This window comes from Somniosus microcephalus, unplaced genomic scaffold (genome assembly GCF_052327205.1).
Source record: "Somniosus microcephalus isolate GS21.2 unplaced genomic scaffold, FLI_Smic_1.0 unresolved_chr8, whole genome shotgun sequence".
In the NCBI taxonomy this organism is placed as follows: Eukaryota; Metazoa; Chordata; class Chondrichthyes; order Squaliformes; family Somniosidae; genus Somniosus; species Somniosus microcephalus.
In genome coordinates this window covers 23,135,268-23,207,356 of record NW_028225186.1, presented here as the reverse complement: position 1 = coordinate 23,207,356, position 72,089 = coordinate 23,135,268, and the positions used below count along the sequence as shown (strand labels likewise).

Below are 72,089 nucleotides of genomic sequence, written 5' to 3'. Positions count from 1 at the left end.
CTCTGATGAACCCCACACCCCTCACTTTAACATACTGATCAAACCCACAACCCTCACTGTAATACTCTGATGAACCCCACACCCCTCACTGTAACACTCTGATAAACCCCACACCCCTCACCTAATTCTCTGATGAACCCCACACCCCTCACTGTAAAACACAGATATACCGCACACCCTCACTGTAACACACTGATATACCCCACACCCCTCACTGTAACAATCTGATGAACCCCACACCTCTCACTGTATCACTCTGATGAACCCCAGACCCCTCACTGTAACAATCTGATGTACTCCACACCCCTCACTGTAACACTCTGATGAACACCACACACCTCACTGTAACACAATACAATACAATACAATACAAATCGCTTTATTGGCATGATAAGGTACATCTTATGTTGCCAAAGCATCAAAATACATTTATGGTTGAACACATAAACGCGGTTCCATTCATACAGTGTATAAACAGGTATATCCCTGAGTTTATAAATATATTTTCGCCTTGTTTATATATATTCTTGTCTTAGTTTACTGGTTGTCCCTCTGTTCATGGCAAGCTGTAACATAGTGTGCCGCCAGTGTTACACAGCTTCTCTCCTCCCCCAGTAGGAATGGGAGTTTTTGGTTGTCAGTCAGATTTCTGAATTCAGGGCATATTTGTGAGAATTTTTGATAGAAATTCTCTCTGATGCCCTGATATTTTCCACAGGCTGTGAGGAAGTGCATCTCTGTCTCAACTACTCCCTGACTGCAGTGAGATCATATCCTGTCTTCTCTTGGCAGCCTGGTCTGCCTGTGTCTGCCTTTTTCGATCGCTAGGCTATGTTCGCTGATGAACACACTGATGAACACCTCACCCCTCACGTTAAAACACTAATATACCCCACACCACTCACTGTAAAACACTGATAAACCCCACACACCTCACTGTAACACACTGATAAACCCCACACCCCTCACTGTAACTCTCTGATATACCCCACACCCCTCACTGTAACACACTGATAAACCCCACAACCCTCACTGTCACACTCTGATATACCCCACACCCCTCACTGTAACACTCTGATGAACTCCACACCCCTCACTGTAATATTCTGATAACCCCACACCCCTCACTGTAATACTCTGATGAACCCCACACCCATCACTGTAACACTCTGATAAACCCCACACCCCTCACTGTTACACTCTGATGAGCCCCACACTCATAACTGTAATACTCTGATGAACCCCACACCCCTCACTGTAATACTCTGATGAACCACACACCCCTCACCGTAACACTCTGATGAACCACACAACCATCAGTGTAATACTCTGATGAACCCCACACCCCTCACTGTTACACTCTAATGAACCCCACACCCATCACTGTAACACTCTGATGAACCCCACACCCCTAAAGGTTACACTCTGATGAAGCCCACACCCCTTACTGTTACACTCTGATAAACCCCACACCCATCACTGTAACACACTGATGAACCCCACACCACTAACTGTTACACTCTGATGAACCCCACACCCATCACTGTAATACTCTGATGAACCCCACACCCCTCACTTTAACATTCTGATGAACCCAGCACCCCTCACTGTAACACACTGATCAAACCCACACCCCTTACTGTAATACTCTGATGAACCCCACACCCCTCACTGGAACACTCTGATAAACCCCACACCCCTCACCTAATTCTCTGATGAACCCCACACCCCTCACTGTAACACACTGATATACCGCACACACTCACTGTAACACACTGATATACCCCACACACCTCATTGTAACACTCTGATATACCCCACACCCCTCACAGTAACACTCTGATTAACCCCACATCGCTCAGTGTAACACTCTGATTACCCCAACACCCCTCACTGGAAGCCTCTGATGAACCCCACACCCCTCACAGTAACACTCTGATGAAACCCACACCTCTCACTGTATCACTCTGATGAACCCGACACCCCTCACTGTAACACTCTGATGAACCCCACACCCCTCACTGTCGTACTCTGATGAACCCCACACCCCAAACAGTAACACTCTGATGAACCCCACACCCCTCACTGTAACTCTCTGAAGAACCCCACACCCATCACTGTAATACACTGATGAACCCCACACCCCTCACTGTAATGCTCAGCTGAACCACTCACCCCTCACTGTAATACTCTGATGAACCACACACCCATCAGTGTAATACTCTGATGAACCCCACACCCCTCACTGTTACACTCTGATGAGCCCCACACCCATCACTGTAACACTCTGATGAACCCCACACCCCTTACTGTTACACTCTGATGATCCCCACACCCCTCACTGTTGCACTCTGATGAACCCCACACCCATCACTGTAACACTCTGATGAACCCCACACCCCTAACTGTTTCACTCTGATGAACACCACACCCATCACTGTAACACTCTGATGAAACCCACACCCCTCACTGTAACACACTGATCAAACCCACAACCCTCACTGTAATACTCTGATGAACCCTACACCCCTCACTGGAACACTCTGATGAACCCCACACCCCTCACTGCTGTACTCTGATGAACCCCACACCCCTCACTGTAACACACTGATGAACCGCACACCCCTCACTGTAACACTCTGATGAACACCACACCCCTCACTGTAACACACTGATGAACACCTCACCCCTCACGTTAAAACACTAATATACCACACACCCCTCACTGTAACACACTGATAAACCCCACACACCTCACTGTAACACACTGATAAACCCCACACCCCTCACTGTAACTCTCTGATATACCCCACACCCCTCACTGTAACACACTGATAAACCCCACAACCCTCACTGTCACACTCTGAAATACCCCACACCCCTCACTGTAACACTCTGATGAACCCCACACCCCTCACTATAATATTCTGATGAACCCCACACCCCTCACTGTAATACTCTGATGAACCCCACACCCCTCACTGTAACACTCTGATAAACCCCACACCCCTCACTGTTACACTCTGATGAGCCCCACACCCATAACTGTAAAACTCTGATGAACCCCACACCCCTCACTGTAATACTCTGATGAACCACACACCCCTCACCGTAACACTCTGATGAACCACACACCCATCAGTGTAATACTCTGATGAACCCCACACCCCTCACTTGTACACTCTAATGAACCCCACACCAATCACTGTAACACTCTGATGAACCCCACACCCCTAAATGTTACACTCTGATGAACCCCACACCCCTTACTGTTACACTCTGGTGAACCCCACACCCATCACTGTAACACACTGATGAACCCCACACCCCTAACTGTTACACTCTGATGAACCCCACACCCCTCACTGTAACACTCTGATGAACCCCACACCCCTCACTGTAATATTCTGATGATCCCCACACCCCTCACTGTAATACTCTGATGAACCCCACACCCCTCACTGTAACACTCTGATAAACCCCACACCCCTCACTGTTACACTCTGATGAGCCCCACACCCATAACTGTAATACTCTGATGAAACCCACACCCCTCACTGTAATACTCTGATGAACCACACACCCCTCACCGTAACACTCTGATGAACCACACACCCATCAGTGTAATACTCTGATGAACCCGACACCCCTCACTTGTACACTCTAATGAACCCCACACCCACCACTGTAACACTCTGATGAACCCCACACCCCTAAATGTTACACTCTGATGAACCCCACACCCCTTACTGTTACTCTCTGGTGAACCCCACACCCATCACTGTAACACACTGATGAACCCCACACCCCTAACTGTTACACTCTGATGAACCCCACACCCATCACTGTAATACTCTGATGAACCCCGCACACCTCACTTTAACATTCTGATGAACCCAACACACCTCACTGTAACACTCTGATGAACCCCACACCCCTCACTGTAACACACTGATCAAACCCACACCACTCACTGTAATACTCTGATAAACCCCACACCCCTCACTGTTACACTCTGATGAGCCCCACACCCATAACTGTAATACTCTGATGAACCCCACACCCCTCACTGTAATACTCTGATGAACCACACACCCCTCACCGTAACACTCTGATCAAACCCACACCCCTCACTGTAATACTCTGATAAACCCCACACCCCTCACTGTTACACTCTGATGAGCCCCACACCCATAACTGTAATACTCTGATGAACCCAACACACCTCACTGTAACACTCTGATGAACCCCACACCCCTCACTGTAACACACTGATCAAACCCACACCCCTCACTGTAATACTCTGATAAACCCCACACCCCTCACTGTTACACTCTGATGAGCCCCACACCCATAACTGTAATACTCTGATGAACCCCACACCCCTCACTGTAATACTCTGATGAACCACACACCCCTCACCGTAACACTCTGATGAACCACACACCCATCAGTGTAATACTCTGATGAACCCCACACCCCTCACTTGTACACTCTATTGAACCCCACACCAATCACTGTAACACTCTGATGAACCCCACACCCCTAAATGTTACACTCTGATGAACCCCACACCCCTTACTGTTACACTCTGGTGAACCCCACACCCATCACTGTAACACACTGATGAACCCCACACCCCTAACTGTTACACTCTGATGAACCCCACACCCCTCACTGTAACACTCTGATGAACCCCACACCCCTCACTGTAATATTCTGATGCACCCCACACCCCTCACTGTAATACTCTGATGAACCCCACACCCCTCACTGTAACATTCTGATAAACCCCACACCCCTCACTGTTACACTCTGATGAGCCCCACACCAATAACTGTAATACTCTGATGAAACCCACCCCCCTCACTGTAATACTCTGATGAACCACACACCCCTCACCATAACACTCTGATGAACCACACACCCATCAGTGTAATACTCTGATGAACCCGACACCCCTCACTTGTACACTCTAATGAACCCCACACCCACCACTGTAACACTCTGATGAACCCCACACCCCTAAATGTTACACTCTGATGAACCCCACACAACTTACTGTTACACTCTGGTGAACCCCACACCCATCACTGTAACACACTGATGTACCCCACACCCCTAACTGTTACACTCTGATGAACCCCACACCCATCACTGTAATACTCTGATGAACCCCGCACACCTCACTTTAACATTCTGATGAACCCAACACCCCTCACTGTAACACTCTGATGAACCCCACACCCCTCACTGTTACACACTGATCAAACCCACACCCCTCACTGTAATACTCTGATGAACCCCACACCCCTCACTGTAACACTCTGATAAACCCCACACCCCTCACCTACTTCTCTGATGAACCCCACACCCCTCACTGTAACACACTGATATACCGCACACACTCACTGTAACACACTGATATACCCCACACCTCTCACTGTAACACTCTGATATACCCCACACCCCTCACAGTAACACTCTGATTAAACCCACATCGCTCAGTGTAACACTCTGATTAACCCAACACCCCTCACTGTCATAATCTGATGAACCCCACACCCCTCACAGTAACACTCTGATGAACCCCACACCCCTCACTGTAATATTCTGATGAACCCCACACCCCTCACTGTAATACTCTGATGAACCCCACACCCCTCACTGTAACACTCTGATAAACCCCACACCCCTCACTGTTACATTCTGATGAACCCCACACCCATGACTGTAATACTCTGATGAACTCCACACCTCTCACTGAAACACTCTGATGAACCACACACCCCTCTGTAACACTCTGATGAACCACACACCCATCAGTGTAATACTCTGATGAACCCCACACCCCTCACTGTTACACTCTGATGAACCCCACACCCATCACTGTAACACTCTGATGAGCCCCACACCCCTAACTTTTACACTCTGATGAACCCCACACCCCTCACTGTTACACTCTGATGAACCCCACACCCATCACTGTAACACTCTGATGAACCCCACACCCCTAACTGTTACACTCTGATGAACACCACACCCATCACTGTAACACTCTGATGAACCCCACACCCCTCACTGTAACACACTGATCAAACCCACAACACTCACTGTAATACTCTGATGAACCCCACACCCCTCACTGTAACACTCTGATAAACACCACACCCCTCACCTAATTCTCTGATGAACCCCACACCCCTCACTGTAAAACACTGATATACCGCACACCCTCACTGTAACACACTGATATACTCCACACCCCTCACTGTAACACTCTGATATACCCCACACCCCTCACTGTAACACTCTGATGAACCCCACACCTCTCACTGTATCACTCTGATGAACCCCACACCCCTCACTGTAACACTCTGATGAACCCCACACCCCTCAATGTCGTACTCTGATGAACCACACACCCCTCACAGTAACTCTCTGATGAACCCCACACCCCTCACTGTAACACTCTGATGAACCCCACACCCCTCACTGCTGTACTCTGATGAACCCCACACTCCTCACTGTAACACACTGATGAACCGCACACCCCTCACTGTAACAATCTGATGTACCCCACACCCCTCACTGTAACACTCTGATGAACACCACACCCCTCACTGTAACACTCTGATATACCCCACACCCCTCACAGTAACACTCTGATTAACCCCACATCGCTCAGTGTAACACTCTGATTACCCCAACACCCCTCACTGTAATACTCTGATGAACCCCACACCCCTCACAGTAACACTCTGATGAAACCCACACCTCTCACTGTATCACTCTGATGAACCCCACACCCCTCACTGTAACACTCTGATGAACCCCACACCCCTCACTGTCGTACTCTGATGAACCCCACACCCCAAACAGTAACACTCTGATGAACCCCACACCCCTCACTGTAACACTCTGAAGAATCCCACACCCATCACTGTAATACTCTGACGAACCCCACACCCCTCACTGTAATACTCTGATGAACCACTCACCCCTCACTGTAATACTCTGATGAACCACACACCCATCAGTGTAATACTCTGATGAACCCCACACCCCTCACTGTTACACTCTGATGAACCCCACACCCATCACTGTAACACTCTGATGAACCCCACACCCCTAACTGTTACACTCTGATGATCCCCACACCCCTCACTGTTACACTCTGATGAACCCCACACCCATCACTGTAACACTCTGATGAACCCCACACCCCTAACTGTTACACTCTGATGAACACCACACCCATCACTGTAACACTCTGATGAACCCCACACCCCTCACTGTAACACACTGATCAAACCCACAACCCTCACTGTAATACTCTGATGAACCCCACACCCCTCACTGTAACACTCTGATAAACCCACAACCCTCACCTAATTCTCTGATGAACCCCACACCCCTCACTGTAACACACTGATATACCGCACACCCTCACTGTAACACACTGATATACCCCACACCCCTCACTGTAACACTCTGATAAACGCCACACCCCTCACAGTAACACTCTGATTAACCCCACACCCCTCAGTGTAACACTCTGATTAACCCAACACCCCTCACTATAATACTCTGATGAACCCCACACCCATCACTGTAACACTCTGATGAACCCCACACCCCTCACTGTAACACTCTGATAAACCCCACACCCCTCACCTAATTCTCTGATGAACACCACACCCCTCACTGTAACACACTGATATACCGCACACCCTCACTGTAACACACTGATATACCCCACACCCCTCACTGTAACACTCTGATATACCCCACACCCCTCACAGTAACACTCTCATTAACCCCACACCCCTCAGTGTAACATTCTGATTAACCCAACACCCCTCACTATAATACTCTGATGAATCCCACACCCCTCACAGTATCACTCTGATGAACCCCACACCTCTCACTGTATCACTCTGATGAACCCCACACCCCTCACTGTAACACTCCGATGAACCCCACACCCCTCACTGTCGTACTCTGATGAACCCCACACCCCTTACAGTAACTCTCTGATGAACCCCACACCCCTCACTGTAACACTCTGATGAACCCCACACCCCTCACTGCTGTACTCTGATGAACCCCACACCCATAACTGTAATACTCTGATGAAACCCACACCCCTCACTGTAATACTCTGATGAACCACACACCCCTCACCGTAACACTCTGATGAACCACACACCCATCAGTGTAATACTCTGATGAACCCGACACCCCTCACTTGTACACTCTAATGAACCCCACACCCACCACTGTAACACTCTGATGAACCCCACACCCCTAAATGTTACACTCTGATGAACCCCACACAACTTACTGTTACACTCTGGTGAACCCCACACCCATCACTGTAACACACTGATGAACCCCACACCCCTAACTGTTACACTCTGATGAACCCCACACCCATCACTGTAATACTCTGATGAACCCCGCACACCTCACTTTAACATTCTGATGAACACAATACCCCTCACTGTAACACTCTGATGAACCCCACACCCCTCACTGTAACACACTGATCAAACCCACACCCCTCACTGTAATACTCTGATGAACCCCACACCCCTCACTGTAACACTCTGATAAACCCCACACCCCTCACTGTTACATTCTGATGAACCCCACACCCATGACCGTAATACTCTGATGAACCCCACACCTCTCACTGAAACACTCTGATGAACCACACACCCCTCTGTAACACTCTGATGAACCACACACCCATCAGTGTAATACTCTGATGAACCCCACACCCCTCACTGTTACACTCTGATGAACCCCACACCCTTCACTGTAACACTCTGATGAGCCCCACACCCCTAACTTTTACACTCTGATGAACCCCACACCCCTCATTGTTACACTCTGATGAACCCCACACCCATCACTGTAACACTCTGATGAACCCCACATCCCGAACTGTTACACTCTGATGAACACCACACCCATCACTGTAACACTCTGATGAACCCCACACCCCTCACTGTAACACACTGATCAAACCCACAACACTCACTGTAATACTCTGATGAACCCCACACCCCTCACTGTAACACTCTGATAAACCCCACACCTCTCACCTAATTCTCTGATGTACCCCACACCCCTCACTGTAAAACATTGATATACCGCACACCCTCACTGTAACACACTGATATACCCCACACCCCTCACTGTAACACTCTGATATACCCCACACCCCTCACTGTAACACTCTGATGAAACCCACATCTCTCAGTGTATCACTCTGATGAACCCCACACCCCTCACTGTAACACTCTGATGGACCCCACACCCCTCACTGTCGTACTCTGATGAACCCCACACCCCTCACAGTAACTCTCTGATGAACCCCACACCCCTCACTGTAACACTCTGATGAACCCCACATCCCTCACTGCTGTACTCTGATGAACCCCACACCCCTCACTGTAACACACTGATGAACCGCACACCCCTCACTGTAACAATCTGATGTACCCCACACCCCTCACTGTAACACTCTGATGAACACCACACCCCTCTCTGTAACACTCTGATGAACCCCACACCCCTCACTTTAACATACTGATCAAACCCACAACCCTCACTGTAATACTCTGATGAACCCCACACCCCTCATTGTAACACTCTGATATACCCCACACCTCTCACAGTAACACTCTGATTAACCCCACATCGCTCAGTGTAACACTCTGATTACCCCAACACCCCTCACTGTAATACTCTGATGAACCCCACACCCCTCACAGTAACACTCTGATGAAACCCACACCTCTCACTGTATCACTCTGATGAACCCCACTCCCCTCACTGTAACACTCTGATGAACCCCACACCCCTCACTGTCGTACTCTGATGAACCCCACACCCCAAACAGTAACACTCTGATGAACCCCACACCCCTCACTGTAACTCTCTGAAGAACCCCACAACCATCACTGTAATACTCTGATGAACCCCACACCCCGCACTGTAATACTCTGATGAACCACTCACCCCTCACTGTAATACTCTGATGAACCACACACCCATCAGTGTAATACTCTGATGAATCCCACACCCCTCACTGTTTCACTCTGATGAACCCCACACCCATCACTGTAACACTCTGATGAACCCCACACCCCTAACTGTTACACTCTGATGATCCCCACACCCCTCACTGTTACACTCTGATGAACCCCACACCCATCACTGTAACACTCTGATGAACCCCACACCCCTAACTGTTACACTCTGATGAACACCACACCCATCACTGTAACACTCTGATGAACCCCACACCCCTCACTGTAACACACTGATCAAACCCACAACCCTCACTGTAATACTCTGATGAATCCCACACCCCTCACTGTAACACTCTGATAAACCCACACCCCTCACCTAATACTCTGATGAACCCCACACCCCTCACTGTAACACACTGATATACTGCACACCCTCACTGTAACACACTGATATACCCCACACCCCTCACTGTAACACTCTGATAAACGCCACACCCCTCACAGTAACACTCTGATTAACCCCACACCCCTCAGTGTAACACTCTGATTAACTCAACACCCCTCACTATAATACTCTGATGAACCCCACACCCATCACTGTAACACTCTGATGAACCCCACACCTCTCACTGTAACACACTGATCAAACCCACAACCCTCACTGTAATAATCTGATGTACCCCACACCCCTCACTGTAACACTCTGATAAACCCCACACCCCTCACCTAATTCTCTGATGAACACCACACCCCTCACTGTAACACACTGATATACCGCACACCCTCACTGTAACACACTGATATACCACACACCCCTCACTGTAACACTCTGATATACCCCACACCCCTCACAGTAACACTCTGATTAACCCCACACCCCTCAGTGTAACACTCTGATTAACCCAACACCCCTCACTATAATACTCTGATGAACCCCACACCCCTCACAGTAACACTCTGATGAACCCCACACCTCTCACTGCATCACTCTGATGAACCCCACACCCCTCACTGTAACACTCCGATGAACCCCACATCCCTCACTGTCGTACTCTGATGAACCCCACACCCCTCACAGTAACTCTCTGATGAACCCCACACCCCTCACTGTAACACTCTGATGAACCCCACACCCCTCACTGCTGTACTCTGATGAACCCCACACCCCTCACGGTAACACACTGATGAACCGCACACCCCTCACTGTAACAATCTGATGTACCCCACACCCCTCACTGTAACACTCTGATGAACACCACACCCCTCACTGTAACACACTGATGAACACCTCACCCCTCACGTTAAAACACTGATATACCCCACATCCCTCACTGTAACACACTGATATATCCCGCACACCTCACTGTAACACACTGATAAACACTACACCCCTCACTGTAACACTCTGATATACCCCACACCCCTCACTGTAACACACTGATAAACCCCACACCCCTCACTGTAACACTCTGATATACCCCACACCCCTCACTGTAACACTCTGATGAACCCCACTCCCCTCACTGTAATATTCTGATGAACCACACACCCCTCACTGTAATACTCTGATGAGCCCCACACCCCTCACTGTAACACACTGATAAACCCCACACTCCTCACTGTAACACTCTGATATACCCCACACCCCTCACTGTAACACTCTGATGAACCCCACTCCCCTCACTGTAATATTCTGATGAACCACACACCCCTCACTGTAATACTCTGATGAACCCCACACCCCTCACTGTAACACACTGATAAACCCCACACCCCTCACTGTAACACTCTGATATACCCCACACCCCTCACTGTAACACTCTGATGAACCCCACTCCCCTCACTGTAATATTCTGATGAACCACACACCCCTCCCTGTAATACTCTGATGAACCCCCACCCCTCACTGTAACACACTGATAAACCCCACACCCCTCACTGTAACACTCTGATATACCCCACACGCCTCACTGTAACACTCTGATGAACCCCACTCCCCTCACTGTAACACTCTGATAAACCCCACACCCCTCACTGTTACACTCTGATGAGCCCCACACCCATAACTGTAATACTCTGATGAACCCCACACCCCTCACTGTAATAGTCTGTTGAACCACACACCCCTCACTGTAACACTCTGATGAACCACACACCCATCAGTGTAATACTCTGATGAACCCCACACCCCTAACTGTTACACTCTGATGAACCCCACACCCATCACTGTAATACTCTGATGAACCCCGCACACCTCACTTTAACATTCTGATGAACCCAACACCCCTCACTGTAACACTCCGATGAACCCCACACCCCTCACTGTAACACACTGATCAAACCCACATCCCTCACTGTAATACTCTGATGAACCCCACAACCCACACTGTAACACTCTGATAAACCCCACACCCCTCACCTAATTCTCTGATGAACCCCACACCCCTCACTGTAACACACTGATATACCGCACACACTCACTGTAACACACTGATATACCCCACACCCCTCACTGTAACACTCTGATATACCCCACACCCCTCACAGTAACTCTCTGATTAAACCCACATCGCTCAGTGCAACACTCTGATTAACCCAACACCCCTCACTGTCATAATCTGATGAACCCCACACCCTGCACAGTAACACTCTGATGAAACCCACACCTCTCACTGTATCACTCTGATGAACCCCACACCCCTCACTGTAACACTCTGATGAACCCCACACCCCTCACTGTCGTACTCTGATGAACCCCACACCCCTCACAGTAACACTCTGATGAATGCCACACCCCTCACATTAACACTCTGAAGAACCTCACTCCCCTCACTGCTGTAGTCTGAGGAACCCCACACCCCTCACTGTAACACACTGATGAACCCCACACCCCTCACTGTAACAATCTGATGTACCCCACACCCCTCACTGTAACACTCTGATGAACACAACACCCCTCACGTTAAAACACTGATATACCCCACACCCCTCACTGTAACACGCTGATATACCCCACGCCCCTCATTGTAACACACTGACAAACCCCACACGCCTCACTGTAACACTCTGATATACCCCACACGCCTCACTTTAACACAATGATAAACCCCCACACCCCTCACTGTTACACTCTGATATACCCCACACCCCTCACTGAAACACTCTGATGAACCCCACACCCCTCACTGCAATATTCTGATGAACCCCACACCCCTCACTGTAATACTCTGATGATTCCCACACCCCTCACTGTAACACTCTGATATACACGACACCCCTCACTGTAACACTCTGATGAACCCCACAACCCTGACTGTAACACTCCGATGAACCCCACACCCCTCACTGTAACACTCTGAGAAACCCCACACCCCTCACTGTAACACTCTGATGAACCCCACACCCCTCACTGTAACAATCTGATGTACCCCACACCCCTCACTGTAACACTCTGATGTACCCCAAACCCCTCACTGTAACACACTGATATACCCCACACACCTCACTGTAAAACTCTGATGTACCCCACACCCCTCACTGTAACACTCTGATGTACCCCACACCCCTCACTGTAACACTCTGATATACCCCACACCCCTCACTGTAACACTCTTATGAACACCACACCCCTCACTGTAACGCTCTGATGAACCCCACACCCCTCACAGTAACACTCTGATGTACGCCACACCCCTTACTGTAATACTCTGATGAACCCCACACCCCTCACTGTAACACTCTGATGAACCCCTCACCCCTCACTGTAATACTCTGATGAACCCCACACCCCTCACTGTAACACTCTGATGAACCCCACAACCCTCACTGTAATACTTTGATGAAACCCACACCCCTCACTGTAACACTCTGATGAACACCACACCCCTCACTGTAACACTCTGATAAACCCCACACCCCTCACCTAATTCTCTTATGAACACCACACCCCTCACTGTAACACACTGATATACCGCACACCCTCACTGTAACACACTGATATACCCCACACCCCTCACTGTAACACTCTGATATACCCCACACCGCTCACAGTAACACTCTGATTAACCCCACACCCCTCAGTGTAACACTCTGATTAACCCAACACCCCTCACTGTAACACTCTGATGAACCACACACCCATCAGTGTAATACTCTGATGAACCCCACACCCCAGCTGTTACACTCTGATGAACCCCACACCCCTTACTGTTACACTCTGGTGAACCCCACACCCATCACTGTAACACACTGATGAACCCCACACCCCTAACTGTTACACTCTGATGAACCCCACACCCATCACTGTAATACTCTGATGAACCCCGCACACCTCACTTTAACATTCTGATGAACCCAACATCCCTCACTGTAACACTCTGATGAACCCCAAACCCTCACTGTAACACACTGATCAAATCCACATCCCTCACTGTAATACTCTGATGAACCCCACACCCCTCACTGTAACACTCTGATAAACCCCACACCCCTCACCTAATTCTCTGATGAACCCCACACCCCTCACTGTAACACACTGTTATACCGCACACACTCACTGTAACACACTGATATACCCAACACCCCTCACTGTAACACTCTGATATACTCCACACCCCTCACAGTAACACTCTGATTAAACCCACATCGCTCAGTGTAACACTCTGATTAACCCAACACCCCTCACTGTCATAATCTGATGAACCCCACACCCTGCACAGTAACACTCTGATGAAACCCACACCTCTCACTGTATCACTCTGATGAACCCCACACCCCTCACTGTAACACTCTGATGAACCCCACACCCCTCACTGTCGTACTCTGATGAACCCCACACCCCTCACAGTAACACTCTGATGAATGCCACACACCTCACTGTAACACTCTGTAGAACCTCACACCCCTCACTGCTGTAGCCTGATGAACCCCACACCCCTCACTGTAACACACTGATGAACCCCACACCCCGCACTGTAACAATCTGATGTACCCCACACCCCTCACTGTAACACTCTGATGAATTCCACACCCCTCACTGTAACACACTGATGAACACCTCACCCCTCACGTTAAAACACTGATATACCCCACACCCCTCACTGTAACACGCTGATATACCCCACGCCCCTCATTGTAACACACTGACAGACCCCACACGCCTCACTGTAACACTCTGATATACCCCACACCCCTCACTGAAACACTCTGATGAACCCCACACCCCTCACTGCAATATTCTGATGAACCCCACACCCTCACTGTAATACTCTGATGATTCCCACACCCCTCACTGTAACACTCTGATATACACGACACCCCTCACTGTAACACTCTGATGCACCCCACAACCCTGACTGTAACACTCCGATGAACCCCACACCCCTCACTGTAACACTCTGAGAAACCCCACACCCCTTACTGTAACACTCTGATGAACCCCACACCACTCACTGTAACAATATGATGTACCCCACACCCCTCACTGTAACACTCTAATGTACCCCAGACCCCTCACTGTAACACACTGATATACCCCACACACCTCACTGTAAAACTCTGATGTACCCCACACACCTCACTGTAACAATCTGATGTACACAACACCCCTCACTGTAACACTCTGATATACCCCACACCCCTCACTGTAACACTCTTATGAACACCACACCCCTCACTGTAACACTCTGATGAACCCCACACCCCTCACTGTAACACTCTGATGTACGCCACACCCCTCACTGTAATACTCTGATATACCCCACACAAATCACTGTAACACTCTGATGTACCCCTCACCCTTCACTGTAATACTCTGATGAACCCCACACCCCTCACTGTAACACTCTGATGAACACCACAACCCTCACTGTAACACCCTGATGAACACGACACCCCTCACTGTATTACTCTGATGAACCCCACAACCCTCACTGTAATACTTAGATGAAACCCACACCCCTCACTGTAACACTCTGATGAACCCCACACCCCTCACTGTAACACTCTGATAAACCCCAAACCCCTCACCTAATTCTCTGATGAACCCCACACCCCTCACTGTAACACACTGATATACCGCACACCCTCACTGTAACACACTGATATACCCCACACCCCTCACTGTAACACTCTGATAAACCCCACACCCCGCACAGTAACACTCTGATTAACCCCACACCCCTCAGTGTAACACTCTGATTAACCCAACACCCCTCACAATAATACTCTGATGAACCCCACACCCATCACTGTAACACTCTGATGAACCCCACACCTCTCACTGTAACACACTGATCAAACTCACAACCCTCACTGTAATAATCTGATGAAGCCCACACCCCTCACTGTAACACTCTGATAAACCCCACACCCCTCACCTAATTCTCTGATGAACACCACACCACTTTAACACACTGATATACCGCACAGCCCTCACTGTAATATATTGATATACCCCACACCCCTTACTGTAACACTCTGATATATCCCACACCCCTCACAGTAACACTCTGATTAACCCCACACCCCTCAGGGTAACACTCTGATTAACCCAACACCCCTCACTATAATACGCTGATGAACCCCACACCCCTCACAGTAACACTCTGATGAACCCCCAACACACCTCTCACTGTATCACTCTGATGAACCCCACACCCCTCACTGTAACACTCCGATGAACCCCACACCCTCACTGTCGTACTCTGATGAACCCCACACCCCTCACAGTAACACACTGATGAACCCACACCCCTCACTGTAACACTCTGATGAACCCCACACCCCTCACTGCTGTACTCTGATGAACCCCACACCCCTCACGGTAACACACTGATGAACCGCACACCCCTCACTGTAACAATCTGATGTACCCCACACCCCTCACTGTAACACTCTGATGAACACCACACCCCTCACTGTAACACACGGATGAACACCTCACCCCTCACGTTAAAACACTGATATACCCCACACCCCTCACTGTAACACACTGATATATCCCGCACACCTCACTGTAACACACTGATAAACCCCACACCCCTCACTGTAACACTCTGATATACCCCACACCCCTCACTGTAACACACTGATAAACCCCACACCCCTCACTGTAACACTCTGATATACCCCACACCCCTCACTGTAACACTCTGATGAACCCCACACCCCTCACTGTAATATTCTGATGAACCACACACCCCTCACTGTAATACTCTGATGAACCCCACACCCCTCACTGTAACACTCTGATAAACCCCACACCCCTCACTGTTACACTCTGATGAGCCCCACACCCATAACTGTAATACTCTGATGAACCCCACACCCCTCACTGTAATACTCTGATGAACCACACACCCCTCACTGTAACACTCTGATGAACTACACACCCATCAGTGTAATACTCTGATGAACCCCACACCCCAGCTGTTACACTCTGATGAACCCCACACCCCTTACTGTTACACTCTGGTGAACCCCACACCCATCACTGTAACACACTGATGAACCCCACACACCTAACTGTTACACTCTGATGAACCCCACACCCATCACTGTAACACTCTGAGAAACCCCACACCCCTCACTGTAACACTCTGATGAACCCCACACCCCTCACTGTAACAATCTGATGTACCCCACACCCCTCACTGTAACACTCTGATGTACCCCAGACCCCTCACTGTAACACACTGATATACCCCACACACCTCACTGTAAAACTCTGATGTACCCCACACCCCTCACTGTAACCCTCTGATGTACCCCACACCCCTCACTGTAACACTCTGATATGCACCACACCCCTCACTGTAACACTCTTATGAACACCACACCCCTGACTGTAACACTCTGATGAACCCCACACCCCTCACTGTTACACTCTGATGTACGCCACACCCCTCACTGTAACACTCTGATAAACCCCACACCCCTCACCAAATTCTCTGATGAACCCCACACCCCTCACTGTAACACACTGATATACCGCACACACTCACTGTAACACACTGATATACCCCACACCCCTCACTGTAACACTCTGATATACCCCACACCCCTCACAGTAACACTCTGATTAAACCCACATCGCTCAGTGTAACACTCTGATTAACCCAACACCCCTCACTGTCATAATCTGATGAACCCCACACCCCGCACAGTAACACTCTGATGAAACCCACACCTCTCACTGTATCACTCTGATGAACCCCACACCCCTCACTGTAACACTCTGATGAACCCCACACCCCTCACTGTAACACTCTGATGAATGCCACAACCCTCACTGTAACACTCTGAAGAACCTCACACCCCTCACTGCTGTAGTCTGATGAACCCCACACCCCTCACTGTAACACACTGATGAACCCCACACCCCTCACTGTAACAATCTGATGTACCCCACACCCCTCACTGTAACACTCTGATGAACACCACACCCCTCACTGTAACACACTGATGAACACCTCACCCCTCACGTTAAAACACTGATATACCCCACACCCTCACTGTAACACGCTGATATACCCCACGCCCCTCATTGTAACACACTGACAAACCCTACACGCCTCACTGTAACACTCTGATATACCCCACACGCCTCACTTTAACACAATGATAAACCCCCACACCCCTCACTGTTACACTCTGATATACCCCACACCCCTCACTGAAACACTCTCATGCACCCCACACCCCTCACTGCAATATTCTGATGAACCCCACACCCCTCACTGTAATACTCTGATGATTCCCACTCCCCTCACTGTAACACTCTGATATACCCGACACCCCTCACTGTAACTCTCTGATGAACCCCACAACCCTGACTGTAACACTCCGATGAACCCCACACTCCTCACTGTAACACTCTGAGAAACCCCACACCCCTCACTGTAACACTCTGATGAACCCCACACCCCTCACTGTAACAATCTGATGTACCCCACACCCCTCACTGTAACACTCTGATGTACCCCAGACCCCTCACTGTAACACACTGATATACCCCACACACCTCACTGTAAAACTCTGATGTACCCCACACCCCTCACTGTAACCCTCTGATGTACCCCACACCCCTCACTGTAACACTCTGATATGCACCACACCCCTCACTGTAACACTCTTATGAACACCACACCCCTGACTGTAACACTCTGATGAACCCCACACCCCTCACTGTTACACTCTGATGTACGCCACACCCCTCACTGTAATACTCTGATATACCCCACACCACTCACTGTAACACTCTGATGTACCCCTCACCCCTCACTGTAATACTCTGATGAACCCCACACCCCTCACTGTAACACTCTGATGAACACCACAACCCTCACTGTAACACTCTGATGAACACCACACCCCTCACTGTATTACTCTGATGAAACCCACAACCCTCACTGTAATACTTTGATGAAACCCACACCCCTCACTGTAACACTCTGATGAACCCCACACCCCTCACTGTAACACTCTGATGAGCCCCACACCACTCACTGTAATACTGTGATGAACCCCACACCCCTCACTGTAATACTCTGATGAAACCCACACCCCTCACTGTAACACTCTGATGAATCCCACACCCCTCACTGTAATACTCTGATGAACCCCACACCCCTCACTGTAATACTGTGATGAACCCCACACCCCTCACTGTAATACTGTGATGAACCCCACACCCCTCACTATAATACTCTGATGAACCCCACACCCCTCACTGTAATACTGTGATGAACCCCACACCCCTCACTGCAACACTCTGATAAACCCCACACCCCTCACTGTAACACTCTGATGAACACCACACCCCTCACTGTAACACTCTGATGAACCCCACACCCCTCACTGTAATACTCTGATGCACCCCACACCCCTCACTGTAATACTCTGATGAACCCCACACCCCTCACTGTAACACTCTGATATACCCCACACCCCTCACTGTAACACTCTGATGAACCCCACACACCTCACTGTAACACTCTGATATACCCCACACCCCTCACTTTAACACTCTGATATACCCCACACCCCTCACTGTAATACTCTGATGAACCCCACAACCCTCACTGTAACACACTGATGAACCCCACACACCTCACTGTAACACTCTGATGTACCCCACACTCCTCACTGTAACACCCTGATGTACCCCACACACCTCTCTATAACACTCTGATGAACCCCACACCCCTCACTGTAACACTCCGATGAAAACCACACCCCTCACTGTAATACTCTTAAGAACCCCACACCCCTCACTGTAACACACTGATGAACCCCACACAACTTACTGTAACACTCTTATGAACCCCACACCCCTCACTGAAAAACTCTGATGAACCCCACACCCCTCACTGTAACACTCTGATGAACCCCACACCCCTCACTGTAACCCTCTGATGAACCTCACACCCCTCACTGTAACACTCTGATGAACCCCACACCCCTCACAGTAACTCTCTGATGTATCCCACACCCCTCACTGTAACACTGATAATCACCTCACTTTAATCCTCTCTTACATATCCCAAAACTCTCACTGTGACACTCTGATATACCACTCACCCCTAAATGTAAGACGCTGATATACCCTGCACCGCTCACTGTTACACTCTGATATACTCCAAACCCCTCACATTGGCACTCTGATATACACCACACCCCTCACATTGGCACTCAGATACACCACAAACCCCTCACATTGACACTCTGTTACACCAGGAACTCCTCACATTGGCACTCTGATATACTCCACACCCCTCACATTGGCACTCTGATATACTCCACACCCCTCACATTGGCACTCTGATATACTACACACCCCTCACATTGGCACGCTGATATACTCCACACCCCTCACATTGGCACTCTGATACACTCCACACCCCTCACATTGGTACTCTGTTAAACTCCACAAACCACACATTGGCACGCTGATATACTCCACACCCATCACATTGGCACTCTCATATACTCCACACCCCTCACATTGGCACTCTGATATACTCCACACCCCTCACATTGGCACTCTGATGTACTCCACACCCCTCACATTGGCACCCTGATGTACCCCACACCCCTCACATTGGGACTCTGATATACTCCTCACCCCTCACATTGGCACTCTGATATACTCCACACCCCTCACATTGGCACTCTGTTATACTCCACACCCATCACATTGGCACTCTGATATACTCCACATCCCTCACATTGGCACACTGATATACTCCGCACCACTCACATTGGCACTCTGTTATACTCCACACCCATCACATTGGCACTCTGATATACTCCACATCCCTCACATTAGCACACTGATATACTCCGCACCCCTCACATTGGCACTCTGGTATACTCCACACTCCTCACATTGGCACTCTGATACACCACAAACCCCTCACTGTAACACATCGATATATTCCAAACCCCTCACTGTAACACCCCGAAATGTCCCACACTATACACTGTAATACTATGATGTAGCCCACACCACTCAGTGTAAGACTTTCATATACCCCACACAACTCAATGTAAGATTCTGATATACACCACACCCCTCACTGTAAGAGTGATATATCCCACACCCCTCAATTTTACAGTGATATAGCCCACACCTCTTGCTGTAACACTGTGATTTATCCCACACCTCTCACTGCAACACTGTGATTTATCCCACACCTCTCGCTGTAACACTGATATACCCCTCACCCCTCGCTGTAACACTGTGATATATCCAACACTCCTCACTGTAACACTCTGATATACCCCACACCCCTCTCTGTAACACTGATATACCCCACACCCCTCACTGTAACACTTTGATATGCACCACAGCCCTCACTGTAAGACTCTGATATACCCCAAAACCCTCACTTTAACACGCTAATATACCCCACATCCCACACTGCAACAGACTGATATACTCCACATCCCTCAGCCCTCACTGTAACATTCTGATACATACCACACCACTCACTTTTACACTCTGATATACCCCACACCCCTCACTTTAACTCTCTTATATCCCACGTGACTCACTGTAACACTTTGATATACCCCACACATCCACTGTAACAGTCTGATGAACCTCACACCCCGCACTGTTACACTCTCTGATATGTTCCTTACCCCTCACTGTAAACCTGATATACCCCACACCATTCACTGTTGTCTGCCACTTCGATCCCATGGGCTTCAATTTTGGTAACATTTGATACCTTGTCAAGCACCTTTTCAAATATAGGTAAATTGGGATAGTGTGAGCAGTATCAATCATACAACCTTATAATTGGTGAGCCAAGTGTTGCTCTCAATTTGTTTAGCGTACTTGATGCCCCACTCTGATCACAGTCGTCTTCTGGTTTCAATCAATGAATTACAAATTCATTGATTTTAATCCTATTTTATTTAGTCTATGTATTTGTTGTCAGGATATGTGTGATGCTGTCAGTGCCGGTTCACTTGCCCTTCCCTAGTTACCCATGAGAAAATGTTTGGCCTTCATCTTGAGCCACTGCAGTCCGTGTGGTGAAGGTGCTCCCACAATACTGTTATGGAAGGAATTTCAGACTTTTGCCCCAGTGATGTTGAAGGAACGGCGATATATTTGAAGGGTACAGTAGCATAGTGGTTATGTTGCTGGTCTAGTAAACCAGAAGACTGGACAAATGAATCAGAATTCAAATCACACCAGCTGCAGAATTTTAATTCAATTAATTAAATAAATCTGAAATAAAAAGCTAGTGTCAGTAATGGTGGCTAAGAAAGTACCAGATTGTCATAAAAATACATCTGATTCACTAATGACCTTGTTTAGGGCAGGAAATCTGCTGTCCTTGCGTGGTCTGGCTGAAGTGTGACTCCAGATTCACTGCAATGTGATTGACTCTCAACTGGCCACTGAAATGGCTCAGCAAGACAGTCGCTTGTCACAGGCGGCTCACCACCACCATCTCCATGGCAATTAGGGATGGGCAATAAGTGTTGGCTTTGCCAGCGAAGCCCACCTCCCAAGAATGAATTATCAAAATGATTTCTTAAGCTTCATCATGATTTTAAAAGCTTCATAATGTTTTACTGATGGTCATTATCATTTACAAAGGGTTAGATAGATCTGTAAAGTGCTGTAATGATGGAAAGCATTACAAAGGATTATAATGATTAATAAAGGCCTGGTGGCGGGCCTTCTCCTCCCCGGGCTGGGCTGTTTGGGCTCCTGTGGGCTGGGCCAAGTCGGTCAGCTCCAACTCACCTCCCGCTCTCGTGGAAACTGGAGCTCCAGCTGCTGCTGCCCTCAGGAATCCCGCCTGCCTCCCGCCACCAGGACAAGGTCCCGAGAGACAGCCGCAATATTTGTGCAGCGTCCGAGAGCCGTAATCTTTTTGCGGGGCCCCAGAGCCGCCATCTTTGTTCCGAGACCACAGAGCCGCAATTTTTCCATGGGTCCCCAGAGCCGCCAACTTTGTGCGGGGACCCCAGTGCCGCCATCATTGTGCTGGGACCCAGCCCCAGAGCCACCATCTTTGTACTGGGCACCAGAGCAGCCATCTTTGTGCGGGACCCCAGTGCCGCCATATTTGTGCTGGGCCCAAGAGCCGCCATATTTGTGCGGGATTCTGGTGCCGCCATCTTTGTGCTGGGCCCCAGAGCCGCCATCATTGTGCTGGGCCCCAGCCCCAGAGCCACCATCTATGTACAGGGCACCAGAGCCGCCATCTTTGTGCGGGACCCCAGTGCCGCCATCTTTGTGCTGGGCCCAAGAGCTGCCATCCTTGTGCGGGACTCCAGTGCCGCCATCTTTGTGCTGGGCCCCAGAGCTGCCATCTTTGTACCGGGCCCCAGAGCCACCATATTTGTGCGGGACGCCAGTGCCGCCATTTTTGTGCTGAGCCCCAGAGCCGCCACGTTTGTGCGGGATCGCAGAGCCGCCTTCTTTGAACTGGGCACCAGAGCCGCCATCTTTGTGCGTGGCACCAGAGCCACCGTCTTTGTGCGGGGCCCCACAATATCAGGCCCAGGGAAATTTCAACTCTCAGGCTGCAAATTCTCCGATTCTTCTCACCTTTTAATGAATTTTACAATCAGAGTAAAGGGATATTTCCCCACAATCTTCAACTGTTCTCTGAATTTAGTCTGGGTCATGGCGTAAATCCCAGTGTTTGTGCAGCAACTCAGCAGCTGCAGCATGAATCCCAGTTCCTGTACACAATACGGTAGATATGCAGACCCATACCCCAACCACCACATCCGGGTCCATATAGAATACACCATAAAAACTGCCCATAACAGGATGAAATTGCCAGAGATAACAAGCAGTAAAATGATGGATTTTCTGCGGCTCTCCATCTCTGGGTCTCTGGGACTCTCCCCACTGCTGGGACCCCGGAGTCTCCTGCGGACTCTGCTGGACACTAAAATGTGTCTGACGGTGACAGCATTGAGCAGCAGAATTACCACAAATGGGACCCCCGGGGTGAGAATATAATGGAGGAGCTCGATTGCTCCCCAGACCAGTGAAGACTGAAAATCCTTTGTGATCTCACAAAACCAGGGCTCGTTCCAAAGCCAATACCGATCTGTGAACATAAAATACCAGGTGATGTTCTTTAAACCACTCAGCACAGTCACTGTTCCCAGAACCACAGCCGCCGTTTTCTCGGTGCAATATTTAGTTTTTAGCTTCTGGCAACAAATGGCCACAAATCGATCAAAGGTGAAAGTGACGGTGAACCAGACAGAACAGTCTGTGGCTGCGAACAGCAAGACGGCGTGAATATTACACACGGGGATGGACCGCACGAAATCAAACTGATCCGTATAAACAATCGGAATGTGCCTCAATATCAGGTCGAGGATAACGACCAGTAGATCCGCCGTTGCCATGGCCACCAGGTAGCGAGTGACACATTTGGAGAGACCGCACTTTCCCCGAGACAGGATCACAATCGTCACTAAGTTCACTGTGAGGAAGGGAAATAAACAGAAATTATACATCAGGCTGGGAGCAAGAGCAGCAATTTGATGGAATTCGGGGAGGAATCTGCAACTCCTCTAATTCTATTGCCTGTGGTGCTGAATACAGGATTTATTGTGTGGATAACCGGGAATACATTGTGGAATCAATAAATTAAATTGGAATGACTACCACATGAAAATAACAGATGTTTGATCAATGAGAGATTAAATGATCCATCTACCTTTAGCCCAACAGACAAAAGCACCGCCCGAGATACCAGAGACACAAAGGACCAGAACCTCTCAGGAAGACTTCGTGTTTCGGGATCAGTCAGCATTTGGAGCGGAGATGTTCGCTTACATGCCCCTGTGTTAGGGAGAGGGAAATCCCACTTGGATTCCTGTTCCTGTTGAGAATTTCCATTCTATTTACAACTGAAAATGAATACAACAGCAACCTAGGCATGCAATAATTACAGGCAATTGTATGTAAAATGTACTGATGTAATATGACAATGCTGAGATAATAAATACAAGTGCACTGCAGTTATAAAGATAACTGTGCTCTCAGAAGTATTTTGAAGATTGAGTTTTCCACATTTCTGTTGAAATACTCAAAACGTCGCTCAATGAAAGGAAGATTTTCCAAATAACATGCAAATTTCATCAATAAGAATGGACTCTGAATTAAAGTCAATAGTGATGATTGACCAGGTAATGTCCCAATAAATGCATTTATCAGCATCGAATTCAGACGATTTATCCCACAGGCAAAATGCCGCCGACTGCTGTGTAAATATCTGAACACAAATAGAAGAGATTTATTCTTGTACTTTTTCACCTGTTGTTACCATCTTGTTTAGAGAATATTAGACGAGAAGATATCAAACGGTTTTCTTAACATCATTACTTCAGCTCCAATCAGCAGGGATTGTTAATCCTGAAGTACAGCAGGAGGCAATAGAGAATCACTCTGGGTCTCTCTGACAGATCTACTGAACTGTAACAGACGGGCAACGGAGCTAATAGTGAATTCAAAACAAAGATTGGAAATAAATGTATTCAAATCTGGCTGAATGAACGTCGTGTGAGAATGTAAATTATCCTTGCATTCCTAGTTTAACCATCAGAAGCAGTGCCACTAATGCAGACCTAGAGAGGGTGGGAAAGGAGACACTGACTGGAACTGAATGATTAGCGGATATTTCAGGCAATTGAAGATGTGGATGTGATCTGCCAGGGTTTGTTCCTGTGACTCTAAGTAGCCATACTGAGCATCAGGTGAAAACCAAAGCAAAATAATGCAGATACTGAAAATCTCAAATGAGAGCAGAACATGGTGGAAATACTCATCGTGTTAAGCAGTATCTGTGGAGAGACAGAGAAACAAAGTTAACGTTTCAGGTCGATGGCCTTTCGCCGTTCGGTGAAAAGTCTCCCAAACCAAGACAGCATTCTTCTGATCAGATACTAATGTTCAGTGTAGACAGCAAACTGAAATTCGTTAAATAAAGAGTCACTGCCAATAAATTTGCTGGAGTTCAATACTGAACTTTTGAATCTTGGTAACACGACATGTCCTTCATAATCAATGGCTGGCAGCAGCGTAGATGGGATGGAGAACAACATAGAGACAAACACAGTGAAAAATGCGGGGAAAAAATCATTTGGTTAGCGCCTTCAGGGGGCGCTAGATGCTTAGCGCCTTTGCACGGCTATTATACACTGCTTGCGAAATTGATCAGTCATTTTGCACGATCTCATGCCCCCACAGATCATGACATCAAGCAAGCATTCAACGCCCTGGACCATATATTGAGTCACGTCCCCTGGCTTAGCGCCTGCGAGAGTGATAGAGTGGATCGTTTTCAAGTCGGGAACGGGCTGAGAGAGAGTTATTTAATGGCGGCCGTTTATCCCTTTTATTTTCCGCAAAATATTTGCTCCATGCAGGTTGAGTGGTAGAGAGACGTCTGGAGGGATTCGGCGCTGACCGAAGGGGTTTCGCGTCCTCAGCACCACTTTCCAGGTTCGATGGGGTTCGCACTAATTCGGGGCATCGTCATCATCCAGCTTCACCTTCGGAGGGAGCAGATGTGTAGACAGAGAGTGGCAAACATGGCCAGTAGGAGGAAGGCTATCAGGCCTCTGCACAGGAGACCTCACTCTCCCAGGGTATTCAGGGAGTAATTCTCCTCCTATATCCATTTGTCTGAGGAGCAGTGTTTCCAAAGGCTGTGCTTCAGCGAGGAGCTGGTCACTGAGCTCCGCCACCTCCTGCAACCAAATCTGCAGCCTCAGCTCAGGACCAGAACATCTCTGTCGGTGGCTGTGAAGGTGACAGTGGCTCTGAATTTCTAAGACAGCGGTACCTTTCAGGCTTCTACTGGGGATATAGCAAATATCTCCCAGTTCGCTTTTCATTTTTGCATCCAGGAGGTGACAAAGTCTTTGTAGAATTGGAGACGCCAGTAGCTCTCTGCCCGTGTACCAGGACAAAGAGCATGAATGTGGCTTTGCGAGGATAGTGGGCTTCCCCATGGTACAGGATGCCATTGAATGCAGGCATGTGGCATTGTGGGCTCCTCATAAGAATGCAGAGGTCTTCTGAAACCATAAGGGCTGCCACTCTCTGAATTTCCAGTTGGCCTGTGACCACAGACAGCTCATATTCGCCGTCAATGCCCGCTATCCTGGCAGCAGCCATGATACTTATATCCTGCGCCAGTCTGGTGTTCCAGATTTCTTCCAAGCACCGTGTCAACCTAGTGGATGGCTCCTCGGGGACACGGGTTATCCACTCTGCACCTGGCTGATGACACCGCTCTGTAACCCCAACACCCCTGTCGAGCTGCAATACAATGAGAGCCGTAGCGCCACCAGGAACCTCATAGAGCAGACGGTCAGCTTCTTGAAACAATGGTTCCGGTGTCTGGATCACTCAGGAGGAGCCCTGCAGTATTCGCCCGAGCGAGTCTCCCTCTTTATTGTTGTGTGCTGCATGCTTCATAACATTGCAATCATGAGGGCCCAGCTATTGCCACCAGGGATTGGTGTACAACCTGAGGAGGAGGATGAAGATGGAGAAGAGGAGGAGGAGGATGAAGAGGAAGATCAGCAGCACCAACGTGGGAGGGAGGCGAACAATTTTGCCACTGCAAGGGCCGTCCCTGAACAGCTCATAAGACACCAATTCTAATACGTTACTGAGAAGATGGCTTCTGGGATGAAGAAGCAGATCAATGAAAGCATCCTGCACCCCCTGTTTCAGCGCAAAGCTGCAATGAGTCAATTCATAAAAATGTAAAGTAACAATAAAAAAAAATATTTACGTTGCAAACTCTGTGTCATTTATTCAGGACAAAACAATTAGAAACAAACCCAACAAATCAAGAACTAACAAAACTTGTTCGCGCAACATGGAGGTAAACAGCAAAACAATCAGCAGATATAATAACAATAACCACGAACTTTGCCCACAAGCATTCCCCCGATTTATATACAGATTGTTCTGTTGGGCCTTCGAGGGTGATTTCGATCCCCTGCGCACTTCCCCCCTACTCACACTACTGCTCCTCTTAATGTGGCCACAGTGGCTGCAGCAAGGCTGGTGGAAGGCTGCTGAATGCTGGATCCAGACATTGCCTGGAAGGACGCCCTCGATTAGATCTGTGCGGAGGGCCCGGCTGTAGACTGCACCAACACTGCATGGGTGGCAGCAGTCTTGGCTGGCTGTTTTGCAGGTCATGCCAAGTGTAATGTGGAAGTGACAGTGGTGCGAGCAGGAATGCTGTAATCCTGAGAGAGGACAGCATCTTCCTGCTCGAGCGACACGCTGCCACTCCCCCGGTGAAGAACCTTAGCATCTGGAGCAATCTGCTGTGGTACTGAGAGATTCCCGGGGGACTGAGGGTGACCCAGCGAGGATGGCTGCAGTCAGTGCTTGCGTTTCATCAAACTGAGATTGCATGAGAGCAGTCTGAGACAGGATGTCACAAGCCAATGACTCAATTGCAGCATTAAGCCGTTGCATTGTGTTGGCCTGTGCTGCAATGAATCCTGCCTCCTCACCCATTACACGTGGGTCTGGTTCACCAGAGTCCCCTGCAATTGAACCATTCTCTGCAATGAGGCAAGGATTGGTTCGCGGGTTTGCGCATGGATGAAAGCTGTACTAGCGGCAGACACCTCCACGCTCCTAGACAATGCATCCATGCTGTCGGGCACCCTTGCCTTTGCAACCACTAACTCAGTGTGCATGCACAAGACCTGGGTATTCATGGCCGCAATGTCGAGATCCTCATCCAAGTTCTGTGCAGCAGAACTCGGGTGCCTACTCACCCACTGGGTAGATGGCCCCTGAGCTTCCCACCCCTATGGCATTGCTGCAGCCCGCTGGGTCCAGGAGCTTCTCTTTCATCAGACAGAAACACCCTGCTCCCCTTCAGGGAAGGCTTGGCCCCAGTGTCTGGTGTGTCACCCTCGGGAGACACAGGCGGTGAGGCTCCAGCTTCCTCTTCCTCCTCGTCTGGTGCGTCGCTGCCACTGGCAGGCTGAGGGACAGACTGGTCAGCTGATGTGCCATCCTGCTTTCAGATAGCGAACAAAGTGTGGCTTTAGCGTGAGGTGGGGGGCAGGAAGGGAGCAAGCACTGGAGCCAGTTAGTTGGATTGAAAGTGCAGAAGGCTTGTGCTGTGAGGGGGATGTGGTATGAGAGAGGAGAGAAAGCTGAAGAACATACCATTGCTTTCCCAAGGGGGTCGACCACTCCAGCGGCCAAGGCACCTGGGAACTGGCTGACAACGATCCTGTGCATTCTGTCCTCCAACTCAGTCAGGGGGTGTAAGTCCGCCTGTTCTCCTCCAGTGCGTTGCTGCTCCTGTCTGTTATGAGAGAGCTCGGCCTGCAAGAAAATGAACAGCGTATGAGGGAGTCCCCAGCCATGTGTTTGGCAGATGTGCCTACAATAGTTGAATAGCTGTTATTGTGTGCAGCCATGTATTTGGCAGATGGGCCTGCCATAGTTGACTAGCGATTATTTTGTGCAGGCATTTGTTCGTCAGATGTGCCTACCATTGTTGAATAGCTGTTATTGTGTGCAGCCATGCATTTGGCAAATGTGGCTGGCATAGTTAAATAGCCATTATTATTTGCAGCCAGGTGTTTGGCAGATGTGCCTAGCACTACTAATAGGCATAAGAGCATAATAAGAAGTAGAAGCAGGAGTAGGCCATACGGCCCCTCGGGCCTGCTCCGCCATTCAATAGGATCATGGCTGATCCGAACATAGACGCACGTCCACTTCCCTGCCCGCTCCCCGTAACCCATAATGCCATTATCAGCTAGGAAACTGTCTATCTCCGTTTTAAATGTATTTAATGTCGCAGCTTCCACAGCTCTCTGAGGTAGCAAATTCCATACAGTTACTACCCTCTGAGTGAAGAAGTTTCGCCTCATCTCAGTTTTGAAACGGCATCCCCTTATTCTAAGATTAAGCCCCCTAGTTCTAGTCTCACCCATCAGTGGGAACATCCTCCCCGCATCCACCCGATCAAGCCCCCTCACAATGTTATATGCTTCGATAAGATCGCCTCTCATTCTTCTGAATTCTAATGAGTAGAGGCCCAACCTACTCAACCTTTCCTCATAAGTCAACCCCCTCATCTCCGGAATCAACCGAGTGAACATTCTCTGAACTGCCTCGAGAGCAAGTATATCTTTTCTTAAAGATGGAAATCAAAAATGTACGCAGTATTCCATGTTTGGCCTCACCAGTACCCTGTATAACTGAAGCAAGACTTCCCTGCTTTTACACTCCATCCCCCTTGCAATAAAAGCCAAGATTCCATTGGCCTTCCTGATCACCTGCTTCACCTGCATACTAACCTTCTGTGTTTCATGCACCAGGACCCCCAGATCCCTTTGTACTGTAGCACTTTGCAGTTTCTCTCCATTTAGAAAGTAACTTGCTCTTTGATTTTTTCTGCCAAAGTGCATAACCTCACACTTTCCAACATTATATTCCATCTGCCAAATTTGTGTCCAATCACTTAGCCTGTCATTATTGTGGGCAGCCATGTGTTTGGCAGATGTGCCTACCATAGTTGAATAACCGTTGTTGTGGGCAGCCATGTGTTTGGCAGATGTGCCTGCCACAGTTGAATAGCCGTTATTTTGTGCAAGGTGTGGGATGTGCTTGTGTATTTTATGGGATGGCCATAGGTCTTGGATGAGTGTTGGGCATTTGTGTTTGTAAACCCTCTGGGCACAGAGTGAAGTTGAGATGGAGGGATGTAGAGGTATTGAAAAGCAGGTACTCACCCTGATCACACGACTGAGGTCGTTGAAATTCTACCGACATTGGGTGTGGGTCCTTGGCATCAGGCTCCCCGAGGTGACATGCTGACCCACCTCCCTCCACACCCTTCTAAACTCCCGGGGCAATAGCCGCCTGCCACTCTCAGGGAACAGCATGCCCATCGTCCTTCAACAGCGCCGACCAGAGCCACCGATGCCTCGTCACTGCAGTGCCCAGCTCGTTCTCTGGGCCTCTCCATTATTTAGAATTAATAACTGGACATAAATCCTTACTAAGAACACCAACAGCAGTGAGGAAGTAATAGTACATATTTTGTATATCATTACATATTCCTAATATCCAACACACCATCTCAATCCATGCCTTCCCTTCTGTCAGTGTCTGGTGGTCTTTGTGCTGGAGGCAGCGCGCTGACAGTGAAGGGAGCTCCTTATTTAGAGCAGAGGGAAATCCCGGAGTGACATCACTAGGCCTCACTGTAACTGGCATTAATTACAGTCATTGAACAAACAGACACATTGAACCATTGTCATGACAACGCTTTACTGCAACACAATCTAGCTCCCCTTATTGTACAGTTTTTAATTAAATGTGAGCGAATACGCAATATTTCACCCGCCCATAAACATCAAAACATAAGAATTCGGAGCAGGAGCCCTTCATGAATGATATCATGGCTGATCTTCGACCTCAAATCCACATTCCACCCCCAGCCACCTCATCCTCATATTCCTTGATTCCTGTACAGTCCAAAACAACTGAGGACAGAACAGAGAGAAGTGAGTTTCTCTCCCTGTATTGATCTAAATCTGAGGAGAAAAGACGAGAAAATGACAGAAATAGGAAGGAATAATGTGTCAGCTGTGGCTCAGTGGGCAGCGCACTCGTTTCTGACTCAGAAGGTTGTGAGTTCAAGTTCCACTCCCGAGACTTGTAGCACATAAATCTAGGCTGACACTCTCGTGGAGTGCTGCACTGTCGGAGGTGCCGTCTTTTGAATCAGACGTTAAACAGAGGCCCTGTCTGCACTCTCAGTGGATGTAAAAGATCCCACGGCCATTTTTCGATGAAGAGCGGGGGAGTTATTCCCGGTGTCATGGACAATATTAATCCCACAATGAACATAACAGAAACAGATTATCTTGTCATTGGCACATTGCCGTTTGTGGGAGCTTGCTGTGCACAAGTTCACTACCGCATTTCCCACATTACAACAGTGACTAGACTTCTAAAGTAATTCATTGGCTGTAAAGTGCTTTGAGAAGTCCGGTGGTCGTGAAAGGTTTTATATCAATGCAAGTCTTTCTTTCTTAAAAGATAGAATTGTTACAACGCAGAAGGAGGCCATTCGGCCCGTCGAGCCCGTGCCTGCTCTCTGCAAGAGCACTTCAGCAAGTCCCACTTTCACCTATATTCCTTCGATTGTTTTTCCTTCAAGTCCTTATCCAATTCCCTTTTGAAAGACACGATTGATTCTGCCTCCACCACCCTGTATGGCAGCACTCGCTGCACAAAAAAAGTTTTTTCCTATGTGTCCATTGGATATTCTGCCAATCACCTTAAATCTGTGTCCTCTGATTCGTGACCTTACCAACAATGGGAACAGTTTATCTCTCTCTTCTCTGTCCAGACACCTCATGATTTTGAACACCTCTATCACAACTCCTCTGAACCTTCTCTGCTCTAAAGATAACAACCCCAGCTTCTCCAGTCTATCCTCGTAACTGAAGACCCTCTTTCCTGGAATCATTCTCGCAAATAATGTCTGCACCTGCTCTAAGGACTTCAAATCCTACCTAAAGTGCAGTGCCCAGAGTTGGACACAATACTCCAGTTGAGGCCGATACTCCAGTGTTTTATATAGAATCATCATAACTTCCTTGTTTCTGTACTCTATGTCTCTATTTCTGAAGCCCAGGAACCCATATGCTTTATTAAACACTTTTGCAACCTGCCCTGCAAACTTCATCGATTTGTGTACATATACCCCCAGGCCTCTCTGCTCATGCACTCCTTTTAGAAATGTACCCTTTAGTTTATATTGTCTCTCCTCATTCTTCCTACCAAATACTATCATTAAATTTCATCTGCCACGTGTCCGCCCATTCCACCAGCATGTCTATGTCCTCTTCAAGTCTATCAGTATATGCCTCACTGTTCACGATACTTCCAACTTTTGTTTCATCTGCAAATTTTGAAATTGTTTGCTCTACAGCCAGGTACAAGTCTTTAATATATATCAAGAGAAGCAGTGGTCCTAGTACCGTCCCCTGGCGAACACCACTGTATACCTTCCTCCAGTCCGAAAAACAATCATTCTCCAGTTCTCTCTGTTTCTTGTCACTTAGCAAAATCCGTATCCCTGCTACCACTCTCCCTTTTATTCCATGAGCTTTAGCTTTGCTTGCAAGCCTATTATGTGGCACTTTAGCCACGTCATTTGGAAATCCATGTACACCACATCAACCGTATTGAGCTCATCAACCCTCTCTGTCATCTCATGAAAAAACTCGATCAAGTTAGTTAAACACGATTTGCCTTTGACAAAGCCGTGCTGGCTTTCCTCAATTAATCCGCACTTGTCCAAGTCACTGCTCATTTTGTTCCAGATTATCGTTTCTGAAAGCTTCCCAAACACCAAGGTTAAACTGACTGCTCTGTAATTGCTGGGTTTACCCTTGAACAAGGGTGTAGCATTTGCAATTCTCCAGTCATCTGGCACCGCACCATATCTAAGGAGGATTGGAAGATTATGGCCAGTGCCTGCGAAATTTGCACCCTTACTTCCCTCAGCATCCGAGGATGCATCCCATCCGCTCCTGGTGACCTATCTACTTATGGTACTGCCAGACTTTCTATAACCTCATCTTTATCAATTTTTAGCCCATCCAATATCTCAACTACCTCCTCTTTCAGTTGCCTTTGGCAGCAGCTTCTTCCTTGGTAAAGACAGATGCAAAGTATTCATTTAGTATCTCAGCCATGCCCTCTGCCTCCATTCGTATGTTTCCTTTTTGGCCCTTAATCAGCCCCACCCCTTCTCTTACACTTCGTTTACTATTTATATGCTGATAAAAGACTTTGGATTCCATTTTATGTTTGCTGCCAAACTATTCTAATACTCTCTCTTTGCCCCTCTTATTTCCCTTTTCACTTCCTCTATGAACCTTCTATATTCAGCCAGGTTCTCACCTGTATTCTGAAGTTGACATATGTCAAACGTCCCATTTTTCTGTTTCCTCTTACTCTATCTCTTTCGTCATCCAGGGAGTTCTGGCTTTGGTTGTCCTATCTAATCGCCTCTTGCGAATTTACCTCAATTGTACCTGAATCAACTCTTCCTTAAAGGCAGCACATTGTTCGATGACAGTTTTGCCGGCCAATCTTTGATTCCAATTTACCCAGGCCAGCTCGGTTCCCAACCCGCTGAAATTGTCCCTCCCTCAATTAAGTATTTTTATTCTAGATTGCTCCCTGTCCTTTTCCACAGGTAATCTAATCATTATGATACAATGATCACCATTCCCTAAATGTTCCCTTACTGACACTTGTTCCACTTCACGTACCAATTCCCCAGAACGAGATCCAGCAATGCCTCCTTCCGTTTTGGACAGAAATGCACCAATCAAAAATGTTCTCTTGAACTCACTTCAGAAATGTGTCCCCCTCTCTGCCGTTTATACTATTACTATCCCAGTCTATTTTAGGATAACTGAAGTCCCCCATTATTACTACTCTATATTTCTTCCATCTCTCTGTAATTTCCCTGCAAATTTGCTCCATTTTCTCCTTCCCACTAGTTGGTGGCCTATAGAATAAACCTAGTACTGTAATAGTAAATCTATTGTTTCTTAAACCTAACCAAATATATTCTGTCCTTGATCCCTCCAGGGCATCCTCTCTCTCCAGCATTGTAATATTCTCCTTAATAATTATCATTACCCCACCTCATTTCTTTCCCTATCTTTCTGAAACATCCTTTATCCAGGAATATTTAGTACCCACTCCTGCCCTCTTTAGAGCCTGGTCTCTGTTATCGCAATGACATCACTTTCCTACATAGCTATTTGCGCCTGCAGCTCACCAAGCTTTTTACCACACTTAGTGCGTTTACACACATGCACTCTAAACCTATCTGACAGTGCCAGCTGTGGCTCAGTTAGTAGCACACTAGCCTCTCAGTCAGAAGGTTGTGGGTTTCAAGTCCCTCACCAAAGACCTGAGCCCATAATTCCAGGCTGACACTCCAGTGAATTATTGAGGAGGTACTGCACTGTCGGAGGTGCTGTATTTCCAAAGAGACGTTAAACCGAGGCCCAGTCTGCTCTCTCAGGTGGATGTAAAAGACCCCATTACACCCCGGTGTCCTGGCCATTGTTTATCCCTCAATCAACCTAACAAAAACAGATTATCTGATCATTATCACAGTGCTGTTTGTGGGAACTTGCTGTGCGCAAATTGCCTGCTGTGTTTCTCACAATACATAAGTGACTACACTCCAAAAGTATTCATTGGCTGTAAAGCACTTTGAGCCGTCGGGTGGACGTGAAAGGCGCTATATAAATGTAAGTCTTTCTTTTTCCTTTGTCTTAGAATTAAAATAGCAAAATAATGCAGATGCTGGAAATCTGAAATAACAACAGAAAATGCTGTAAACACTCATGTCAGGCAGCATTGTGGAGAGAGAAACAGAGTTAACGTTTTAGGTCAATGACCCTTCGTCAGAACTGAACAAATTTTGAGACGTAACAGGTAGTAAACAGGTGCAGAGGCAGGGGAAGTGGAGTAGGGGGAGGGAAGAATGAAAGGGACGGTCTGTGATAGGGTGTGAGTCAGTACTGGGTAAATGTTGCAAATGGGTAAGGCAAAACCATTAACAGCTGCCACCTGAAAAAAGAGGGGTGGAGGATATGATCTGAAATTCTTGAAATCAGTGTTGAGTCCAGAATGCTGTAAAGTGCCTAATTGAAAGATGAGGTGCTGTTGTAAGAGGCAGAGGGCAGAGAGGTCAGAGTGGGATGGTAAGCTTTACACATTAAGCCTCCACTCCACTCCAACTCTGACAGCAGATCATTTCTCTATTGCCTGAAACAAGAACAAGAACAACATGTTTGTAAAGATTGAACTTACCCAGAGAGCCAGATCATGGTGTTTTACCGAGGGGAAGAATAATTAAAAGGAGCAAAGGGTTGATACCAAGGAATCAAAGGGAAATGTTAAAAATATTAACCAATGTGAATAAATTTTAAAGAAACGTTAATTTCTCGCATAGTCATAATCACAGAAGCATAACTATCAGTCAATATCCCGAATACTCCATCACCATCCCAAAATGTGTCCTGTTCCACTGGCAGCACAGGCCCACCAGAGGTGGGGGCACAGTGTTATACAGTCATGTGGGCAAGACCCTGCGTGTTCTCAACATTGCCTAAGGATATAATGAAGTCTCATGGCTTCCAGTCAGACATGAACAAGGTAACTTCCAGTTGTTTACCACATGCCACTCTTCTCAGCTGATGAATCGACAAATCTTCATTCTGCACACCAGTTGATAGGAGCACCCAGAGCAGAAAGGATACAAATTATACTCTAGGTCGGGAGGGGGGAAATTTCAATGGCCATCACCAAGAGTGGCTCGGAATTACCAGCATTAACCGAGCACTGAAGAACACAGCTGCCAGACTGGGATTGCAGCAGGTAGTGGGAGAACCAACATGGGAGAATAGGTTGCTTGACATCGTCCTCCCCAACCTACCGATCACATATATATCTGTCCATGACATTTGTAGAACTGAACACTGCACAATATTTGTGGAGAATAAGTCTCGCCTTCACCCTGAGACCACACTCCAGCTGTCATAAGTACATAAGAAATAGGAGCAGGAGTAGGCCATTTGGCCCCTCGAGCCTGCTGCACCATTAAATTAGATCATGGCTGTTCTGTTCTTGGGCTCAGCTCCATATCCCTGCCTGCTCCCCATAATGTTTCACTCCCTTATTTTTCAAATATCTGTCTATCTCCACCTTAAATATATTCAATGACTCAGCCTCCACAACTCTCTGGGGCAGAAATTTCCACAGATTTACGACCCGCAAAGAAGACATTTTCCTCATCTCAGTTTTAAGTGGGCGACCCCTTCATGTGAAACTATGCCCCCTAGTTATATATGCCCCCTAGAGGGGAAACATATTCTCTGCATCTGCCTTGTCGAGCCCCCTCACTGACTTATATGTTTCAATAAGATCACCTCTCATTTTTCTAAACTCCAACTGTACGCAGTACTCCAGGTGTGGTCTCACCAGGACCTCCCTGCTTTTATACAACAACCCCCTTGCAATATAGGCAAACATTACATTTGCATTCCTGATTAATTTCCGTACCTGCTTGCTAACGTTTTCTGCTCAAGGACCCCCAGGACCCTCTGTACTGCTACATTTTGTAATCTCTCTCCATTTAGATAATAATTTGCTGTTTTATTTTTCCTACCAAAGTGGATAACCTCACACTTTCCCAAATTAAACTCCTTCTGCCAAATGTTTTCCCACTCACTCAGCCTGTCTATATCCCTTTCCAGACCCCTTGTGTCCTCTTCACAACTTGCTTTCCCACCTATCTTTGTATCATCAGCAAATTGGCTCTGACAGAGCAGTGATCTCTCAGTATTGCCCTGCTGACATTGATGCATTCCCTCAGTACTGCCCCTCTGACACTGATGCGATCCCTCATTACTGCCCCTCTGACAGTGATGCGATCCCTCATTACTGCCCCTCTGTCACTGATGATTTCCCTCAGTATGCCACTCTGACAGTGATGCGCTCCCTCATTACTGCTCCTCTGACAGTGGTGCGCTCCCTCATTACTGCCCCTCTGACACTGATGTGATCCCTCATTACTGCCCTTCTGACACTGATGCGATCCCTCATTACTGCCCCTCTGACACTGATGCACTCCCTCAGTACTGCCCCTCTGACACTGATGCGATCCCTCATTACTGCCCCTCTGACAGTGATGCACTCCCTCAGTACTGCCTCTCTGACACTGATGCGATTGCTCAATACTGCCCCTCTGACAGTGATGATCTCCCTCAGTATGCCCCTCTGACAGTGCAGCGATCCCTCAGTTCGGCACTGCCGTGTTAGCCTAGATATTTGTACTCAAGTCACTGGAGTGGAACTTGAACCCACAAACTTCTGACTCAGAGCCGAGAGTGCTACGACCTGAGTCTACTGAATCTGCATCCACCAGACTTTGAGTTCATTCCAGATCATAAAATCTCACTGCGTGACCAAGTTCTTCTCATCGGCTCCCTGTTTCTTTTACCAATTGGCTAAGAGTCACAAAGCAGAGAGTAGTGGTAAACGGTTGTTTTTCAGACTCAGTCTACATTGGTGTTCCCCATGGGTCGGTATTAGGACCATTGCTCCTTTCATGTATATCAGTGCCATGGACTTGGGTATACAGCACATAATTTTAAATACGTAAATGTTAATAAACAGTCAGAAGGGTAGTAACAGACTTCAGGAGGACACAGAGAGACTGGTAAAATGGGCAGGCGCATGCAGATACAATTTAATAAAGAGAAGGGTGAGGAGATACATGTAGTTAGGAAGCAAACTGTACAATTTTAAAAGAGGTGCATGATCAGAGAGGCCTTGGGCGTACTTACACATTTCTTTGAAGGTGGCAGGACCAGTTGGAATGGCTGTTAATATAGCATATGGAGTCCTTGGCTTTACAAACAGAATCAGAGTAACAAAATGCAGGATGAAATGCTAACGTTTTATAAATCATTGGCTAGGCCCTATCTGGAATATTGTGCCAAATTCTGAACACTTTCTTGGGCAAGCATGAAAAGGATTAGAGAAGGTGTTCAGGAGATTTACCAGAATGGTGGCAGGGATCTGGGACTTCAGTTACGTAGAGAGACTGGAGAGGCTGGGATTGTTCTTTTTACAGCAGCGAAGGTTAAGAATAATAGATTTATAGAATCATAGTTATTTACGACACAGAAGGAGAGCATTCGGCTTATCATGTGTACGACGAATGAAAAAGATCTATCCAGCCTAATCCCACTTTCCAGCTCTTGGTCCGTAGCCCTGTAGGTTACAGCACTTCAAGTGCATCTACAAGTACGTTTTAAATATAAAGAGGGTTTCTGCCTCTACCATCCTTTCAGGCAGTCAGTTCCCGAACCCCATCTCCCTCTCTGTGAAAACCGTTCTCCTCATCCCCACTCTAGTCCTTCTACCAATTACATTAAATCTATGCCCCTGGTTATTGATTTCTCTGTTAATGGAAATAGATGCTTCCTATCCACTCTATCTCGGCTCCTCATAATTTTATACACCTGAATTAAGTCTTCCCTCTGCCTCCTCTGTTCTAAAGTAAACAACCCCAGCCTATCCTATCTTTCCTCATAGCTAAAGTACCCCAGCCCACGCAACATCCTCGTAAATCTTCACTGAATGTCACTAATACAATCACATATTTTCTGTAATGTGGTGACCAGAACTGTACCCAGTTCTCTAGCTGTGGCCTAACTAGTGTTTAATACAGTTCAAGTATAACCTCCCTGCTCTTATGTTCTATGCCCAGGCTAATATAGCAAAGTATGCCATAGGCCTTCTCAACTACCCTATCAACATGTCCTCTACTTTCAGGGATCTGCAGACATGCGGTCCAAAGTCCATTTGTTCCTCTACATTTCAGTATCCTGCCACTTATTGTTTATTCCCTTTTGTTTTTAGCCCTCCCCAAATGCATTACCTCACACGTCAATGGATTGAAGTCCATGCCACATTTCTGCCCACCTGACCACATCATTAATATCTTCCTGCAACTTAAAGCTTTCTACCTCACTATCAAACACAAGGCCAACTTATGTATCATCAGCAAACTTCTTAATCATGGCCTCAACATTGAAGTCTAAATGATTAATATATACCGCAAAGAGCAGGGGACCAAGTACTGAGCCCTGTGGAACCCAGCTGGAAACAGACTTCCAGTCACAGATACACCCATCTCCCATTAAATTTTGCTTCCTGCCACTGAGACAATTTTAGATCCAACTTGCCACTTACACTTGGATCCCATGGGCTTTTACTTTTTGACCAACCTCTCATGTTGGACCTTCTCAAAGGCCTTGCTAATATCTATGTGGACGACGTAAAATACATTACCCTCATCAACCCTCCTAAAAAATTCAATCAAGTTAGTCAGACACAACCGTCCCTTTACAAAGCCATGCTGACTGTCCTTGGTTAATCTGTGCCTTTCTAAATGCCGATTTATAATATCCCTCAGAACTTTTCTAACCCTTTTTCCACCAACGAGGTTAGGCTGACTAGCCTGTAATTGTTTGGTCTAACCCGTTTTCCCTTTTTAAACAGAGGTACAACTTTCGGAGTCCTCTGGGGCCACACCAGTAGCCAGAGACTGTCGAAACATGATGGTCTGAGCCACTGCTATCTCCTCCATTAGCTTTCTTACCAGCCTGGGATACATTACATCCGGGCCTCGTGATTTATCTAATTACAAAGATGCTAATCCCCTTAATATTTCCTCTCTCGCTGTGTTGAGCTCATCTAAAATTTCACTCTCCTCCTTAACTACAATGTCTGCATTGTCCCTCTATCCTCTGAAGACAGACTCAAAGTATACATTAAGAACCTTACAAAACATCTTCTGCCTCCACACTGTGGTTAACTTTTTGTTCACTAATAGGCCCAACTGTATCCTTAGTTGTCCTCTTGCGAGTTATGCATTTATAAAGCCTCTTTGTGTTTTCCTAGATTTTACTTGCCAATATATTTTCGTGCCCTCTCTTTGCCTTCGTAATTTCTTTTATAACTTGAATCCTGCACTTTCTATACCCCTCTTGGCTTTCTGTAATACTGAGCTCTGGGTATCTGTCAAAAGATTACAATTTACTGCTCATACTACCCTGTATGTTAATGATATCCAGGGGAATCTAGAATTGGGGGTCACATCCTATTTCTTTGTGACAACATAGTTGCACTGAACACTCAATATCTCCTCCTTGAATGCTTCCCACGGCACTGAAACTGATACCCCTTCAAGTAGCTGTTTTCAGTCCACTTTTGCTAAATCTCATGTCTGCTGAATACAAATTAGCCTTTCCGCAATTGAGAACTTTTACACCTGGTCTATCTTTGTCCTGTCCCATAAGGGGAGATTTAATATAGATGTTCAAAATCATGATGGGTTTTGATAGAGTAACTGAGCCGAAACTGTCTCCAGTGGCAGAATGGTGGGTAACCAGAGGGCACAGATTTAAGGCAATTGGCAAAATAACCGGGGGAGAGGTGAGGTGAATTTCCTTTACACAGTGAGTTTTTGTGATCTGGAATGCACTGACTGAGAACGTGTTGGAAACCGGTTCAATAGTAACTTTTGAAAGGGAATTGGATAATTAGTTGAAGGCGAAATCTTTACAGGGCTCTGGCTAAACAGTAGGACCCAGTAGATATCTCTTTCAAAGAGATGGCATGGACATGATAGGCCGAATGGTCTCCTTCTGTGCTGTGCCATTCTATGATTTTATGAGCAGGAGGCACAGAGAGAGAGAAGAGGGGGACAATGAGAAAGAGCGAATGAGAGAAATACAAATAGAGACAGAAAGACTGGGAGTGGTACAGAGGGAAAAAAAATAACTTTAAATGCGGAATTGGATAAGTACATGAAGGGGAAAAATTTGCAACACTATGGGAAAAGAGCTGGGGAATGGGAGGGGTGAGGTCATGGTGGGATTTGAAAAAAAACAGTAGAATAATAAGATTAAGGCATTGCCGGATTGGGAGCAAATGTTGTTCAGCGAGCGGGTGATGAATGAATGTGACATGATGTGTGTAGGATAAGGGCAGCAGAATTGTAGATGAGCTCTAGTTTATGGAGGCTTCTAACTGGGAGGCCAGTCAGGGGAGCATTGGAATAGTCGAGTCTGGATTTAACAAATGCACCAAGGATGAGGGTTTATGCAGCGGAAGTTTTAAGGCGGTGCAGAGACAGGCGATATTGTGGAGGTGGCGGTCGGCAGGACTGCTAATTCCGAGAATTACAGATCTATTTTCTCGATATAACAGTGACAGCAACAGCAGCAAAGAGGGGAGAGTACATTACCAGAACAGTAATACAGTTAGCAAAGGTTTGCAGAGTTAATAGTTGGATACAGTGACTTACCCGGAACAACAACAGCAGCGAGGAGGGGAGAGTGAATGACAAGAACAGTAATGCAGTTAAACCTGGTCTATAGCATTAACAGCTGGAGAAAGAGACTTACCAGGAACACCAACAGCAGCGAGGAGGGGATAGTAAAAGTGTTGAATAATCACAAGTGCTAAATAGATTCGATCCTCTAATGATATTCTATCATAATAATTTGAAAGATAGTCAAACTCCCAGATGTAAATCCTGCCCATTGTTTTAACATTCCAATCTACTGTTCTCAGGTTCCAACCCATTGTTGTAACATTCCAATCGACTGTTCTCAGATTCCGACTCTCTGCTGGTGGAGCAGTGCGCTGATCCCTGTTAGTGCCAGAGGTGATGCTCTCTCTGATACTATGGGATAACACATTGAAAGGAGTCCCTTATTAATAGAAGAGGGCAAAACTGCACTGATACAATTAGGGTCCATTGAGACTGACATTATTCACAGTCACTGAACAAATATATTCAGGTAACCTGTGGAGACTGACATTAATTACAGTCACTGAACAAACATATTCAGGTAACCTGTGGAGACTGACATTAATTACAGTCACTGAACAAACATGTTCAGTTAACCCGTGGAGACTGACATTAATTACAATCACTGAAAAAACAGCTTCAGTTAACCCGTGGAGACTGACATTAATTACAATCACTGAACAAACAGATTCAGTTAACCCGTGGAGACTGACATTAATTACAGTCACTGAACAAACATATTCAGTTAACCCATGGAGACTGACATTAATTACAATCACTGAACAAACAGCTTCAGTTAACCCGTGGAGACTGACATTAATTACAGTCACTGAACAAACAGATTCAGTTAACCCGTGGAGACTGACATTAATTACAGTCACTGAACAAACATATTCAGTTAACCTGTGGAGACTGACATAAATTACAATCACTGAACAAACAGCTTCAGTTAACCCCTTTCAATCCATCACTCTTTGTGCCACAGTAAAGTAGTACATTGACCCGGTCCAGATGGGATGTATGAGGGTTGCTGGGGGAAGGAATGGTGGAAACAGCGCAGGCTCTGGCCAGAGTATTTCTATCCTCCTTGGATATGGGAGTGGTGCCAGAGGACTGGAGGGTTGTAAATGTTACACCATGTTTAAAAAAGCAGAGAGGGATAAACCCTGTACCTGCAGCCCAGTCAGCCTAACGTTGGTGGTGGGGAAACTTCCAGAGGCCATATTCCAGGACAAAATTCTGTCATTTGGAAAAACTTGGAGGAATAAATGACAACCAGCACAGATTGTTTAAAGTGCAGTCTCTCTGACAAACTTCATTGTGTTCTTTTATAAAGTAATGGAGAGGGTTGATGAGGTTAGTGTGGTTGATGTTGTGTATATGGACTTTCAAAAGGTGTTTGATAAAATGCCATTTAATAGACTTGATAGGGAAATGGAAACTCATGGGATTGAAGGGGCGGTGGCTGCGTGGATGTGACATTGTCTGAGGGACAGATAACAGAGAGTAGTGGTGAACGGTTGTTTTTCAGACAGAAGAGAAGTGTACAGTGGTGTCCCCCATGGGTAGATATTAGAGCCAGTGCTCTTTTTGATGGACATCAATGGCCTGGGCTGAAGTCTAAAGTCAACATTTCAAAGTTTGGAGATGAAACGGAACTCAGAAATGTAGTAAACTCAGAGGAGAGTAGCAGCCTCAGGAGCACAGAGACAGACTGGTGAAATGGGCAGACATGTGGCAGATACAATTTAATGCAAAAAATGTAAAGTGCTACACTTTGGGAGGAAAAAGAGGAGAGACAATATTAACTAAATAGTACAATTTTAAAAGGACTGCAGGTACAGAGAGACCTGGGAGTTTCTGTGCACAAATCTTTGAAGGTGGCAGGACAAGTAGCTAAGATTGTTAAAAACACAAACAGGGTCTTTGGCTTTATAAATAGAGGCAGAGAGTACAAATGCATGGAAGTTATGCAAACCTTTATAAATGACCGGTTAGGCCTGAGCTGGAGTATTGTCTCCAATTCTGGGCACCACAATTTAAGAAGGATGTCTGCACCTTGGAGAAGGCACAGTGGAGAATTACTAGAATGGTACCAGAGATGAAACGTTTCAGTTATAATGGGAGACTCGAAAAGCTGAGATGTTTCCCCTTCGAGCAGTGAAGGTTAACGGGAGATTGAATGGAGGTGTTCAAGGGTTTGGATAGAGTAAATAAGGTGAAACTGTTTCCAATGGCAGAAGAGTTGGTAACCAGAGGAAACAGATTTAAGATAATTGGCAAAAGAGTCAGAGGGAAGATGAGGAGAATTACACAGCGAGATGTTATGATCTGGAATGCACTGTCAGAAAAGTTGATAGAAGCAGATTCAGAAATAACTTTCAAAATGGAACGGGATCAATACTGGAAGTGAGGGATTTGCAGGGCTATGGGAAAAGAACAGGGGAGTGGGACTAATTGAAAAGCTCTTTCAAAGAGCCGGCACAGGCACAATGGACTGAATGGCCTCCTTCTGTACTGTATAATGCTGTGATTCTATGATCACAAAAGCGACTGAGTCCTTGTCTCGTGTACAATCGACATTCTGCAGTTTTTGAGCCAGATTCCAATCGCTCCTTGTACTCTGATAAAGGTGACAGCAGGAAAGCAAACACAATGGGCTGGTGAGACATGGTGTGTTGACAATTTTATAAATAGAGTTTAAAAAAACTGAAATCATGAAATAATTATGAGATGAAAAGTAGGGTCCATGAATGTAAGATAGTCACCAATAAATCCAATAGTGAATTCAGGAGATACTTCTGCACCCAGAGAGTGGTGAGAACTCACTACCAAAGGGAGTAGTGGAGGCGAAAAGCACAGATGCATTTCAGGGGAAGCGAGATAAACACATGAAGGAGAAAGGAACAGACGGTTACGCTGATCGAGTTAGATGAAGAGGGGATGAAGGAGGTCAAGTGGAGCATAAAGCCGGGCATGGAGCATTGGGCTGAATTGCCTGATTCTATTCTGTACATTCTTTGTAATTTGCTTAGCGGAGCCTAAGGCCCCGCTCTGATCACAGGCCTCGCCTGGACTCAATCAGTGAATTAAAAATCATTGATGTTATTCCAATTTTATTATTTCTATCTATTTGTTCTCAGGATATGTGTGACGCTGTCAAGGCCGGTATTACTTGCCCATCCCTAGTTACCCATGAGAAAATGGTGGGCCTTTATCTTGAGCCACTGCAGTCCGTGTGGTGACGGTGCTCCAAAATAAAGTTACTGAAGGAATTTCAGGCATTTGATCCAGTGACGATGAAGGAATAGAGTCATAAATGGCTAGAAATTCGGCTGGTAGCGCCAACGATTAGTGCCTAACGAGGCCGAAAAGTGGGGTGCTAGCCAATTTCCGGCCGGGCGCAGGGCGCAGAGCATCTCATCCCATATTTGGCATGCAGTTAGCGCCGGCGATAAATTTTAGTGCCTGCTCATGGGCGCAGGCAGCTTATGACGTCATTTGAGTGTGCAACGCCTTTTGAGCTCCCCGGACAGGAAATTCAGTGGCGCCCCCCTCTGTAGCGCCTGGAGCTAATAGTTAAAGCTTATCTGGAACCATACCATGTCGGTCTCGGGCTGGAGGAGCGTTATTTAAAGTGGACTGGTGTGGTTTAAATGCGGCATCCATTTTTGGAGCACAACTTCCTCGAGAGCTACAAAGAGTTGCTGAGCTGCACACTGAGAGCCTTTTGACCACTGAGCCCACGCAGGCAGTGGAACTTCAGCCTTCTGACGATCGCCTTGCTGTTGGTGAGCATTGAAAAAGGGAAAACTTCTTGTGTGCACTTATTATGGGGGCTGCATTTGAGGGGAGCGTCCTGCTGTTGAATCATCGGGGAAGGGCACAGAGAAACATGGCGAGAGGGGCAAAATGGCCAGATGGAGGAGGGCCAACAGACGTCGGCACACCAGACCTTATGCTGGCAGTGTTTTCCGAAAGCAGTTTTCATACATGGAAATGTCGGAGGAGCAGTGTATCAGAAGGCTGCGCTTTACAAAGGAGGTGGTGTCTGAGCTGTGCCAGCTGCTTTAGCCAGATCTGCAACCTCAGAGAAGGCGCAGGACATCTCTGTCGGTGGCTGAGAAGATGCCTGCTGCCCTGAACTTCTACGCAAGCGGCTCTTCTCAGGCTGCAAGTCAGAGGCTCATCAGAATTAGCTTCTAGGAACCTCTCACGGAATGCTTGCTGCCATTGCAAGAACAGGAATGGAACCGGTCTGATAACCTCAAGCCTGTGAAGGGCAAGATGCTTGTAAATAGCAGACATGACCATTGTAAATGAAGAAAGTGTTTTATTACACAAATTGTGGTTCCTTCAAACATGAGAAAGCAATGGCAACAGAAAGCAAAACTAATACACTGACACATAACCAACACTCACGCCCGGGAGACTGTCCAAAACATAATTCACATTCCGACCATCTTCCTTGCCTTGATTCCACTGCGCCAATCAAAGCATCCAATGCCCCACCAGTGATGCGTTCTGCCCTCTGCCTCACACTTTCCATGTCTTGCTAGGTGGTGCGACGCATGTAGGCTCCCACAAATTTCAAGGCCTGCAAGGCAGTGAATGTGTCTGGTAAAGCTAATTGACCCGCCCCTTTAAGAGCTGTCCGGCGCCACTGAGTCTCGGGGTTAGTGATTATTGAGAGCACCTGCGCTGCGCCTGGCTGCCGCGAAATTGGTTTGCGCCGCCGGGTTAGCGCCTTATGAGTCCCGTGCAGCGCCTGATTAAAAGCCACAATCAACATCAGGGGCGCAACTGCGCCATATCACGTTAGGTGGTGCTAAATTGCACCTGGCGTTAAACTTAGCGCTTCGCCAGGACTAGCGCCCCAAACGGGTAGATACCGAATTTCTAGATAGAGTTATGCAGCACAGAAAGAGGCCCATCAGCCCATCGTGTCCCCGCCGGCCATCAAGCCCTGTCTATTCTAATCCCATTTTCCAGCACTTGGTCCGTAGCCTTGTAAGCTATGGCGTTTCAAGTGCTTATCTAAATGCTTCTTGAATGTTGTGAGGGTTGCTGCCTCTACCATCCTTTCAGGCAGTGACTCCCAGATTCCAACCACCGTCTGGGCGAAAAGGTTTTTCCTCAAATCTCCTCTAAATCTCCTATCCCCTACCTTGAAACTATGCCCCCTGGTTATTGACACCTCTACAAAGGGGAAACGTTCCTTTCTATCTATCCTATCCATGCCCCTCAGAATTTTGTACACCTTAATCAGGTCCCCCATCAGCCTTCTCTGCTCTAAGGGAAAGAACCCCAGCCTGTGCAGTCTCTCTTCATAGCTGAAGCACTACAGCACAGGTAACATCCTGGTGAATCTCCTCTGCACCCTCGCCAATGCAATCACATCCCTCTATAGTGTGGTGACCAGGACTGCACAAATTATTCCAGCTGTGGCCTAACTAGCGTTTCGTAAAGCTCCATCATAACCTCCCTGCAGTTATATATTCTATGCCTTGGCTAATGAAGGAAAGTATCCATATGCATTTTTAACCAACTTATCTACCTGTCCTGCTGCCTTCAGGGATCTATGTACATGCACACCAAGGTCCCTCTGATCGTCTGCCCTTCCTTGCATCCTACCATCATTTGTGTATTCCCTTGCCTTATTAGTCCTCCAAAAGCTCATCACCTCACACTTCTCAGGTTTATTTCCATTTGCCAATGTTCTCCCCATTTGACCAACCCGTCTATATCATCCTGTAGCCTGAGGATTCCCTCATCACTATTTACCACTCCAACAATTTTTATGTCATCTGTGATCTTACTGATCAAACCTTCTACATTAATTTCTAAATCATTAATGTACACTGCAAAACAGCAAAGGACCCAGCACTGATCCCTGGCGTACACCTTTGGACACAGGCTTCCAGTCACAAAAATATCCTTCGACCATCAGCCTCTGCCTCATGCCACTCATCCAATTTTGGATCCAATGTGCCAAATTGCCCTGGATCCCATGGGCTCTTACCTTCTTGACCAGTCTCCCACAATACAGTTACTGAAGGAATTTCAGGCATTTGACCCAGTGACGGTGAAGGAATGGCGATATATTTCCAAGTCTGGATGGTGTGTGACTTGGAGTGGGTGGCGGAACTTGGAGGTGATGTTGGTTTGTGCTACAGTCCAAGCACAATTCTACCCCTTGCCCTGTGACTATTGTCCCCTTGATGCCAATTTTAGGAAACAAACTGTTATCCTGGGCTGAAAAGCACTTACGGCAAAATATTAAACACAAGTTAATATTTGGCATTTCGGGGATACAGTTCCTTTACTAGGCACTTGGAAATGAGTTGGGCCTAAACATGAGGATGTGAATTTTAAATCAAGGCATTGCCAGACCGGGAGCCAATGTAGGTCGGTAAGCATAGGGGTGATAGGAGAACGGGACTTGGTGAACGGGACTTGCTGAACGGGACTTGGTGCGAGTTAAGACATGACAGCCGAGGTTTGGATGACCTCAAGTTTGGACAGGCTGCAATGTGGGAAGACGGCCAGTAGGGCATTCGAAAGCTCGTGTATAGTGGTAGCCAGGGCATGGATGAGGGATCCAACAGAAGATGAGCTCAGGCAGGGGCAGAGATGGGTGATGATATGGGGAGGGCTGTGGCGGCCTTGTTGATGGAGGGGATATGGAGTCGGGAGCTCAGCTCAGGGTCAAATACATTGCCGAAGTTGTGAAAAGTAGGGTTCAGCATCAGACCGTGGCTGAGCAGAGGGATGGAGTTTAAGGCTGGAGCTTGTTGAGGTAGATCACGATGGGAAATGGCCGATACACCTCCTGTGGTTCAATAGCAATGCTCAACACTGACAAATGCATGGACTACCTGAGAAAACTGAACTCAGCGAGAGGCAGAACCTTCTGGGTGATGAGAAAGACGTTTGTAATAACAAGACTGACCAACATGAACAATGTCTCTGAGTTTAATGCTCAGCAGTGTGAGGTGTAGCGAATAGAAACTGTGCCCCGGCAGATAAAACATGTGTTAGATACCGAGTAAAGCTCCATCTACACTGTCCAATCAAACACTCGCAGGGCAGGTACAGCACGGGTTAGACACTGAGTAAAGCTCCATCTACACATTTCCATCAAACACTCCCAGGGCAGGTACAGCACAGGTTAGATACAAAGTAAAGTTCCCTCTACACTGTCCATTAATCACTCACAGGTCAGGTACAGCACCGGTTAGATACAGTGTAAAAGTCACTCTATACTGTCCCATCAAACACTCCCAGTGCAGGTAAAACACCGGTTAGATACAGAGTAAAGTGTAAAGCTCCTTCTACACTTTCCCATCAATCACGCCAAGAGCAATTACAGCACCGGTTAGATTCAGAGTATATCTCTCTCTGCACTGTCCCATCAAACACTCCCACACAGGTAATGCACAGTTTAGACATAGACTAAAGCTCCCTCTACACTACCCAAACATACACTCCCATGGCTGTTACAGGAAGGGTAGGGCACTGAGTAAAGCTCCCTCTACAATGTGCAATCAAACACTCCCAGTGCAGGTACAGCACCGGTTAGATACACAGTAAAGCTCCCTCTACACTGTCTCATCAAACACTTCCAGGGCAGGTACAGCTCGGGTTAGATACAGATTAAAGCTTCCGCTACACTGTCCCATCAAACCCTCCCAGGGCATGTACAGAACAGTTTAGATACAGAGTAAAGTTCCTTTTCCACTGTCCCATCAAAAAATACACCAGGTTATAGTCCAACAACTTTATTTGAAATCACAAGCTTTCGGAGCACTGCTCCTTCGTCAGGTGAAGTGAAGAGAAGCATATAGGCACAGCATATATAGTCAGAGAACACAGCTAGATGATTACAGGTAATCTTTCTAACTGCCATTTATCACACCGACACTGCACAACAGGATCTGCTCAGACGAGGAGGATCGCGATGGACACTTACAGACGCTGAGCGATGCCCTTGTATGAGTACTCTACGTCATCCAGTACATCCCGGAGCGGAGAAATTATGCATGTTCTTCGCAGACTTCAACATGTCATCGATGACGATGAACACCTCACTAAGGCCATCCATACGCCTCCACTACTCGCCTTCAAACAGCCACCTAACCTCAAACAGACCATCTTTCGCAGCAAATTACCCAGCTTTCAGGAGAACCGTTACCACGACACCACACAACCCTGCCACGGCAACCTCTGCATGATATGCCAAATCATCAACACAGATACCATCATCACACGTGAGGACACCAGCCACCAGGTACATTGTACATACTCATGTGACTCGGCCAACGTTCTCTACCTCATATGTTGCAGGAAAGGATGCCCTGGAGCATGGGTCGTCGGCGAAGCCATGCAGACACTGTGACAATGGATGATCGGACACCGCACAACAAGTGCCAGGCAGGTGTGTTCCCTCCCAGTCGGGGAACACTTCAGCAGTCAAGGATTTTCAGCCTCCGATCTTTGGGTAAGCAGTCTCCAAGGCGGCCTTCGAGACACACGACAACGCAAAAACGTCGTGCAGAAACTGATAGCCAAGTTCCGCACTCATGAGGACGGCCTCCACTGGGGTATTGGGTCCATGTCACGCTACATGTAACCCCACCTGATGTAGAGTCATCCAGACTCGAGTCGTTGTTGTCTTGTTCAGGTACAGCACCAATTAAGGTACAGAGTAAATTTCCCTCTACACTGCCCAATCAAGCACTACTAGGGTAGGTACAGCACAGGTTAGAGAGAGAGAGTAACGCTCCCTCTACACTGTCCCATCAATCATGCCCAGGGTAGGTGCAGCACGGTTCAGATAGAGTTAACTCCCTCGAAACTATCCAATCAAACGCTCCCATGGCCGTTACAGCAGGGGTAAAATTCGGAGTAAAGCTGCTAGTGCAGGTACAGCACCGATTAGATACAGAGTAAAGCTAATTCTAAAATTCCCCATCAAACACTCCCGGGGCAGGTACAGAACCGGTTAGATAGAGAGCAAAGCTCCTGCTACATTGTCTCATCAAAAAGTCCAGGGCAGGTAAAGCACTGGTTAGATACAGAGTAAAGCTTCCTTAACACTGACGCATCAAACACTCCCAGGGCAGGTACAGCACAGGTTGGATACAGAGTAAAGCTCCGTTTACACTGACCCATCAAAAACTCCCAGAGCAGGTACAGTACTGGTTAGATACAGAGTAAAACTCCCTGTCTACTGTACTGTCAAACACTCCGAGTTCAGGTACAACACACGTTAAGATACAGAGTGAAGCTGCCTCTCCACTGCCCCATGAAACACTCCTAGTGTAGTTACAGTACAGGTTAGACACAGTGTACAGCTCCCTCTACACTGTCCCATCAAACACGCCCAGTGCAGGTACAGAACCGTTTAGATACAGAGTAAACTCCCTCTACACTGTCCCAACAATCACGCCCAGGGCAGCAACAGCACGGGTTAGTTAGCGAGTAAAGCTCCGTCTACACTGCCCAATCAAACATTCCCATGGCGGATAGAGCAACTATAGGATACAGAGTAAATCTCCCTCTACACTGTCCAATCAAACACTCCGAGGGCAGGTACAGCACAGTTTGGATAAAGAGTGAAGCTGCTTCTACACTGCTCCATCAAACACTCCCAGGGAAGGGATAGCAAGGTTTAGATACAGAGTAAAGCTAACTCTAAACTGTCCAATCAAACACTCCCAGGGCTGTACAACACGCGTTAGATACAGAGTAAAGCTGCATCTGCACTGTCGCCTCAATCTCGCCCAGGGCAGGTACAGCAGCGATTAGTTACAGAGTGAAGCTCGCTCTAAAATGCCCAATCAAACATTCCCATGACCGATACAGCAAGGGTAGGATACGGAGTAAATTTCCCTCGACACTGTACAATCAAACACTCCCAGGGCAGGTGCAGCAGAGATTGGATAAAGAGTGAAGCTCCCTCTACACTGTCCCATCAAACACTCACAGGGCAGGGATAGCAAGGGTTAGATACAGAGTAAAGCCCCCTCTACAAGGTCCCATCCAACACTCCCATTGTAAGGACAGCACGGGTTAGATACAAAGTAAAACTCCCTCTACACTGTCCCATCAATAACTTCCAAGGGCAGCGTCAGCACAGGTTAGATACAGAGTAAATTTCCTTCTCCACTGTCCCATCAAACACTCCCAGGGCAGTACAACAGGTGTTAGATACAGAGTAAAGCTCCCTCTGCACTGTCGCTTCAAACACTCCAATTGTTAAGACAGCACGGGTTAGATACAGAGTAAAACTCCCTCTACACTCTCCCAACAAAGACTCCCACGACAGGTACAGCACAGGTTAGATACAGAGTAAAGCCCCCTCTACACTGTCCCATCAAACACTCCCATTGTTAGGACAGCATGGGTTAGATACAGAGTAAAACGCCCTCTACATTGCCCCATCAAACACTCATAGTGTAGTTGCAGTACAGGTTAAATACAGTGTACAGCTCCCTCTACACTGTCCCATCAAACAAGCCCAGGGCAGGTACAGCAGCGGTTAGATACAGAGTAAAGCTCCCTCTACACTGTCCCAACAATCACGCGCAGGGCAGGTACAGCACCATTTACATTCAGAGAAAAAGTCCCTCTACACTGTCCCATTAAACACTCCCAGGGCCGGTAGAGCACGTGTTAGATACAGAGTAAAGCTCCATCCACACTGTCTCATCAAACACTCCGAGGACAGGGTCAGCACTGTTTAGATACAGAGGAAAGTTCTCTCGCCAGTGTCCCATCAAACACTAATAGGGCAGTGCAACACGCATTAGATACAGAGATAAGCTCCCTCTAAACTGTCACATTATACAATCCGAGGGCAGGTACAGCACAGGTTAGATACAGAGTAAAGCTCCCTCTACACCGACCCATCAACCACTCCCAGGGCAGGTACAGCACGGGTTAGATACAGAGTAAAGCTCCATCTGCACTGTCCCATCAAACTGTCCCAGGTCAGGTGCAGCTCTGGTTAGATGCAGACTAAAGCTCCATCTACACTGTCCCATCAAACACTCCCAGTGCAGTGTCAGCAGAGTTTAGATACAGAGAAACGTTCCCTCTCCACTGTCCCATCAAATATTCCAAAGGCTGGGACAGCACTGGTTAGATACAGAGAAGTACCCGCGGTGCAGTTTTCCGTCAAACACTCCCAGTGCAGGTACAGCACAGGTTACATACAGTGTACAGCTCCCTCTACACTGTTCTATCAAAAACACCCAGTGCAGCTACAGCACAGTTTAGATACAGAGTAAAGCTCCCTCTCCACTGTCCCATCAAGCTCTACTAGGGCAGTACAACTGGCGTTAGATATGGAGTAAAGCTCCCTTTGCACTGTCCAATCAAAAATTCCCAGGACAGGTACAGCACAGGTTAGGTACAGAGTAAAGCTCCCTCTACACTGTCCTAACAATCACTCCCAGGGCAGGGACAGCACACTTTAGAAACAGAGTAAAGTTCCCTCTCCATTGGCCCAACAGACACTACTAGGGCAGTATAACAGGCGTTAGACACAGACTAAAGCTCACTCTGCACTGTGCCATCAAAAACTCACAGGGCACGGACAGCACAGGTTAGATACGGAGTAAAGTTCCCTCCCCAGTGTCCCATCATACAATATTGGAGCAGTACAACACGCGTTAGATAAAGAATAAAGCTCCCTCTGCACTTCCCTATCAAACAGTCCCAGGGCAGGTACAGCACCGGTTAGAGTCGGAGTAAACTTCACTCTACCCTGTCCCATCAAAAAATTCCCAGGGTAGATTCAGTACAGGTTAGATACACAGTAAAGCTCCCCCTACACTGTCTCATCAAACGCTCCCAGGGCAGGTACAGCACTGGTTAGTTACAGAGTAAAACTCCCACTCTACTGTCCAGTCAAACAATCCCAGTGCATGTACAGCACCCATTAAGGTACAGTGTAAATTTCCCTCTAGACAGCCCGATCAAACACTACTAGGGTAGGTACAGCACAGGTTAGATACAGAGCAAACCTCCCTCTACACTGCCCCATCAATCATGCCCAGGGTAGGTGCAGCACGGTTTAGATAGTGTAAACTCCTGCTACACTAGCCAATCAAATGCTCCCATGGCCGTTACAGCAAGGGTAACATTCGGTGTAAAGCTCCATCTACACTGTACAACCAAACACTCTCAGGACAGCTACAGCACGGGTTAGTTACAGAGAAAAGTTCCCTCTACACTGCCCAATCAAAATTTTGCATGGCCGATACAGCAAGGGAAGGATACAGAGTAAAGCTCCCCCTACACTGTCCAATCAAAATCTCCCAGGGCAGGTACAGCACGGGTTGGTTACAGAGTCAAGCTCCCTCTACGGTGTCCAGTGAAACATTCCCTGGGCAGGTACAGCACGGGTTAGATACAGAGTAAAGCTCCCTCTACACTGTCCCATCAAACACTCCCAGGACAGGTACAGTACGGGTTAGATATAGAGTAAAGCTCCCCCTACACTGTCCAATCAAAAACTCCCAGGGCAGGTACAGCACGGGTTGGTTACAGATTCAAGCTCCCTCTACGGTATCCAGTGAAACACACCCAGTGCAGAGATTACAAGTGTTACATACAGAGCAAAGTTCCCTCTCCACTCTCCCATCAAACACTATTAGGGCAGTACAACATGCGCTGGATAAAGAATAAAGCTCCCTCTACACTGTCCCACCAAACACTCGAAGGTCAGGGACAGCTGTTGTTAGATGCAGAATAAAGCTCCCTCTACACTGCCCCATTAAACACTCCCAGGGCAGGTACAGCAGTTGTTAGTTACAGAGTAAAGCTCCCTCTACACTGTCCCATCAAACACTCCCAGGGCAGGGACAGCACGGGTTAGATACAGAGTAAAGCTCCCTCTACACTGTCCCATCAAACACTCCCAGGGCAGGTACAGCACGGGGTAGATACAGAGTAAAGCTCCCTCTACACTGTCCCATCAAACAGTCCCAGGGCAGGTACAGCACGGGTTAGATACAGATTAAAGCTCCTGCTGCGCTATCCCATCAAACACTCGCAGGACAAATACTGTACCATTTAGATTCAGAGTAAAGCTCCCTCTACACTTTCCCATCAAGCACTGCCAGGGCAGGGCAGCACGGGTTGTATACAGAGTAAAGCACCCACTACAGTGTTCCATCTAACACTCCCAGGGCAGGGAAAACACGGGTTGGATAAAGAGTAAAGCTCCCTCTGCACTGTCCCATCAAACACTCACATGGCAGGTACAGCACGGGTTAGATAGAGAGTAATGCTCCCTCTACAGTGTCCCATCAAATATTCCAGGTCAGGAAAAGCACGGGCCGGTTAGATACAGAGTGAAGCTCCCTCTACACTGTCCCATCAAACACTCCCAGGGCAGGTACAGCACAGGTTAGATTCAGAGTAAAGCTCTCTCTACACTGTCCCATCAAACACTCCCAGGGCAGGTACAGCCCGGGTTGGATACAGAGTAAAGCTCTCTCTACACTGTCCCATCAAACACTCCCAGGGCAGGTACAGCACGTGTTAGATACAGAGTAAAGCTCCCTCTACACTATCCCATCAAACGCTCCCAGGGCAGTTGCAGCACAGGTTAGATACAGAGTAAAGCTCCCTCTACGCTGTCCCATCAAACACTCCCAGGGCAGGTACAGCACGGGTTAGATACAGAGTAAAGCTCCCTCTACACTGTCCCATCAAACACTCCCAGGGCAGGTACAGCAGGGGATAGATACAGAGTAAAGTTCCCTCTACACTGCCCCATCAAGCACTGCCAGGGCAGGGCAGCACGGGTTGTATACAGAGTAAAACTAACACTACAATGTTCCATCTAACACTCCCAGGGCAGGGAAAACACGGGTTGGATAAAGAGTAAAGCTTTCTCTCCACTGTCCCATCAAATAATACTAGACATTAAAACACGTGTTAGATACAGAAGAAATCTTCATCAATACTCGACCATCAAACACTGCCAATGCAGGGACAGCACAGGTTAGATACAGAGTATAGCTCCATCTGCACTGTCCCATCAAATACTCCCAGGACAGCTACAGCACGATTTATATATAGCGTAAATCTCCCTCTTCACTTTCCCATCAAATACTCCCAGGGCAGGTACATTACCGGTTAGATGCAGAGTAAAGCTTCCTCTACACTGTCCCACCAAACACTCGCAGGGCAGGGACAGCACTGGTTAGATACAGAGTAAAGCTACCTCTGCAGTATCCCATCAAACACTCCCAGGACAGCTAAAGCACAATTTAGATAAAGCGTAAATCTCCCTCTTCACTGTCCCGTCAATAACGACAAGGGTAGGTGCAGCATGGTTTAGATAGAGTAAACTCCCTCTACGCTGGCCAATCAAACGCTCCCACGGCCGTTACAGCAAGCGTATGATTCAGAGTAAAGCTCCATCTCCACTTTACAACCAAACACTCTCAGGGCAGTTATAGCACGGGGTTAGATACAGAGTAAAGCTGCCTCTACATTGTCCCATCAAACACTCTGTGGGCATGTACAGCACGGCTTAGATACAGAGTAAAATTCCCTCTGCACTGTCCCATCACACACTCCCAGGGCAGGAACAGCACGGCTTAGAGACAGAGTAAAATTACCTCAGCACAGTCCCATCACACACTCCCAGGGCACGGCAGCACTAGTTACATTCAGAGTAAAGCTCCCTCTACACTGCAACATTAATCAGGCCCAGTACATTTACAGAGCGGATTAGACAGAGAGTAAAGCTCGCTCTACACTGCTCAATCAAACACTCCCATGGCCGTTACAGCAAGGGTAGGATAGAGAATGAAACTCCAACTACACTGTCCCATCAAACACTCCCAGGGCAGGTGCAGCTCAGGTGAGATACAGAGTAAATCTCCCTCTGCACTGCCCGAACAAACACTACTAGGGCAGGTACAGCACAGTTTAGATACAGAGTAAAGCTCCTTCTGCACTGTTCTATCAAACACACCCAGGGCATGTACAGGACCGGTTAGATACAGAGTAAAGCTCCCTCTACACTGCCCAATCAAACATTCGCATGGCCGATACAGCTAGGGTAGGATACAGCGTAAAGCTCCCCCGACACTGTCCAATCAAAAACTCCCAGGGCAGGGATAGCAAGGGTTCCATACAGATTAACAGCTCCCTCTAAACTGTCCCATCTGTTAGATCCGTGTGTTAATGGAGACACGGAATGCAGGAGTGGATTTAACAAGTGTTTACTGAATAAAGTCTGGAGGTGAACCAACAACACAAGACGCTACACAGGCTTCTATACCCGAGTGGTCACTACTGGTACCTGTACTACAGTATACAGGGGTTTCAAAAACATAGTTCCTCTTAACGGTACATACACTACAAATCCTCCCCTTTTAGATAAATAATACATAACATTTTAAGTAATCATTAAATAACATTTTTACAAGAACAATAATATACACATTTGCTGAAGCTAATCAATTACAAATTCAGACTCTCTGGGGGCTTCCTGACTCGGTCCGGATAAGGCCTCGGTGGTGTAGTAGGTTCTTTGGGCAAGGTCGATTCGGCTTCAATGCCAGCGTCGGGTTCATCTGGTTCCAGTATCACCGGATCAGAAGTAGATACTATGGGTATCTCTGCTTCATCACTAGGCGTATCGAGTTGTGGTGTAGGTTGTCCTTTTTCGGATGACTCTATCATCTGGTCAGCATGGCCCCTCATTATGCTTTCTCCCATGTCCACGGTATAGATCAGCGGTCCTAGTCGTGTGCAAATAGTTCCAGGTTGCCATTTCTCGGTACGGTAGTACCGGGCCAAAACTGGTTGACCTATCTGGAAGGTTCTAGTTGGCCTTTCATTCATGCTTTGAAATTGCCAGTTCTCTACGTCCCTTCTGACTTTTGGCTTGACCAAATGCAGCCGGCATCTTAGTCTTCTATTGAAAAACATCATGGCGGGGGTTTGGTTTATAACCACATGCGTTGCATTCCTGTACGCAAACAAAAAGTTATCTACCTTATGTTGTAGATTTATGTCTTCATTACCCATGGCCTTTATGGCCTTCTTGAAGATCTGGACAAACCTTTCAGCCAATCCATTGGTGGCGGGATGCTATGGGGCCGGTGTGTAGTGCTTAACCCCATTGTTTTTAAAGAACTTCCTGAATTCTTCGGATACAAATTGCGGTCCATTATCAGAACAGATCTGTTAAGGCAGCCCATTCCTGGTGAATATGGTCCTTAATACTGTGATGGTTTATACCGTGGTGGAGGACATCTTTATTACCTCCGGCCACTTGGAGTGTGCATCCACCGCGATTAAGTACATTGAGTCCATAAATGGACCAGCAAAGTCGATATGTACCCTTTGCCATGGAGATGAGGGCCACTCCCATGGATGTAGAGGGGCTTGTGGTGTGGCATTTTGGACCTTCTGGCAACCTAGACAGCTCTTGGTCATTTCTTCGATGTCTTGTTTGATACCTGGCCATCACACAAACGCTCTGGCTAAGTTCTTCATTTTCACTCCACCCAGATGCCCCTCGTGAAGCTCCTTTAGCACTCTATCCTTGAGTTTGGGTGGAATTACCACTCTGGATCCACACATCAAGGTTCCTCGGCACACTGACAGCTGTTCTCTTCTTTGCGAGAATGCTGACAACACTGGTTCGCCATGTGCTGGCCATCCCTTCACCGTTAAATTGTAGACTCGTGAGAGAGTCGGGTCTTTTCTCGTTTCATTTTCAATGGTAGAATTTGTCACCGGTGGACATTCCACTATGGTCGAGTGGAATATCTCCACTGGATCCACTGTAGGTGCCTCTTCCACCGTTGGCAACAGTAGGCACGATAACCCGTCAGCATTCCCATGCTGTTTTGTTCCTTTGTACTCCATGTCATATTGGTGTGCCCCTAGCAAAAGGGACCACCTCTGTAGCCTTTGCGCTGTCATAATGGGAACGCCCTTTTTAGGGTTGAATATGGAGACGAGGGGTTGATGGTCAGTCAACAAGGTAAATTTTTGTCCGTGCAGGTAATGGTTGAATTTCTTCACCCCCCACACCAGGCTGAGTGCCTCCCTGTCGAGCTGGGCATAGTTACGCTCAGCTGAGTTCAATGAGCGTGACGCAAAAGCTATCGGCCGCTCCGAGCCATCAGGGAATCTATGCGATAATACCGCTCCCATGCCATAAGGGGATGCATTGCACGCCAGTCTGATTGGCAGTGATGGGCTGTAATGAGCCAACACTGCCCTGGACGTGATCAAGCCTCTGCATTTATGGAAGGCACATTTACAGTCTTCGCTCCATTTCCAAACTACTCCCGTTTGTAGCAGTGCATTAAGCGGGTGCAGAACCGTCGACAAGTTTGGTAAAAATTTATGATAGTAATTTACTAATCCCAGGAATGACCTTAATTGTGAGACATTTTCTGGCGCTGGGGCCCTTACGACCGCTTCAATTTTTTTCAAGTCTCTTATGCAACCCTTCTTCGTTAATGACATGGCCACAATATGATATTTGTTTCTGGAAAAATTCGCACTTGGGCGATTTGCTCATAGGCCCCGTTCTCTGAGCCTCGTGAGCACCTGCTCCAAGTTGGCAAGGTGCTCGTTGTCGTTTTCTCCTGTTACAAGGATGTCGTCTAAGTAGCATTGAGTCCCCGGAACCCCTTGCAGGACTTGCTCCATAGCTCTTTGCCAGATAGCCGGAGCTGATGCCACTCCGAAAACCAGTCGATTGTACTGGTACAGGCCTTTGTGTGTGCTTATCATGAGATAATTTTGAGAGGCCTCCTCAACCTCCAGCTGTAGATATGCCTGTGCTAATTCAATGTTGGTGAAATGTTTCCCTCTGGATAGTGAGGCGAAAATATCTTCTATCCTCGGAAGAGGATACTGTATCATAGAGTTATACAGCACGGATAGAGGCCCTTCAGCCCATCGTGTCCGCGCCGGCCATCACGCCCTGTCTAATCTAATCCCATATTCCAGCATTTGGTCCGTAGCCTTGTATGCTATGGCATTTCAAGTGCCCATCCAAATGCTTCTTGAATGTTGTGAGGGTTCCAGCCTCCACAACCCTTTCAGGCAGTGAGTTCCAGACTCCAACCACCCTCTGGGTGAAAAAGTTCTTTCTCAAATCCCCTCTAAACCTCCCATCCTTTACCTTGAATCTATGCCCCCTAGTTATTGACCCTTCTACTAAGGGATAAAGTTCCTTAGTATCCATCCTATCTATGCCCCTCATAATTTTGTACACCTCAATCATGTCCCCGCGCAGCCTCCTCTGCTCCAAGGAAAACAAATCCAATCTGCCCAGTCTCTCTTCACAGCTGAAGCGCTCCAGCCCTGGTAGCATCCTGCTAAATCTCCTCTGCACCCTCTCCAAAGCTATCACATCCTTCCTGTAGTGTGGCGACCAGAACTGCACACAGTATTCCAGCTGTGGCCTAACCAGTGTTTTATACAGCTCCATCATAACCTCCTTGCTCTTATATTCTATGCCTCGGCTAATGAAGGCAAGTATCCTATAAGACTTTTTTACCACCTTATCCACCTGTTCCGCCACCTTCAGGGATCTGTGTACTTGCACACCCAGATCCCTCTGACCCTCCGTCTTGCCTAGGGTCTTACCATTCATTGTGTATTCCCTTGCCTTGCTAGTCCCCCCAAAGTGCATCACCTCGCACTTTTCCGGGTTAAAATCCATTTGCCACTGTTCCGCCCATCTGACCAACCCACCTATATCGTCCTGCAGACTGAGACTACCCTCCTCGCTATTATCGTGTGAAGAACCGGGTTTACAGTCACCTTGAAGTCCCCACAGATGCGAACTTTTCTCTGTTCTTCATATTTATCATTATTCAACATTTTCTTCATGACCGGGATGATGGGTGTTGCCCACTCGCTCCAATCTACCTTGGATAACACACCTGCTTTTTCCAAATTCTCCAGCTCTGCCTCGCCAGCTGGACGAATTGCGTATGGCACCGGCCTTGCCTTAAAATACTTGGGAATTGCCGCATCTTCCACTTTTATTGAGGCAGTGGTGCCTCTCAGGGTTCCTAGCTCTTGTTGAAACACTTCCTTGGCGTTAGCCCAGATTTCTTTTAATGGTCCAGGTATGACGTCATCATCGTTTTCTTTCTTACTGGTCACCGTCAGTGCCTGAATGGAGTGCCAGTCTAAACGTATCCTTCTGATCCATTCACGTCCCAACAACGGTGGACCACCATCTTGCAGAACGTATAAGTACAACTTCTGTATTTCCTTGCTGTTGTATACAACAGGCACCCTTATTTTCCCTCTGGGGTATACTTTCTGCCCCGTATATGCCTTCAAGACAATGGATGTGTCTTTCAAAGGTATATGCGGCAATAGCCGCTCGTAATCCCATCGACTCATGACGGTCAGAGCTGATCCTTTATCTAGCTCCATTTTGACTGGGGACCCCGCTATCGTGAGGGTAACCCAAATGGTCTGGTAATCTTCTTTGGCAATTACATTATGTAATTTGAGACAGCTTAGCCTCTTGTTTCCAGAGTCACTATCGCTCTTCTGGTCTTCGGAGCTGCTGTCCGTCATCATTTGTACCTTTCTGTACTTTTCCTTATTGACCTTTTTACTGTCAGCGGATTTCTTTCCAGATCCGCATAGAGGTGCAATGCGTCCCATCTTTCCTCATTGCCTGCATTCTTTGTCCTTGAACCAGCAGTCCTTCTGGTCATGGGTGGATCTGCCGCAGCGATAACATCTCTCGAAACCCCGTGTCATTTCATGGGTGCCGAAGTCCTGTGGCTTTTGCTGTATCTCTGCAGCTCCTCTTGCTGCTGCTTCGTATGATACAGCAACACTGAAAGCCTTGTCCAGTGTCAGATCTTTCTCAGAAAGCAGTCTTTTCTGTGTTCCTTCGCTTATGAGACCGCAGACGAATTTGTCTCGTAGAGAATCTGCCAGTCCTGCCCCGAATTGGCAGTGCTTTGACAGCTTTCGTAATTCGGTGCGGTAATCAGCGTTACTTTCATTCTTATGCTGCTTCCTCCCGAAGAATTTGAATCGTTCCGCTATCAGCAGCGGTGTTGGGTTTAAGTGCTCCTGTAAGGTATCAACAATCTCATTAAAATTCTTTTCCATCGGTTTGGCTGGAGTGATCAAGTTTCATAACAGCCCATATGTCCTTGCGCCCATCAGATTTAGAAGTACCGATGCCTTTTTATCATCCGCTACCTCATTCGCCTTGCAATATACCTCCACTCTTTCTACATATGTGGTCCAATCTTCTATATCACTATCGAAAGCAGTAATATTGCCAGTCTTCGGCATCTTGAAAATCTAAAATGGCGCTGCCCGTGCTCTTCTTTCTTCTCTGCCGAGTTAAGATGGTGCCTCCCACGCTTTCCCGCCACTGCTGCTGCTGCCAACACTGTTCTCCATGGTTCCCGTTGCAATCTGCAGCTTTTCACGGTATTTCTATTTTTTTTATATATCGCTTCAATATTCTCTCCATAATTGAAGAAACGTTCCCGTCATGGAGCAGACCCTCTGGGACTTTCCCCTCCCTCTGCTCGGTCCGAACGCCGACCTGCTTTGCAGCACTGGCTGCGCCCTGAGTGTTCCACCCTCTCTCTCTCTTTGCTTCTGCTTTGCTTCTGCTACCCGACTCGCTGCCCGGCCCCGTTGCAGAGCCACCCGAATGAGCTCTAGCCCGCCGCAGCCCAGGAAGGATCTCTGCCACTACCTGTCACCAACCCGTTTAGCTGGGGAAACCACAGACTGGAGACCAAGCCTGGCGCTCGTTTTCGAGTTTCTTCGAGTTATTATTTTTTTTTCTTGCTTCTGGCTTCGACCTTCGTCTGAGGAATCGATCCCCTTAAGGTGCTGCCGAATTGCAGGTAAGTTTGTTTCTAACTCGGCGCCACTGTTAGATCCGTGTGTTAATGGAGACACGGAATGCAGGAGTTGATTTAACATGTGTTTACTGAACAAAGTCTGGAGGTGAACTAACAACACAAGACGCTACACAGGCTTATATACCCGAGTGGCCACTACTGGTACTACAGTATACAGGGGCTTCAAAAACATAGTTCCTCTTAAAGGTACATACACTACACCATCAAACACTCCCAGGGCCAGGATAGCAAGGGTTACATACAGAGTAAAGTTCCCTGTCCACTCGCCCATCAACCACTATTAGGGCAGTAAAACATGCATTAGATACAGAATAAAGCTCCCTCTATACTGTCCCATCATATACTCCAAGGGCTGGGACAGCACGGGATAGGTACAGAGTAAATCTCCCTCTGCACTGTCCCGTCATATATTCCAAGGGCCGTGAAAGCACGGGTTAGATACAGAGTCAAGCTCCCTCTACATTGCCCCATCAAACACTCGCACGGCAGATACATCACCGGTTAGATACAGAGTAAAGCTCCCTCTGCACTTTCCCATCAAACACACACAGGCCAGGTACAGCACGGGTTAGCTAGAGAGTAAAGCTCCCTCTAAGTGTCCCATCAAACACTCGCAGGTCAGGAAAAGCATGGGTTAGATACAGAGTGAAGCTCCCTCTACACTGTTCCATCAAACACGCTCAGGGCAGGTACAGCACGGTTTAGATACAGAGTAAATCTTACTCCACACTGCCTCATCAATCACTCCAAGGGCAGGTACAGCACGGATTAGATAGAGAGTAAAGCTCCCTCTACACTATCCCTTCAATCAGTCCCAGGGCAGGTGCAGCACGGATTAGATACAAAGTAAATCTGCCTCGACACTGTCCCATCAATCACTCCCAGGGCAGGTAAAGCACGGGTTAGATAAATAGTAAAGCTCCCTCTACACTGTCCCATCAAACACTCCAACGGCAGGTACAGCACGGGTTAGATACAGTGTAAAGCTTCCACTACACTGTCCCATCAAACACTCGCAGGGCAGGTACAGCAGGGGTTAGATACAGAGTAAAGCTCCATCTACACTGTCCCATCAAACATTCCCAGGGCAGGGACAGCACAGGTTAGATCCAGAGAAAAGCTCCCTCTACACTGTCCCATCAAACACTCCCAGGGCAGGTACAGCACGGGTTAGTTACAGAGAAAGTAACTCTCTACACTGTCCCATCAAACACACCCAGGACTGGTACAGCACGGGAAAGATACAGAGTAAAGCTCCCGCTAAACTGTCCCTTCATATAATCCAAGGGCTGTGAAAGCACGGGTTAGGTACAGAGTAAAGCTCGCTCTACACTGCCCCAACAAACACTCCCAGGGCAGGAACAGCACCGGTTAGATGCAGAGTAAAGCTCCCTCTGCACTGTCCCATCAAACACTCACATGGCAAGAAAAGCACGGGTTAGATAGAGAGTAATGCTCCCTCTACAGTGTCCCATCAAACATTCCAGGTCAGGAAAAGCACGGGTCGGGTTAGATACAGAGTGCAGCTCCCTCTACACTGTCCCATCAAACATTCCCAGGGCAGGTACAGCACGAGTTAGATACAGAGTAAAGCTCCCTCTACACTGCCCCAACAAACACTCCCAGAGCAGGTACAGCATGGGTAGGATAGAGCGTAAAGCTCCCTCTACAATGTTCCATCAAACATTCCCAGGACAGGGACAGCACAGGTTAGATCCAGAGTAAAGCTCCCTCCACACGGTCCCGTCAAACACTCCCAGGGCAGGTACAGTATGGGTTAGATACAGAGTAAATCTCCCTCTACACTGTCCCACCAAACACTCCCAGGGCAGGTACAGCACCGGTTAGATACAGAGTAAAGCTTCCTCTGCACTGACCCATCAAACACTCGCATGTCAGGAACAGCACCGGTTGGAGACAGAGTAAAGCTCCCTCTATACTGTCCCATCAAACACTCCCAGGACAGGTACAGCACCGGTTGGAGACAGATTAAAGCACCCTCTACACTGTCCCATCAAACACTCCGAGGGCATGTACAGCACGGGTTAGATACAGAGTAAATCTTCCTCTACACCGTCCCATCAAAAGCCCCCAGTGCAGGTACAGTACGGGATAGATACAGTGTAAAGCTCCCTTTAAACTGTCCCATCAAAAGCTCCCAGGGCAAGTGCAGCACGGGTTAGATACAGAGTAAAGCTCCATCTACAGTGTCCCATCAAACACTCCCAGGTCAGGAAAAGCGTGGGTTAGATACAGAGTGAAGCTCCTTCTACACTGTCCCATCAAACATTCCCAGGCAGGCACAGCACGGGTTAGATACAGAGTAAAGCTCCCTCTACATCACACCAAACGCTCCCAGGGCAGGTACTGCACGGGTTAGATACAGAGTAAACTTCCTCTACACTGACCCATCAAACACTCGCAAGTCAGGAACAGCACCGGTTGGAGACACAGTAACGCTCCCTCTACATTGTCCCATCAAACACTCCCAGGACAGGTACAGCACCGGTTGGAGACAGATTAAAGCTCCCTCTTCACTGTCCCATCAAACACTCCGAGGGCATGTACAGCACGGGTTAGATACAGGGTAAATCTTCCTCTACACTGTCCCATCAAAAGCTCCAAGGGCAGGAACAGCACCGGTTATATACAGAGTAAATCTCCCTCTACACTGCCCCATCAAAAGCTCCCAGGGCAAGTACAGCACGGGTCAGATACAGAGTAAAGCTCCATCTACACAGTCCCATCAAACACTCCCAGGACTAGTACCGTACCGCTTAGATTCAGAGTAAAACTCTCTCTAGACTATCACTTTAAAAAATCCCAGGGCAGCTGCAGCACGGGTTAGATACAGAGTAAAGCTCGTCCTACACTGACCCGTCAAATACTCCTAGTGCAAGTACAGCACAAGTTAGATACAGAGTAACGCACCCTCTACAGTGCCCCATCAAACACTCCCAGGGAAGTGGCAGCACGGTTTAGATACGGAGTAAACTTCCCTCTCCACTGTGCCATCAAACACTACTAGGGCAGTGCAACACACGTTAGATACAGAGTAAAGCTCCCTCTAAACTGTCAGATTAAACAGTCCCAGGTCATGGCAGCACAGGTTCGATACAAATTAAATCTCCCTCTACACTGTCCCATCAAGCACTGCCAGGGCAGGGCAGCACGGGTTAGGTACAGAGTAAAGCACCCACTACAGTGTCCCATCTAACACTCCCAGGGCAGGGAAAACACGGACTGGATAAAGAGTAAACCTTTCTCTCCAATGTCCCATCAAATACTACAAAAAAATTAAAACAAGTGTTAGATAGAGAGCAAATCTTCATTTATACTCGACCATCAAACACTGCCAATGCAGGGAGAGCACAGGTTAGATACAAAGTAAAGCTACCTCTGCACTGTCCCATCAAACACTCCCAGCACAGCGACAGCACAATTTAGATATAGCCTAAATCTCCCTCTTCACTGTCCCATGAAAAACTCCCAGGGCAGGTTCATCACCGGTTAGATACAGAGTAAAGCTCCCTCTACACTGTCCCGTCAGTAACGCCCAGGGTAGGTGCAGCACGGTTTAGATACATAGGAAACGCCCTTTACACTGGCCCATCACACATTCCCAGGGCAGGTACAGCACGGCTTAGATAAAGAGCAAATTCCATCTGCACTGTCCCATCAAGCACTCCCAGGGCAGGGCAGCACGGGTTAGATACAGGGAAAAGCTGCTTCTACACGGCCCAATCAAAAACACCCAGGCAGTTACATCACTGGTTAGATTCAGAGTAAAGCTCCCTCTACACTGTAACATCAAGCAGTCCCAGGGCATGTACAGAGCGGATTAAACAGAGAGTAAAGCACGCTCTACACTGCACAATCAAACACTCCCATGGCCGCTAAAGCAAGGGTAAGATACAGAGTGAAGCTCCCTCTACACTGTCCAATCAAACACTCCCAGGGCAGGTATAGCTCAGGTTAGATACAGAGCAGAGCTCCCTCTACCCTATCCCAACAATCACTCCCAGAGCAGGGACAGCACGGGATAGATACATAGTAAAGTACCCTCTACACTGTCCCATTAAACACTACTAGGTCAGTACAACACATGTTCTATACAGAGAAAAGCTCCCTCTAAACTGTCCCATCAAACACTCCCAGGGCAGGTACAGCACCGGTTGGATACAGAATAAAGCTCCATCTACACTGTATCAAAAACACTCCCAGGGCAGGAACAGCACGAGTTAGATTGAAAAAATATTCCCTCTACGCTGCCCTATCTAACGCACGCAGGCAGTTAAAATATGGTTTAGATACAGGGTAAAGCTCCCTCTATATTGTCCCATCAAACACACCCAGGTCAGGGACAGCACATGTTAGAGTAAAGCTCCCGCTACACTGCTCCAGCAAACACTCGCAGGCAGGTATAGCACTAGCTAGATAGAGACTAAAGCTCCAACTATACTGACCCATCAAACACATCCAGGGCTGACCAACAGGGGTTGGAGAAAAAGTAAAGCTCCGTCTCTACTGTCCTTTCAAACACTCCAAAGGCAGGGGCATCACGGGTTAGATAAAGAGTAAATCTTCCTCTGCACGGTCCCATCCAGCACTCCCAGGGCAGGGACAGCACGGTATAGAAATAGAGCAAATCACCATCTACACTGTCCCATCAGTGTAAAGCTCCCTCTATAGCCTCAAAGCAAACACTCCCAAGGCAGGTGAACCACGGGTTAGATACAGAGTTGAGCTTAGTCTACAATGCCCCATCAAACACTCCCAGGGCAGGTACAGCACGGGTTAGGTACTGGGTAAAGCTTCCACTACACTGTCCGATCAAACACTCCCAGGGCAGGTACAGCACGGGTTAGATACAGAGTAAAGCTCCCTCTACACTGTCCCATCAAACACTCCCAGGGCTGGTACAGCACGGGTTACATTAAGAGTAAAGCTCCCTCTACACTCTCCCATCAAACACTCCCAGGGCAGGTACAGCACGGGTTAGATGCAGAGTAAAGCTCCCTCTACACTGTCCCCATCAAACACTCCCGGGGCAGGTACAGCACGGGTTAGATACAGAGTAAAGCTCCCTCTACACTGTCCCATCAAACACTCCCAGGGCAGGTACAGCACGGGTTAGATACAGAGTAAAGCTCCCTCTGCACTGTCCCATCAAACACTCCCAAGGCAGGTCCAGCTCGGGTTCGATACAGAGTTTACTGTATCCCCTCTCTCCCCCTCTTCATCTCCTCCCCCCTCCGTCTCCCTCTCCCCTCTCCATCTTCCCCATCCTTCGATCTGTCTTCCGCCATCCTCCGTTTCGCTCTCTTTGTCTGCTGGCTGTATGTATGGCTGTCTCTCGTTCTGTCTCTCTCACTTATCCCACGCTATGTATCACTCCATCGCGGCCTGTGGCTTTCTCTCTTCCCTCCCCTACCCATCTCTCTCTGTCACTCTCTCTCTGATTTTCTCAATCTTTTTGTCTGTTCCTGCCTATCTCTCTGCGTTTCTCTCTATCTTTCTCCCATTGTCTCACTTTCTTTCTATCTATCTAAACAATATCATTCTCTCTCCTCATCTGTCACTCTCTCTCTCCCCCTTTCTGCTCTTTGTATCTGTGTCTCCACGCTCTCTCCCTCCGTACATCTCAGTCTCCCTCATTCATTTGTTCGCTCTGTGTGTTTATGGCTCTCTCTCTCTACTCTTCTCTTTTTCTCTCTCTCTATCTGCCTCTGTCTCTTTCAGCCTCTGTTGCTCTCTGTCTCCCATTTCTCCTTCTATCTCTGTCATTAAGCGTCCCTCTGTCTCAGACTCAATCTCGGCCTCTCTTTTTGACTCTCTATATCAATCTCTTTACCATCTCTCTCTTTGACTGTCTCTCTCTCTCTGTCTGTCTACTCTTCTGCCTCTCTATATATATCTGTCTCACTCTCTCTCCATCCCTCTCTGTCTCTTGTTCTATCTCTGCATGCGCACCTCAGTCTCTCTCCCTCTATCGATCTCTATCTCTGTTTCTCCTTATTTATCCCTCTCTCTCTTTCTCTATCACTATCTATCTCACTTTCTGTAGCTCTCTCTCTCTACTTGTCTCTCATTCACTCTGTGTTTCTCCCTCGATTTCTCTTTCAGTCTCTACGTCCCTCTGCTATCTCTGTCGCTCTCACTGTGCCATTCTCAATCTGTCTGTGCCTCACTCTATACATCTCGCTCTCTCTCTCTCTCCATCTTTGTCACTGTAGCTCTCACTGTCATTGTATCTCTCACCCTCTAACTCTCGGTCGCTCTACATTTCTATCTCTCTCACTCTCACTCTCTCTCTATGTCTCTCTTTCTGTCTCTCTCTCCCTCTCTATCACTCTCCCTGGGGGAGTCTGTGGAGAAAATCGTGATCCCGAGCAACCACATCTGCAGAAATGCTGAGCTGGAGTACGAGAAGCAGACATTGTGATGCATCAGGGAGGGGGGGAGTTAGCTGGACACTTTGATTATGAGGCTGTCACACGTTAAGTTAAGTAGTACTTTAGAGTTAGTCAGTGTTCAGGGACAGGATGGTGTGACTGCAGTCAGCAAAGTATGGGGAGCCAGGATGTAGTGATGGAGGAACCTCAGCCCTGGACCTTGCCCAACAATTAGATGCAGAGTAGGCGCCCTCTACACTGTCACATCAAACACTCCCAGGGAAGGTACGCCACGGGTTATATACAGAATAAAGCTGACTCTATACTGTCCCATCAAACAATCAAAGGGCAGGTGCAGCACGGGATAGATACAGAGTGATGCTCCCTCTAAACTGCCCCATTAAACACTTCCAGGGCATGTACAGCACGGGGTTAGATAGAGATACAGCTCCCTCTAAACTGTCCCATCATAAAATCCCAGAGCAGGTACAGCACGGTTAAGATACAGAGTGAAGCTCCCTCTACACTGCTCCATCAAACACTCCCAGGGCAGGTTCAGCACGGGTTAGATACAGAGTAAAGCTCTCTCTACACTGTTCGATCAAACACTCCCAGTGCAGGTTCAGCACGGGTTAGATACAGAGTAAAGCTCCCTCTACACTGTCCCATCAAACACTTCCAGTGCAGGTTCAGCACGGGTTAGATACAGAGTAAAGCTCCCTCTACACTGTCCCATCAAACACTCCCAGGGCAGGTACAGCACGGGTTAGATACAGTGTAAAGCTCCCTCTACACTGTCCCACCAAACGCCCCAAGGGCTGGGAAAGGACGGGTAAGTTACAGAGTATAGCTCCCTCTGCACTGTCCCATCAAACACTCCCAGTGCACGTTCAGCAGGGGTCTGATACAGAGTAAAGCCCCGTCTACACTGTCCCCATCAAACACTCCCAGGGCAGGGGCAGCACGGGTTAGATACAGAGTAAAGTATCCCCTCCTCTGTCCTATCAATCCATGCTAGGGCAGTATTACACGCGTAAGATAAAGAGTTTATCTCCCTCTATACAGTTCCATCAAACAATCCCAGTGCAGGTACCACACCGGTTGGAGACAGAGTAAATCTCCCTTCACACGGTCCCATCAAAATCTCCCAGGGCAGGTACTGCACAGATTAGATACAGAGTAAAACTCCCTCTACTCTGTCCCATCAAACAATTCCAGGGCAGGTACAGCACCATTCAGATACAGAGTGAAGCTCCCTCTCCACTGTCCCATTAAACACTCCCAGGACAGGAAAGCACTGGTTAGATACAGACTAAAGCTCCCTCTGCACTGTCCCATCAAACAATCCCCGGGCAGGTACAGCACGGGTTAGATACAGTGTAAAGCTTCCTCTACACTGTCCCATCAAGCACTCTCAGGGCAGGTACAGCACGGGTTAGATACAGAGTAAAGCGCCCTCCACACTGTCTCATCAAACATTCCCATGGCAGGTGCAGCACGGGTTAGACACAGAATCATGCTACCTCGCCACTGCCCAATGAAACACTCCCATGACCGTTACTGCAAGCGTTGGATACAGAGTAAAGCTCCATTTACACTGTACAATCAAACACTCACATGGCAGAGTCAGCACAGTTTAGATACAGAGTAAAGTTCCCGCTCCACTGTCCCATCAAAAACTACCAGGGCAGTACAACAAGCGCTATGTACAGAGTAAAGCTCCCTCTAAACTGTCCCACTAAACTCTCCCATGGCAGTTACAGCGCGAGTTAGATTGAGTAAAGTTCCTTCTACGCTTCCCCATCTAACACACCCAGGCAGATATAGCATGGTTAAGATACAGAGTAAAGCTCCCTCTTCCCTGTCCCATCAAACACTCCCAAGGCAGGTACGGCATGGGTTAGATACAAAGTAAAGCTCCCTCAACACTGTCCCATCAAACACTCCCAAGACAGGTGGAGCACAGCTTATATACAGAGCAAACCTGCCTCTTCACTGTCCCATCAATCACTCTCAGGGCAGGTACAGCACCGTTTAGATACAGAGTAAAACTCCATTTACAGCGTCCCATTAAACACTCCTAGGGCAGGTCCAGCACGGGTTAGATACAGAGTAAAGCTCGTCCTACACTGCCCCTTCAAATACTCCCAGAGCAGGTACAGCACCGGATAGATACAGAGTAAAGCTCCATCTACACTGTCCCATCACACTCCCAGTTCAGGG

General features: G+C 47.6%; 1 protein-coding gene across 1 annotated transcript; it reads right to left on the bottom strand.

Annotated features, from left to right (window-relative positions):
• Positions 1-24,122: 24,122 nt before the first annotated feature.
• Positions 24,123-42,897, bottom strand: LOC147085684 (putative G protein-coupled receptor 139). Its single transcript, XM_085979115.1, has 2 exons — positions 42,639-42,897; positions 24,123-25,024 (listed from the first exon to the last, which is right to left on the bottom strand). Exons 1-2 carry the CDS (start codon positions 42,817-42,819, stop codon positions 24,123-24,125), a joined length of 1,083 nt encoding a protein of 360 aa, XP_085835241.1. The 5' UTR covers positions 42,820-42,897.
• Between the last annotated feature and the right edge of the window lie 29,192 nt (positions 42,898-72,089).

Excerpts from the sequence above, each read along its gene's own strand:
- LOC147085684 (XM_085979115.1), bottom strand. The coding sequence starts at position 42,819 with ATGGGTTGGAACCTGAGAACAGTAGATTGGAATGTTAAAACAATGGGC. Across the intron at positions 25,025-42,638 it reads CGCTGCTGTTGGTGTTCCTG|TGAACTTAGTGACGATTGTG; the intron begins GTAAGTCTCTTT and ends CCTTCCTCACAG.